The sequence below is a fragment of the Mustela putorius genome, unplaced genomic scaffold, assembly GCF_011764305.1.
Source record: "Mustela putorius furo isolate JIRA1106 unplaced genomic scaffold, ASM1176430v1.1 tig00537236_pilon_pilon_pilon, whole genome shotgun sequence".
Taxonomy (NCBI): Eukaryota; Metazoa; Chordata; class Mammalia; order Carnivora; family Mustelidae; genus Mustela; species Mustela putorius.
The window spans coordinates 1-69693 of NW_025422376.1; the positions used below are offsets into that span (position 1 = coordinate 1).

The window sequence follows — 69693 nt, forward strand, 5'->3', positions numbered from 1 at the left end:
AGAATAATACTACAAAGCAATGTTTAAGGCTAGTTAAATTGTGAAGGTCTCAATAAGACAGGGGAGCAAAAAGAAGACTTTCACCAAGAAACATTCTTTAGCATTTGTGGTTTGAGATCATGATAAATACTGATCTGCAATTCTTCTTGCAAATCTGTAATGGGTCAGGGTGTGCACTATATACATAAGTCTTCCTTGATAGGAAATAAATGCTTGTGTAAGGAAGATGACTCCTCAGTAAGTAAAAATTCTCAAAAGGCTGATCTGCCTGTCCTTTCAATTCCTCGGCTTCTGCCAAAAGGTAGGCAACTTTGGTTGTTTAAAATTGTGCACTTCCAAATTCCATAAACTCAATATATAAAAACATCCTTGCAGTCTTCAAATGATTATTCCTCATGAAATCAATGTAACAAAATTCTATTTCATAACACAATGACACAAACATTGATTTGAAAATGAATTGGCGGGAGGCACATGAGTGGCTCAATCAGTGGGTGAAACCTTCTGCCTGGTGGCTCATGGCATGATCCCAGGCGTCCCTGGGAATCTAGCCCCACCATCAGGGCTCTCTGCTCAGCAGGGAAGCCTGCTTCCCCCTTCTCTCTGCCTGCTGGTTCTGGCCTGTTTGTGATCTCTCTCTCTCTCTTCTCGTCAAAATAAATAAAGGACATCGTAAAAAAATAAATAAAATGAACTGAGTCAATATACGCCTATGGCTTCTGACAGAGAAGAACAAAAAGACAAGTGGCTGAAGAGACCAACAAAATTTACCTTCCCAGTATGAAAGCTAGAGAGCTATAGATAAGACACATTCTGAGTGAAATTTGAAATGCCACCACATGCTTTTTCAATATAATGGCTATTAATGTTAAAAGGACAGCTGGACAAATATGTATTTTCTCCTACTCAATAACTGTTTATTCAGTGAGTCGTCAATTATAAACCCTGAATGCTAATCCTTATTTTGAGAACCCAAACACCAAAAACCACCTACTTTTGGCTTGTACAGTTCTATTTATTTATCTGAGCGATTGATGGCATTTATACAAATATGTGGTTACTCTTGTGTTGGCTGACAATGAATATTAAAGATTTTCCACAACATAAGAACACACAAATAATTGATTTTTAAAACCCTCCATGTTCGAATAGAATTATTAAAACATTACAACAACTCAGTGGGGAAGGGGAATCGCTTGGAGCTTTTGAATAATGAATAAGGTGCACCAGGGCACATTGAAAATAAAGATTTGAAAACGATCAGTGAGAGTGCAATTAGTACCAGCATCTTGAACAATTTTTTACCCCATACTTAATAATAACAACTACTACCCCCCTTTTCTGAGAAAGATTTGTTTGGAGAGATACCTCAATTGACCCAAAGGGATACATAACAAATGGTAAATTCATAAGAACTAATTTGATTTACCCCTTACCTACTGTAATTTTTCAAGTTGTTTTTTGGCTTGCCCATTCAAAACACCCCTTAAATGGGATCTCCCCCACACTTTTCTTTTTTTTATTTATTTTATTTAAAATGAGTCCCCAAAGAAAGCTCCAATTGTAAAAATCTTGAAAAAAGTTGGAAAGTGTGAATCTTTTAAAAATTATGTATACTATAAAGGATAAATTTTTTCAAAATTAAAACCTCAAGAAATTAAACAAGTGCTTTCTTTAAAACTTTTTTGTGGAAGAAAAAACCACTTTCTTTATTCCAGACAAATTGCAGTAGAATCCTTCAATTTCACTATAGTTAACAATACAATTTAAATGTTTAAACTGAAGGTTATACGATTTATGACAAAGGAATCATTTAAAGATTAACCATCTTGGATGAGTTGCAATCATTTTTGCTTCAAGCGGTAGCTTTCACACGGCATTTTCAATACCAAATACATCAACTGAAAAAATGTAAAATGGAGTTAGTAGAACTCATTATTAGATTAAGTAAGAGAAGGTAGATAAAGGGTAAAAGAAATTTTAAAGACAGACTAGGAGTGAATTTCAGGCAGGACAGGACGTAGAGCAATCAAAATGTAAAACGTAATGCAATACAAGAGGTCCTTTGCATTTTAAAGCATCATTTCAAACTTATGCAACAGGATAAATATGTAAAACAACATACACAGTAGTATGAGATTTTTTTTCATTAAATGAAGAAACCACGCCTCCAAAACTCTTTTGGCCCATTCCCAAAACCTCTCACAGAAGTTAGTCAGAAAAATAGTATTAGAACTCATAGTGTTCCATGCTCTTCTTTTTTTTCATTTTATAATCCACAACCACACCTTGGGAATCAGAAATTACCTGAGGGTGTTTGTAGGCTTTGAATCCTTGAGAGAGAAGCGGGGGGGGCACACTGTTTTTTCTTTTTAAAAAAAAAGAGGCTGGGTTTTGTCTACTTAGGGATTCCACTCATATAAACTAATCCCACCACAGATTTCTGTGTAAGACACCAGTTGTGGTAAGCATCCACTAGCTCCTCCCTCATCAGGCCACTGCCCACTGGGGATCATACCACTGTATTTACACCAGCAGCACCTATCATGCAGTGATATCATTAATAATAAACTGAAGATATTATTTTACATGGGTGGAGATTTTTTGCTTCAATGATTATATGACCATGTTTAAGCAGACTGCATAGTGGAACTTATTATTACAAGTAACTTCAAAAGGTAGGAAAAAATCTTAAGCTATACCCTGTACACAACATGGCCCACAAATTAGTTGGGGGCCACTACATATTTTTAACAAAAGCCACCATGGAGGCAACAACCACCAAAAGAGAATTATGGGACGCAGAGGCAGAGAATACAAGAACTGTCAAGTTGCCCTCATGTATTACATACCAGTCTTTTATATGCATTTTGCACATTTCCATTTTTTTACTAACTTCTGATGGATGGATTCAAACAACAGAATTGCAGATATACTTATATTCCTACTGTGAGATATCTATAATCCACGTTAGAAGCGATCTGATAAGAGAGGCTTGATATGTGAGTGGTAATTAGGTAACATACTAAATAACAAGTACTTCACACCAAATTCAGAGGAATCCTAAAAAAATAACCTTGCTGTGATGCACAACAAATACAGACAACTTTCAAATGAATCACAGAGGGCTCAATTTCTGAAGAAAAATTATGTGCATAGAATTACAGCAAATTACTTTCAATGATAACTTTCTGTGAAATACAAGTTCAAAAGTAGCCAAATTCAGCGTCAAAAAAGTAGAATGATGCCAAGGGTGGGCTGAGAGAAGGAGATGGAGAGCTGCTGTTCAATGAGAGTATAAAGTTACAGTTATAGAAGATTAGAAAAAAGGTTAAAAAAAAAAAAAAAGGCGCTGTAAGGGCGCCTGGGTGGCTGAGTGGGTTAAAGCCTCTGCCTTCGGCACCAGTCATGGTCATGATCTCAGCCAAAGCTGGATGGAGGCCTGCATCAGGCTCTCTGCTCAGCATGGAGCCTGCTTCCCTTCCTCTCTCTCTCTCTCTGCCTGCCTCTCTGCCTACCTGTCTGTCAAATAAAATAAATAAAATCTTTAAAAAAAAAAAAAAAGATCTACTGTAAGACACTGCACTTAGAGGGAACTGTACGATACACTTAAAATTTTGTTCGGAGGGTAAATCTCATGTTATGTGTTTTTTTTGCTGCAATAAAAATCAGTCAATCAGAAAATGAGAATAGGATATACAAGAGGTAAGATGATTCAGGGGCACCTGGCTGGCTCAATTGGTTAAGCAGTGGACTCAGCTCAGACCATGATCTCGGGGTCCTAGGATGAAGTTCCAGGATAGAGTCCGGCACAGTCTGCCTTCCTCTCTGCTCCTCCCTCCGCACTCACGCGCGCCCGCTCTCTCTCTCCCCCTCTCTTTCTAACAAAATCTTAAAAAGAAAAAAGATGATTCAGAATATGCCTAGGAATCCTGAAAATTTTTTACTAGAAAAACCAAAGATCAAAAAAATCTCCAAAGTATCTTTTTAAAAAGACTTTTATTTATTTATTTGAGAGAGAGAGAGAGAAAGAAAGACTGAGCAGCGGTGGAGGAAGAGGGAGAGGGAGAAGCAGACTCCCCATTGAGCAGGGAGCCCAAGGCAGGGCTCCATTCCAAGACCCTGGGTTCATGACCTGAGCCAAAGGCAGACACTTAACCAAATGAGGCACAGACACTTAACCAAATGAGGCACAGACACTTACATGAATGAGCTACCCAGGCACCCTGCCCCCATCCAAGTTTGATAACATTCACTAAAAGAAACTTCCAATATTAAACACTAAAAAATAAAAGAATAAGAATTCCCACAGCCAGGGGTCTTTAAGACTGACAAAGGATATACTCCAAAATTATGCTTTTCTCTCTTAACCATAGTAAGTCTGGCTTTTCTAACACTTCTAATTCTCAAAGCATTTTAAAAGATAAACCACCAAATAGAGAAATCCTCTATCAAAAATCAGTAAAGATTTTTTTGAGCACCTCATCTGTGACAAGTAGTCCTCTAAGTCATATAAGGGTGAACACAACAGATAGTAAAACTAAGTAAACTAAGATATTTTCAGATGACAAAGCTCTATAGGCAGTATTTAAGGTGACTGAATAAAATACTGGTGTGGGGATAGAGGATAAAGGATCTATTTGAGATAGGGTGAACAGGAAAGTTTTCTCTTATGGAAGTAATATCTACAAAATTGAATTTCAATTCAATGGACTCTGAAGTTAATAAATTTCAAAATTTAAAACTAAAAATTATATGGAATTACATGATCTGGAAAAATGTATCTTAAAAATACCCAGAAATCAAGAAGTCATGCTATATTTGCAACTTCTGATTGAGTCTAGAATTATTGTAACATAAAAAGTTTAAGAAAAACCCCCGTGTAACTATTACTGTATTTAACAATAAGACATCATGTGCTTCATTTAAGATACTTTCCATTTTGTCGAAAAACCTACCCTATGTATGTAAAATCATAAGAGGACTTAGGAAAACAAATCTCTAGGGCAGAAAAGTGTTTTTCTACAAACATGCAGATTAGGTATTTTAAAAAGACAGCAACAGAAAAGCAAGTATAAATACAATTTGGGGAATATTTTATTCTAATCCAGGGATACCGCTCAAGAAAGAAAATTCAATGACAGGAGTCAGTATAGAACAGAGAAATTTCCCTTCATGTTACCTGTTTAAAATAGCTAAAAAAATAAATTAAAATACACAAATCTTATATTTAAGTGCAACTTCTCTGTTCTACAGAAATAACTGAAATCAGGAAAGACAAAAAGAATGCAGTCCCACTGTACGTGGAGAAAGGAGAAGACAGGGGTGGGAAGTTACCTTAAACTATCTCACAACCTTTCACTGAACTTGCTTTACGGACTGCAAGTATAATTAAAATCATCTCACTTTAAAATCCATACATCGATTAATACAATGTACTACTTCCGAATAAGAAACTTAGTCCCTCGATCTAAAAATATTGTAATGGCTGTTGCTCCAAAGACTCCATGATGGGCTCTCGTTAAAGATGGAAGGTTATGCACATGCATTTATCTCTGTTCTCTCCTGAAGCCCCCACAGCCATGGACTGAATTGTGTCCCTCTTCCTCAAATTCCTCTGTGGAAGCACTAACTCTTAACGTGATGGTATCAGAGATGCCTCTGAAAGACAATTAGGGTTCAGATGCAGTCATGATGGTAGGGGTCCTCATGATGACATTAATGCCCTCATAAGAAGAGACAACCCGCGCTCTGTCTCTTCTCCAGGTGAGGCCACCTTGAGAAGGTGCTATTTGAAAGCCAGGAAGAGGGACGCCTGGGTGGCTCAGTTGGTTAAGCAGCTGCCTTCGGCTCAGGTCATGATCCCAGCGTCCTGGGATCGAGTCCCACATCGGGCTCCTTGCTCCGCAGGGAGCCTGCTTCTCCCTCTGACTCTGCCTTCCACTCTGTCTGCCTGTGCTCGATCTCGCTCGCTTTCTCTCTGACAAATAAATAAATAAAATCTTTAAAAAAAAAAAAAAAAGAAAGCCAGGAAAGAGAGATCTCACCAGAAAACCAATCCACACTGACACTCTGATCTTAAGACTTTCAGGCTCCAGAACTGTGAAGGAATATTTCTCTTATTTACATCACTGGTCTATGGTATTTTGTTACGGCAGCTTGAGCAGATTAATACACCCACTAAAATGGTTATAAAAGGATTTTTCAAAAAGGCTAAACCCATAAGGACAAAAAGAATAGGAAAGATGAAAGCAACATTTTGGATACGAAAATAGCAGAGAGGTTAGTGGTAACTGATTTAGCAAACTCTAGAATCTTAAAGCAAGTGCAGGAAAAATGAAAAAGCAACTAAATGACAACAGAACCTCCAACAGGCTCAGGAATTGGTGGGTGCCAGGTGCTTCTAGAAGTGGAGTAAACATGGGAGTGTACACAGAAGGCCTGGTAAAAGTATGTTAAAGAGCACTGAGGACCCCCCGCCCCGATCCCACTAATGTGGGCACCACACTGGGTGTTTGCTCACTGCAAAGAGTGAGGGAGTGTGTCAAGGTTGGGGCGGGAGCGAGGGAGCGAGGCCATCACACCAGGCCCAGCTGCGGGCTCATGGAGATCATGCAGAAGCAGAAGCTTACGCCCTGGATGCTGAAGGTCCTCAGACCTTATCCCTACTTGGCTTCCAAAATGCTGAGAGGCAGACATGTATCTTCCAAGTAGAAACTGGACATTCTTAACTGGGGACTCTGCCTAGCTCAGGGGAGAGAGTCAACAGAATAGCCTCACAAGAGCACGCCCCACCCACAAGTGCAGAGCTGCGGGCAGCTTTCTATGGCCCCATTCTTACATAGGAGCAGATGGCCAAGGAAGTCCTCTAACCTAAAAGACAGACAAAAGCAAATTAACAAAAACGGCCACCTGAAAGAAACAGAACTAAAAAGAGAATCTATGAAAGAATAGACACCAATAAAAAAAGAAACATTTAGGAATTAAAATTACAAGTCACAAATGAAAACAAAACAACCTTCATAAAAGGGCTGGATGGTAAAACTGATAGGGTCAAAAGCCAAAAATACAAAATGAGAGAAAATAAGAAAATGAGAGGGACAGTCTCAGGGGTACACCTGACTAGAAAAAGAAAACTGAGTGGAGGATATTATTATATAAATAATTCCCAAAATTTTCCCAAAGGTCAAAGCTCAGTGTAATGTATAAGAATATATGCTCCAAGGCATGGTATCATGAAATTTTTGACCAGGAGAGCCAAAGAGAGGATCCTAAATGCTCAAAAAAGGAAAAAAAGGCTGATCAAAGAAACAAACAACAATCTAGGTAGCTTCAGGTTTCTCAATAGCAGTGCAGGAATCCAGAATATGAAGGAGAAATTATTTTTAAATTCTCACATGAAATTATTTCTAACCTAGAATCTGATACCTACTGAAAGGGGGATAAATGTAATGCAAGCTGCAAGATTTTCCAAAATGACCCCGGGAGCTCACCCTGGGCTGCCTGGAGAAGACCCTAGCTAAGACACCCCCTACAACTACATCCCCAAGGGAGTTGCTAGACCTAAACTCAACTTCCCATGACACTGGTAGCTTCCGCTGTTTAGTAGGAGGGCCTGTAACTTCCCCTGGGGCCCAAAGTCTCCTGGGACTAAACAGCAATGATCTGTAAACAGCTCCTATAAACATCCAAGAGACACTCAATTCCAGTACTCAAACAGCGTAGATCATAAGCAGTTTCTTTTATTTCTTCACTGATAAGTTCATATTTGTGTTTGTACTTCAGGAATGGAGGGGCATCAGGGATTTTCCAAGCACACTTTTCTATGAGATAATGAGAGTGGTGGACCTGTGTCTGCTGCTGAACCCCTGGTTTTGTGTTTCTCCTTTCTGCAATAAAGTCATGCTAAATGACCTGTTGTTCTAAGCCAAGGTACCTGCAAGGCTGTCCACCTGAAGATTTCACCCTCCTTTATAAAAAGAAAGGAACCCATCTTTCACAGTAACAGTCAAAAAAATGTTTTTTCACTAATGGGATTTCTAAAAAACACAACAAAATGAAAGCACACAAACACACAAAACCTAAACCTTAAATGGTAATTCCCCTGCATCTTTCCTCAGGAAACTGCTGGAAAAGATGCCTTAACAAAAATGAAAAAGTTAGGGGCGCCTAGGTGGCTCAGTGACTTAAAGCCTCTGCCTTCGGCTCAGGTCATGATCCCAGGGTCCTGGGATTGAGCCCTGCGTGGGGCTCTGCTCAGCGGGGAGCCTGCTTCCCCATCTCTCTGCCTGCCTCTCTGCCTACTTGTGATCTCTGTCTGTCAAATGAATAAATAAAATCTTAAAAAAAAAAATGAAAAAGTTAGTTTGAGAAAGAAAGATGCCTTGAGATTCAGAAAACAGAAGTTCCATCTCAAAGAACTAGAAAGATACCTCAGACAACATGAGTGGAAAAATAAAAGGGACAGCTATGCGGCTGGCCTAGGGAGCAACTACCATGGATTAATGGATTAATGCAAGCCAGAAAGTTCCGGAAGAGCTATCTGAAAGTTCCGGAAGAGCTATCTGAAAGAAGATGAAACTGTCAGAATATCTGATGCCTTCAATGATATTGAAGGGAGATTCAGAAAAACATTTTAGCAATAGGGGATGAATGTGGGATGAAAATCTACAAAAGGAAACAAAATATAGGCAATTATTAACTCATTTGGAGGTGGAGGAAAAGAAGTCTTCAAGAAAAGAAATCACAGCATACCATATGACTCATCTTAAATACTGTGGTCACAGTCCATACAAGATAATACTGATCTAATCAAATTGAGACAGAACTATACTGGAGGGACTTAGAAAGCACACACTGTATGGGCAATGGTGGTGAACTTTAGAGAATGAAAGCCTCATTTTCTTTTGTGGAAGTCAAAAGATAGATCTAAATGTGGAAAAAAAGGAGGGGCACATACTGCAAGCACATCATTTAGAGGCACAGGTAAATGCCAAAATTTTTTTTTAATGTGAGAGTGAGAAATGGAGTTGAACTAGTATGATGGAAGGGAGATGCTGTTTTTAATTAACATTTTAACTATCTGACCTTTAAATACATGCCTGTATTAGGTTAATAAAAAATAAATTTAAAAATAAGATTACTGAATAAAAGCATTATTGTTAACTATGGGAAAAACAGGAATTTGATGGGATGAAAAAATAAGTGATTGTCCAAAGGGACATTATAAAGAGAATTCAAATCATCAATTTATTAGTCTAATGCTTCAATAAGAAAGCTACCACCCAAACAACCATTACAAAACCCAAATAACAAAATAAAGTCAAGAAACTTATTTTAATATTGGATAAAGGGAGGATACCTGAGGAACTTTAAAATTACCGAATAAAGCTTATTATATGTAAAAATTATAGGTTAAAGACCCCTAAGCAGTCTAATAGGAAGATGAAGTCACACACAAATAACCCCTGGTGGAATTGAGAAGCAAAGAGTAGTTACAAAGAGGTTTTTCCTTTGATTAAGGGAATCAAGAAACATTCCATCGAAGAGGTATGAGTTAATATCTAAGCTTCAAAGATTTAGACATACCGATGGTGGGGGGGAGAGTCTCCCCTCTGGGTGAACCATCGTAAGTAAAGGATAAAAATAAGAGCTCAGCATGTTTACAACTATAAGCAGCTTGGTTTGGTTGAAATATAGAAAAGAAAACAAGAAATAATATTGTAGACTAAAAATAACTTCATACAGCCAGATCCTGGATTTGCCTTCAATGTCATGCTAGGAATCTGGATTTGTTCAGAAGGAAACAGTGTTCTTGGGAGTGCAGGGGTGGGGATCGGAGGTCCCAGGACAATGGTCTTGAGTACAGCTGCTCCACTTGGGAGATGCTGAACCCACCAACAGCAGGGAGTGTGAGAATGGAAACGGGGACAGGTAATTAAAACCCACATGGATAAACTGAGTCAATTTTCTCTTTTATTTTAATAGCACTTTTACCAAACAGTCTATTCAAATAGTTTTTCCTGGTTTCAGTAAAAATACCTGTAGATTTGTTTGATGCTCTCCTTCGAATTTCTGTCACCATCAGTCGTGAGACTTGGGTTGTGAACTGCAGAAGGTCAGAAAATTTTTCTGTCATCGTATTTGGCGGAGCATTTCCAAAAACCTGTGGATGAAAAAAAAAGCCACAATTTTAATGAAGCATTGCCAACTACTGACTTTCATTCTGTATATTTCAAAGTATGGTATGACTTGAAAATCAAGTCAAAAAAGTATTCTTATACAGATACTTTGAATCTGAGTATGTTTAAAATACAACTCTTTCAATAAATCATATCTAGCCACATTTCCTAGTACATATTACACAATCTTTTGAATTAATGATTAAATAAATGAAATAAAAGCCAAAGTATAATTATCTGTGTGTAAAATCTGAATCCATCTTACTGGTAAACTTTAGAAAGCATGTTTCTTTGAAGAGATCTAAATTAAGAATTTAGAGAAAGAGAAGCCTGGGGTGGTTTAGTGGGTTAAGTTTCAGACTCTTGGTTTAGGCTCAGGTCATGATCCATGGATCCTGAGGTGGAGCTGAGCGGTGCCCCACCCTGAGTATGGCTCTGCACTCAGCAGAAAGTCTGCCTGAAGATTCTCACATTCACTCACGCCCACTCACATTCCAATGTGTGCTCTCTCTTTAAAATAAGTAAATACATCTAAAAAAAAAAAATTAGAGAAAAATGTAAGGTTCCATGATGGTACACAGATACATCAGATGGTGAAGAGCAGGGATTCATCTATAGTTAAGTCCTAGACTGAATACAGAATTACTAAACTCATGCTATAGCTCAGAATTTCTAAACTGTACAATTTCCAAAATAGTACTGTTAGGAAAAAGATTAAAGAAAATGAATGATGAGGGTCATGAAATATACTTGTTTTAATAAAAAAAACTAAGACAAATGAACTTTAGAATAAATCTTTTAAAAAAAAGTTTTTATTTATTTAGAGAGCGAGAATGCGCATTCAAGTGGGGAAGGGGAGGGAGGGAGAGGGAGAATCTTAAGCAGACTTTCTCTGAGCATGGAGCCCTACATGGGGCAGGGCTCCATCTGAAGACCACTGATCATGCGTGACCTGAGCCTAAACCAAGAGCTGGAAGCTTAACCCACTGAGCCATGAGGCACCCCTAGAATACATACTTCTTAAAGATAAATCAGTGTGGACTCAGCAAAGAGGACAAAGAAATGAAACCTGGAACAACAGTCTTAGGAAAAGAAATGGCTATTTAACTGGATGTATCCTGAAATATTATTTTGAAAAATGTTCTTTTATGCTAAAAGGAAATCCGGTCTTCTAAAACTATTATGACAGCTCTCTATTATAATACTCATCACACACAGTATCTTGTATTCTTATTATTATCTATTCAAATGTCACTCAAAAGGAGGGATTATATCTTACTCATCTTCGTATTCTATTTTACCTTAATTTATGGAGATATCCCCTAAATATGTTTGTTTTATATCCTGTTTCCTACACCCCACACAACAAATTCTAGAGAACACTTAAGTAGAACTGAAGGCTAAATAAATTGTAACATGAGAATACAAAATTATGAAAGAAAAACAAAAACAAGGAAATAAATCAGGCTAGGGAATAGATGGGGGAAAAAAAAACACAAAATCTAAGACCAAAAGACCAGTTCTGTATTTGCCATGTTTGGGTCATAAATTTTGGCTCAAATATACAAAAGAGAAGAACTACTCTACTACATGGTTCACAATGTCCTTAGGTAAGAAAAAATATATATCTAAGGAAGTATCTCCATTTTTATACTACAACATAAAAATTTCTTTCCAAGGATCCTCAAGAAAAGGATACAGCTTATAATGTAATTTCCTTATAACAAATATATTTCTTACATTCTTACAACACATACTATATTCCTTATAATACCAAACAAACAACAAATCAACTCTACAGGGTATACTTTTGTTTGGCTATCTAAGGACTGTTCATTAACTTTACATAGGAGTAATTTTACATGATCTTAAAGAATAAACTGGACTTTTCAAGACCTCAATAAATTGGGTTTTTTTGGCTGAGATACTGATAAATGTTATGTGTTTATAACTCAACTGGGTCATTTGTTAGTAAGACCCATATTCTTTAACAAACAAATTGGAGGCAGACTAGAAACTGAGAAGCCTAATAATGACAAAGGCTTGAATAACCATTCTACTACCAACTCAGAAATGTGAGTATATAACTGTTATTTATAAAACCATCGTGGGGGTACCTGGGTGGCTCAGTCGTTAAGCATCTACCTTCAGCTCAGGTCATGATCCCAGGGTCCGGGATCAAGCCCCGCACTGGGCTCCCTGATCAGCAGGAAGCCTGCTTTGCCCTCTCCCACTCCCCTACTTATATTCCCTCTGTCACTGTCAATCTCTGTCAAATAAATAAATAAAATCTGTAAAAACAATTTTGTATTTTGCTAAGGCAATTATGAAGCTTTTCATCAAACTAATTTAAAACAGGCAAATATTCCTATTACTCAGAATATATTAATACATATTTTGCTACTAAGAATTATTATTTTTTTAAAAGATTTATTTTATTTATTTATTTGACAGAGATCACAAGTCGGCGAGAGGCAGGCAGAGAGAGAGGAGGAAGCAGGCTCTCTGCAGAACAGAGAGCCCGATGCCGGGCTCAATCCTAGGACCCTGCGACCATGACCTGAGCTGAAGGCAGTGGCTCAATCCACTGAGCCACCCAGGCGCCCCGCTACTAAGAATTATTAAGAATTATTTTATTCTGGGGACGCCTGGGTGGCTCAGTTGGTTAAGCAGCTGCCTTCGGCTCAGGTCATGATCCCAGCACCCTGGGATCGAGTCCCACATCGGGCTCCTTGCTCGGCAGGGAGCCTGCTTCTCCCTCTGCCTCTGCCTGCCATTCTGTCTGCCTGTGCTTGCTCTCTCTCCCTCTCTCTGACAAATAAATAAAATCTTAAAAAAAAAAAAAAAGAATTATTTTATTCTGAAGAGTTATGAGGACAACTTCATAAAACAAAAAGATCGTTTCTTAGACAGTATATGGATATAGTTATTGAAGCAGTCTCCACCCTAGGTGAATAATACATTATTAAAAATGCAACTAACGTGGGGCACCTGGGTGGCTCAGTCGGCTAAATGCCCAAAACGATTTCTGCTCAGGTCATGATCTCAGGGTTTTGAGATGAGGGCCTGCATTGGGCTCCACACTGGGCGTGGAGCCTGCATAGATTCTCTCTCTCCTTCTGTCCCTTTACCGCCCTCCCACTCTGCTTTGAAAGAAAGAAAAAAATCTAAATTTTCATACAAATCCTGACATTTAACTGCTTTATTGACATGAGAAACTTTTTTCAAAAGATATGCCTTCCTTGAACTGACCAAATCACTATTACAGAAAAAGAGTTATGTCCTATTTGCTAATTTGAAACGAACAACTATTGCTTCTTTGACATAAACAACTTTTAGTCTAGTGATTCATTCTTTTCATTTATTCACTCATAAATATTTATTGATCTGTATATATGCCAGGCAACATCTGGAGTCATGAATACAAAGGTAAACAGGTAGTGGTGAATACCAAAGTAAATGAATCAAAGAGGATTCCTATGCTTGCGGAGTTCATATTTTAGTACAGGAGAGAAACATTAGACAAATTAAGAATAGAAATTACATTAGTGATATGTTCTAAAAGAAGTAAACAGGGTAACCAGAAGGGAATGCCTATTGTGGGGACAGGCTATCCAAGAAGGTCTCCCTGAGATGACACTGCCATGAAGGAATGACACTGCGTGATGAGACAAAGTCACACAATTCAGACTGCCCAACAAAGAGGGTGCTGGGCACCTCAAAGAGCTGTGCTAAGAGGTGGACATGGACGAGGGACTGGGGTAGGGGAGGAATCCAAAGACTGGTGCAAATGGAATGTATTTTATGAGATGGGAAATGTGCAAGATAAGGTGGGAGAAGTACAGGGACTAAAACATGAACTGACATTTAGATAATACTGAACATCTAAGGTAGCAAAGAGTAGATTTTTCTGTCATTAACTTCAACAATTAAATCTAAAATATTAGTACATAACCACCTTCTACAAATAGCAATATTACTTAAAAAAGGGCAACATTTCAATCATGTACTTAAAGGTGTGCTACAGAGGATGGAGCATGAGCTGGGAGTACAAGGAGGATGAGATTCTCTTCACCCTCAGACACTACTGGTCAAATTTTTCTGGTTCTCCATCTCCCCATTTGCCAAAGGACAGAGCTAAGCAAGAGACTGTTCAACTCAGAAGAAATGACTCTAGAACATCTATGTGACCTTCATAACTCAGATTAAAAAAAAAAACAGCAATGAGGAACAAATATGCTATCTACCAAATTCAGGAAGATTAACAGTTACCAAACAAAGAACATTTATAATGTGCCTAGCACTATGCAAATACTTGACAGAGAATTATCATTTAAATCTCATAAAATCCTATATAGTGTCCTCATTTTTATAGATAAGGAAATTAAAGCTTAGAAAAGTTAAACAACTAAAGCCAGAAGGTGGTGGAGACAGAACTCAAAATTAGGTCTGTCTGATTCCAAGCATTGCTTTTATCACTCAGTATTATGCTGTCTCATTTAAACTTCGTATGAACCCTAGCACTGTCACTTTACACAGTTTTACCTTAAGAGGGGAACAGCACAGTGAGACTTGATTTCAGAAGAGTCATTTTTAATATCCACCTGAACTACAGAAAATTTTCTGGCATTTCCTCAACTAAATGTTTTTGGCATACTCAGAGAGAACATACTAATAGTGTTATTTTAATGCCAAGTACAGCACGAAAGCTCAATATAGGGATGCCAGGGTGGCTCAGTCAGTTAAGCATCTGCCTTTGGCTCAGGTCATGATCCTAAGGTCCTGAGGCCCCATGTCCATCCAGCTCCTTGCTCAGCTGGGAGCCTGCTTCTCCCTCTGTCTGCCAATCTCCCTGCTCGTGCTCTCTTTGACAAATAAATAAATAAAAATCTTTAAAAAACAAACAAACAAACAACTCCATATATATTTGTTGCTGAATAAAGCTACTCAAAAATTAAATATGACTAATAACAGAGGTTGTAATTTTTACAAAGTTTTCTAAAATGGTGTCTTTTGTTTCCTAAACATATGTAATATTTAAAAATCAGTGACGTAGTACTGACTATCAGGAGTCCTGGAATAATTTGCTATACATAACATTTTAAAAATTAACAATGAAGATACAATTGCATTACTTCATAGTAAGTGAGTCTTCTTATTAATTAATATAAATTATTAGGAAAACATGTGTATTCTCCCTGTTTCTAAGAAGGACCACCAACTCAAAAGAAACTGAGAACGCTCAGTCCCTTTCTCTCCTTCGGAGTACGCCTGGCTCAGAACATGCACTCTAATCTGCTCTGCAAGGGTCTTGCAACTACTCAGTTTTGCCAATGGCTGGGTAAGAAAATATAACTATTTCAGATGTGAATTTAGCAAATCCTTTCTTGCACAGCCCTAAGCTACACTGTCCAATATCAACTGTACTGGTATTAGGTAATAAGAACTTAACTGTGTATATGTAAACACAAAGCTGTAAAAATGTAAACAGTTCACCTGACTCCTGATCTCACTCTCATTTGATTCTCAACTTGAGCATTCTTTTAAAGCCAACAATTTAAAAGTAAAGGTCACTTGTAAAGGATAAAAAAGAAAAACACTATATTCAACTTAGGTGCTTCTAAATATAAATAATTAAAAAACAAAGGGAGTTTCTAATAGAAGATCTAGTTAGTAAAATTGTATTGTAAAACACACAATGAAGTATGATAACATATACCACAGTAATTAACAATGACAGTTAATTTTTAGATGACTAAAATGTTACTCACTTTTTAATAGTTTAAGCCAAGTATTTGTCAATAAGCTTTTGTTCTTAAGACTAAAAGAATTATTAAGATTATTTATTTTTTTAAGAATTATTTTTAAGAATCCTGGATAAATAGTATTCGGCTTTTCTCAGACTCCATCATCATCTCTCAGATGACAGCAGCAATCTCCTTGCAGGACTGTGATGAAGACCACGGGAGGCAGCTGAAGACCTCAGCATGAGCCCTGGCCCAGAAAAAGGACTCAACACATGCCATTTCTCAACCTGTGTCTCTTAAAGGCAAAAATCACACATTGAAATAACACTACTGAGCACTCTTTAATAATGATTCTGTAGATAGATGCTCATGTCTAACAGCAATATGGTTTATTTGCCATTTAGCAAGAATCAAGCAGTCTCAAAAACTGATAGCACATTTCATTTTTAGCAATCATGGCCGGAACTCTAGAACCATACTGAGCTATTCTTTCACTCTTTTTTCTTTTTTTTTTTTTTTTGTTCTTTTCTTTCTTTCTTTTTTTTTAAAGAGAGGGAGGAAGCTGGGAAGAGACAGAGGGAGGGAGAGAGAGAGAGAAAAAATCTTAAGGAGGCTCCACACCCCAACACAGAGCCCAACACAGAGCTCGATCTCCCAACCCTGAGATCACGACCTGAGCCAAAATCAAAATTCAGACACTTAACCAGACACCCTTCATTAAAGCTCTTTCTTAGCAGTGGAGAATGTTCATGTATAAATGGTCAAACACTAAAGAAATACAGCTATATATTTCAAACTTAATGGATTGGATATCTTATCTAAGGATAATTTTCTTTTGCTAATGACAATCCAGTGAATACTATGTATTTTTTAAATTGGTCACAATAGTATGGAAAAAAGTTCCTATCTTTTTATTAGTTAAGAGCTAACTGATCTTTATGATATTTAAATCACTCACTGTACTAGAGGTGTAAGGCAAGGCATATATAAGTGCTTTTACTCAGGCAATTAAAAATTTTGACTTGAAAGAATAATGAAACTTCTGACAATATATAACATAAGAGAACTAAGTCACAGTCTAAGCAATAGAGAATCACTAAAGCATCTCAACTCTACTTAACAAACAAATATTTAGATGATTCTTCCAGCCTAAGCCTCACTTGAATTGGCTATAGAAGCCTTACTGATGAAATACATGGGACACATATGTAGGATATTACTTACTAATTTGTGTTAACAGCTGAGAACAACTGCCTTAACTATTCTGAACATTACCATCACTTCGTTAATGTGTATAAGTCTGAGAGAAGAAAATTACCTCAAACTATTCAGTAGGCCAATAGTACATTGTAACAATGAGATAGAACAAAAATAAAAAGATTAAAAAAGAAACAAACAACTTCCCAGAACTGATTCCAATAAAAATTAATGACTGTTACCTCTCCCTGCTTGTGCTCTTTTTGACAAATAAATAAATAAAAATCTTTAAAAAACAAACAAACAAACAAACAACTCCATATATATTTGTTGCTGAATAAAGCTACTCAAAAATTAAATATGACTAATAACAGAGGTTGTAATTTTTACAAAGTTTTCTAAAATGGTGTCTTTTGTTTCCTAAACATATGTAATATTTAAAAATCAGTGACGTGGTACTGACTATCAGGAGTCCTGGAATAATTTGCTATACATAACATTTTTAAAATTAACAATGAAGATACAATTGAAAAAAAAATGGCTGTCTGTAATCTGTTCTCTCCCTCACTTTCACAGCAGCTATTTTAAACCCTTCCCCACCTCTCTGCATGTTCCTACATGAACATCTCCTCTCTCCATCATTCTCAGCCTCTTATTTCACAGATTAAAAAAATGAACAACCTCTAAATGTACTAATGTTTGCACCCGCTCTTCCCATTTACTCAACCCGATGGGTGATGTACGAACTGGTCTCTCTTACTATCCTCCGTCTACCCCTGCCCCGCTGCCACCAGCCCAGCAAAACCTCAATCCCCATAAATAATATATCTTTCTGCCTGATCTGCTTCTACACGCATGCTGCCAAGTGCCTGCAGGAGAAAAATCACACACCCACGTGGCTAAGATCCAGTACAAATTTATCATCTCCAACTTCCACTGGACCCTCAATTCTTTTCCCTTTAATTCTTTCAACATCCCTTTCAACCATCACTCTCATTCTCTTTTGTAATATTCCAAATCATCACAATTTTCTTAAACCCCTTAACTTATTCCAAGGCTCATCTTCTGTTGATGACTATAAGAAATTGAGGTCATCAAGCAAGATCTTATTCAACTTCTCATACCTAACTACAAATCATATTCACACCCAACAAAATGTGCTCTTCTCCGGGTTGGAGTATCCTTCTCCTGGGCAAGGCTCACCTGCGCCCCTGCTCCGCAGTAATCTGACTCCATGCTCTCCTCTCTCAATCACTTCAATCACTTTCACTCTTAAAAATTTCCACATTTCCTCTTCCACTGGTTTCTCCCTTCTCTTTATGTGCCAGAATCTCCTCCATCTTTACATACAAAGCAAAACACAAGAAACACACACACAAAAACCCTTCTTATCATCAAGTTCACATCCATTCATCTCTTTGGTTCTCCTTTCTTTCAAATTTCTACAAGCCCAGTATATTCCTATTGCCTCTCTTCATCTCCCATTCACTTATCAACTCACTGTTTTCTGGTTCTGCCATTCTAGTAACTTACAAACCATCAAATTTCATGAACATTCATCTTATTGGGTCTCTCTCTATGATACATGGTAGTGCTGACTACTTTCTCTTTTCATACATTTATCTTTGGGCTCTATAGCCGCCCCTCTCCTGATTCTTTTTGTACTGCTACTGTCCAACTCCTGTTGTGTACCCTTCAGGTGTTCCTCTCCTTTCATTAGACATTCTTATTCTCCATGGATGATCCTTAGTTGAGTGCTCTTCTCACTTGGCACTATAAGCCATGAGTACACTCTCTCATCCCCTTCCAGGATTTCAACTACCCCATTCTTGCCAGAGTCCCCAAAGCACATATCCAGCCAAATCTTATACCCGAGTTTCTAACTCTGCTTACTGAATACATTCACTTGGGAAGCTCACAAATAATTCAACTGAATCTATCTTTTAAAATTTTCTTTCTGAGCAAATGGGAAAAACAATTCCCAGTTAGTTTCCCAAATTAGAAACCTAGTAGACACCTTACCTTGCTCCCTTCTACTCTCTTACTCTATTGCTTAAAATACTTCATTGGCTCCTCATGCCTCCCGGAAAAGTGCTGACTTCTAATACAATATACAAACCCATCATGATGTACCTCTGATCAATCTTGACAGTCTTTTTTTTTTTTGTTCCTCCTTGATATAAAATCAACTTCTTGGAACTCCTTATAGATGTTGGCACATATGAAAATATTTGTTGCTTTTTATCTTGATTCATGCTTTAATCTCTTACTCTAATTATCTTCTTGGTTAATCTGGTCCAGTTAATTCCAATTGGGCTAATGGTTATCATTTAAGGCCTCAAGAATCACATCATATTGTCTCTCTCTTTTTTTAAGATTTACCTATTTATATGACAGAGAGAAAAAAGAGTATATGCACACACGCACGTGAGCAGGGAAAGGGTAGAGGGAGAGAGAGAGACTCTCAAGCAGATTCCCTGCTGCTCACAGAGCCTGATGCAGGGCTTGATCCCACCACTCCAGATCACAACCTGAGCTAAAATCAAGAGTCGGGTGTTCAATTGACTGAGCCACCCACGTGCCCCTACATCACATTCTCGAAGGAGACCTCCCTTCCCCAATACCCACAGACTTTTAAACAACTTTCTTTCAAGGGGTGACCTTCAGTGCTGAAAAAGCTAAAAGCAGCAGCAGTGACTGGCGGTGAGGAGCAGTGGGGTCTGAAAGCCTCTGGAACTACCTGAATTTTTGAACTATGTACTTGTACAGCTTGGATAAAAATATAAAAATTAAATATTCCCACCAAGACTGTTACACATGTAATCAACTTCACAAAATACCTTAAAAATTAACTCTATTTAGACTCTCTTGGGCCTATAACTACAAAATCTCTTACAGAAAACCTGCCAAACAACAACAACAAAGCAAACTGAGATGATTCCATCAAGTATACAAAATATACTTGGGCAATTACATTCTTTGGTGCAATAAACCATCATTTCAAAAAAAAAAAAAAAAAGGAAATAGCAAATGGTAATTTATAACGCATCCCTCTTCCAAAACTCAACCATTATAGGAACATTTTACAGAATGCTCAGTCTTCCTTTTATCTGTTAAACTAAATGGAATTCACTCCGACCAGGTCTCAGATAAAGTTACGTGGCTCACAGTAAATTGAAAGGAAGTAAAGAAAACATCAAGCTTCTAAACACTCATTCTAACATTTCTTCCTCTCTGTGATTTACTCTAACCTTCAAATTCCTGCAGTGTTAACCAGTCCTGGAAAGCATGGCCTCAGCAATGTGGACTTACCCTGTTAAACACTGGCAGCATCATGTACAGCTTCTCCTCTTGTTCCTTCTGAGTCATGTGCCGGGGAGGATGGCACAACTCCGTGAAGAGACGGCGGAGGTGCATCAGTCCTAAGGCGTTGTCCTGGGGGCTGCACTCCTCCTGCCTTGGTCGCCCCATGATCCTCTTCACCATGTTCATCTTGGCTGGTTGGTGATAAACACTTCTGATTCTGTGGGAAGAAGTTCATATGCAGATAGTCAAAATGTCAGCATCCTGACCAAGTCAAGAGCTTAGAAAAAGCCAGGAAAACATCTTTTTCTACTTCTTCAAACAGAAAAGGTAGAGAGGCAAAACTAATTTTGATTAAGCCTCCCTAAGTGACAAATTAGGAATCATGGCACCCAATATTCCTACTGGCTTTGGCATAATTTGTATAAAATGTAAAACATTAAGTGTAAAACATTAATTGGACAAGTATCAAATGTTCCTAATTAAGTTAGTCATATGAAGTTCAACAAATAAAGGGACCAAAGATCTCACTATTAATACATTGCTTAATAGCTGAGCTTAGGTAAAAAGAATGAAGAATAGAAAGTTCAACCTCATCTCAAAACAACAACAAAAAACAAAACAAAACAAAAATCTTACCTTCTAAACATGAAGTTTTCTCTCTTTAATTATTTAATTTTTATTCTAGATGAACGATTACAGTTTAGGTACCTGTTTGAAGCGTCTACTTTGTTACAGTTTGAAAACATGCAAATTAAAATGAATACATGCCAGTATATTTTACAAATCACAAGAAGACAGTAAAAACTTTCATTTACCAGAAGACCACTTTTTCAAACTGCAGTTTGAAACCCTTTGGCAGGTCATGTTAATTTATTTAGTGGATCATGATGACCATTAAAAAAAAAGAGGTGAAATACAAGATACTGGAATACATATAGTTAGGGTGATTATTATTTCATGAGACTTATTTTAGGTAATTCATACATACTACATCACAATGTAAAATGTATCCCTGGCTAGAGCTGCAGTTCAGAAATAAACAAACCAACCACTGGGTTAGAATATGTACAAGAATCAATAACACAAAGCATTCAGAAAGCATCAGCAGCCCTTTTCAACCACCACTAACTGTGCCAGCAATTAGCTAATTTCAAACACAAAAAGAGGATATTTTACAAAGGAACCAGGAAGGCTGGGAGGACATTATGAATATACAGAATTTGGATAAAAGGCAATTTGCTTTTTAATCTGTAGAAAAGCAGGAATAACCTGAAGATTACTTTTTAATTTCTCTGCATAACCACATAAGCCAGTAATGCCATTTCTTAAGAAATGAAAAGATTACTGCAAGGCTAGAGCTTTACTTAGTAAGCATCTGTCTACTGATTTTTAAAACTCTAAGAAGAACTGGCCTCTTAAATATGCTTGCCCTTGAGAATTTTGAGTGAATTCCATATTTGGCCCTGGGGTTCCGCTTATGCGCTCTAGCAGACTGCAACAGGAGGCCAGGAGATGACTCAACTCAAGTGAGGAGTAGAAAGACACTGCCTAGAACCCTGCCAGGGGCTCCTCTGGGCTGAGGGACCGCTGTCTAGAGGGTCCAATCCTGGGGAAGAGTACGCAGAAACAGGCAAAGGCCAAAAGAGACTCTAAACCCAAAATGACAAACAAAATGTAGTCCAGGTCAAAGCTGTTTAACATATTTCATCCTGAGAAAATATTTAAGTCCTCCAACTATAAGGATTTCAACAAATACATTCAAATCACCTGTGTGCTATTTATAGTCCTAGAGAGCCCTAGAACAAAAATAAAACTTGAAGTAAATTACAAAACTTTTGATAATTAGCTGACATTTTAGATTATGCTTTTCTGTTCTTTCTCCTTAGCCCATGGCTAGAGTTCCTAATTTAGACAGTCCTGGAGAAGATTTAGGAGAGTCACGTTCCTCTAACACTTCGAAAAAATTTTTAAGATATCCCAGCTTTCCAGAGGTCTGTGTCATTTTTTTTAAATAGTCAACTATCACTCCATATTAGAGTTACAAAGCCCTCTCAGACTTCCTCTTCATTCTACCTTAAGCAAGTGGGTAAGAGAAGATTAAAGACCTTTAAATAAGGCCTCAAGACAACAGCAACTCGCTCAAAATCTCACAGTGATAAAGAACTGGATGAGAATCCAAACCTCCTACCTCATAGTCAAGTGTCCTTCCCATTTACTTATATATTCACATGCCTTTTTTTTTTTTTTAAGATTTTATTTAGGGGCACCTGGGCGGCTCAATTCTCTTTCTCTCTGTCAAATAAATAAATAAATAAAATCTTTAAAAGAAATAATATATTTTATTTACTTATTTGACAGAGAGAAAAGAATACAAGTAAGGAAGCAGCAGGCAGAGGGAGAGGGAGAAGCAGGCTCCCTGCAGAGCAAGAGAGCCAGATTTGGGGCTCGATTCCAGGACCCTGAGATCATGATCTGAGATGAAGGCAGATGCTTAACTGTCTTAGCCACCCAGGTGCCCCTTTAAGATTTTATTTTTAAGTCATCCCTACACCCAACGTGGGGATCAAGGGCTGCATACTCTACTGAGCCAGCCAGGTGCCCCTTATATGCCTATTTTAAATTGCAAAGTTCTTGGAAACCGTAATTCAAGAATATTTTTATTTAGCACCAAATAGCAGTTAGAATGGGAAATAAATCTTTTTGATTTTTCTTAAGATTCAAACTAATCAACTTTCATAAAAAAAAAGAAACCACATGATCATATAACAACAAACATTAACTAGATGTAATGAAACTATTGTACCATCGTTATTTAATATTTGTCTGATACAAAAGGATATATATCAAACAGCAAAGTGAATTTACCGGTATTTCTCACTTACTCAGATAATCTCTCTCAGTGATGGAAAAAATTCAGATTCCTCCCTTTCTCCTTACTTCTTTAGCAAGAAACACTTAAGCATATCAGATTGCTGGATCATTCCTTTGTCTCCACTCCAATATTTATATTTAAAGTAGTATTCAGACCAAGAACTATTGTGTTTTAAATACTCTTCAGCAGTGAAAGACTAAAAGAATAAGCACTTTTCAGGCAAACTTGTACAAACATCCACACAACACAGGTAACTTCAGGTGAACCCTCTTGAATCTTGGGTTTCTCTCAATTTGTAAAATCTTTCCTCATGGCCTTTCTGTAATGCATACATAAAAGTAGTTCATTTCTATTAAGTGTCAAGCACATTAGCTACTTTCAGTAATTCTTTCTTTCTCCCTTTGAGCCTAATCACGAAACATTTAATCCTTTTCATTTACATTTTTAGCTATTTAAGCAAGCAAAACAGCTTAAGCCTTTATAGTATTATGTTTTAGAGACGTGCACAATGATAAAAGATGAGCAAAATGTTTATTTCTTCATTAGATGTTGAATAAGACTTATAAAGCAATATAGAAGAGATATGCATAATAATAATAATAATAATGACAAACCACAGAATGATTATTTTGGGGACAGTGTTATTGGAGGTTTTCAAAATATTTGTAATGATTATTCTCTGTAAGAACTAGTTTTCTTATACAAACCCTATTTTGTTTCACAAGAGAAAAGTGTTTGTACTGCCATAGTGCCAATAGGGGGTTATTTAAATAGCAATGAGATAATTACTGCAATGAGCCCAAGACAGTGTTTCTTATTCTAATCTCTTGTGCTAATGTTTGAAAACCCCAGATACTTTAACCTTCTCTGCCCAAAATTCTTTATAAAGTCTGCCATTATTTAAATTACAGAAGGGTATAAAACAAGTAAATAGCCTAAATTTTAAAAATATATTTGTCAAGTAACTAGCTGCCTTTGAGCAGCTCAGCGAAAAGCTTAAAACAGCTTTCCTTAAAAAAAAAAAAAAAAAAAAAAAATCATTTAATTCCACAAGAGAAAAATAAATAGCTCACATGGCTAAGGGAAATCTTATTTCTTCAAAGAACTACAAGTAATTTCTCAGATTTTTTATTTTGTTCTTAAACCTTCTGGGGAAAAATTCTATCTTTTTTTCCTCACTGCGAAGAGCAAAAGCAAAACTTCTCACTTTCGAGGAGTGAAGAGCAAATCTTGGAGAGGCTCCCAACAAACTGGGTTTATCACCCAGTAATCTAACATATATATACTTTGAAACAGACCTAGGGCACCTTGGTTGCTTAGTCAGTTAAGCGTCTGCCTTCTACTCAGGTCATGATCTCAGGGTCCTGGAATCCAGTTCAGAATCAGACTCCCTGATCAGCTGGGAGTCTGCTTCTCCATCTATCCCTCCCCCGTGCTTGTGCTCTCTCTCTCTCTCTCAAATAAATAAAATCTTTAAAAAAAAGAAAGGAAGGAAGGAAGGGAGGGAGGGAGGGAGAAGAATTTAATTCTTCCGCCTGTTAAAGTCTTAAGTTTTCTTGCCTTACTAGAACTCAGTCATTATCAGATTTTAGCCTCATCTATATTACAAGATCAACCACCTCATTTATATGGCAAAATACAATTACTTAAGACCTATTCCCAATACGTCCTCATCCTTCCCATCCCATGTGTACACTCATCATGCACACATACACTGAACTAGACAACCTCTCAAAGCATCTTTTTGGTGTGCTTAATTTCTCTCTTCATAGACAAAAGCATATTCCAAAGTCAAAAGCAACTCACTTACATTTAAGAACTTTTCTCACTTAATATGATTTCTAAGTACAAGTAGCCACCGTTGACATCTCCCTGACACCTTTCTCAAACCCCTTCTTCTAGCAGCTTCAACTGCTGTTTTGGGAGCTCCAAAAGCAAATTTAATAGTTAAATTTTGGCAGTTAGTTTACTTGATAAGATTAATATACTATAATTAAATTACATTATGGAATAAATAAACTTCTGTAGGCTGACTTGAAATCCCCAGCATTCTCTGACAGTATAATTTTATGCTAATTGTTCCAAATTCTGTATAAGATCTGCAAAAGAATATTTGTAGCGCAATGCTTTCATAGTTGATGATTACCTACTATGGACACATTTTTGCATTCCACACACTTCGACTAACTTCTAGTACGAGTCATTCAGCTCAGTGATCATTTATCAGTATCCTCAGTGGATGGCACAGTGCAGGGGAGAATGACCTTAGAAGTGAGATGCATTATTAGCAAGCTGAAAACTTTCAGGGCCATACCCTCCACTTACCCCCAATAGAATCTTCTCTATTTCTGAAATTTCAATTGTGAAATCTTACTCTGAGATCCTATTTTCAATCCATCTACTTTTCTCACTCCCTTAATCTGCGGTCTTTACTAAAAATGATCAGGTCAGAAAACTGTATATACATAAAAAAGGAGGAATGTCAGAGAAGAATAAATAAACATAAAATAAAATTGTATTTTTTTATTCAAGTATAATTAACATCCAGTGTTATACTGGTTTTAAATATAAAATACAGTGATTCAACAATTCTATACATTGCTTACTACTCATCAGGATTAGTGTAATTTTGATCCCCATCACCTATTTAGCCCATCTCCCATTCACTTCCCTCTGGTAAGCATCAGTTTGTTCTCTAGAGTTAAGAGTCTGGGAGGCACGTGGGTGGCTCAGTGGGTTAAAGCCTCTGCCTTCGGCTCAGGTCATGATCTCAGGGTCCTGGGATTAGTCCTGCATCAGGCTCATCAGGCTCTCTGCTCGGCGGGGAGCCTGCTTCCCTTCCTCTCTCTCTGCCTGCCTCTCTGCCTACTTGTGATCTCTGTCTGTCAAATAAATAAAATCTTAAAAAAAAAAAAAAAGAGTCAGGATTTTTTTTTTCTCTTTTTGTTTCTTAAATGCCACACATAAATGAAATCATATGGTATTTGTCTTTCCCTGACTTACTCACTTAGCATTATATTCTCTAGCTCCATCCATGTTGTTGCAAATGGCAAGATTTCATTTGTTTTTCTGGCTGAGTAATATTCCACTGTGTGTGCACCTCCCCCCACCCACCCCCCACACAATAGGTCTTCTTTATCCATTCATCTATGGACAGACACCTGGGCTCCTTCCATATCTTGGCTACTGTAAATAATGTTGCTATAAACATAGAGGTGCATATATCTTTTTCAAATAGTGTTTTGTTTTCTTTGAGTAAATACCCAATTACTGTATCATATGATATTTCTATCTCTAAGTTTTGTGAGGACTCTCATGCTGTTTTCCATAATGGCTGCATGAGCTTGCACTCCCACTAAGAGTGTATGAAGATTCCCTTTTCTCCACATCCCTGCCAATACCTGTCAGAATGGCTAAAACCAAAAATACAAGAAATAAAAAGTGTTGGTGAGGATACAGAGAAATATCAGAGATTAGGAGGGGTATTACATACTGACAAAAGGGTCCACTCTCCAAGAAGAAATAATCCTTAATGTGTAGGAGTCGGACAACCTACATGAAGCAAAAATGGATAAAACCAAAGGAAGAAAGGGACAAATCCACTGTTAGAGTTGAGACCTCCTATAATAAAGGACAGATCAAGTGTGCAGTAAATCAATACAGACAGTTTACCGAACAGTACAATCAATCAATGGGCTCTACAGTTGATATTTATAGAACACTCCATCCAATAAGAGAATATATATTCTTCTCAAACTTACATAGCATATACTTCAAGACAGATCACACTCCGGGCCATAAATATACATTAACAAATTTAAAAGCAGAGAAATCACACATAGTATGCCCTAAGATCACAATGGAATTAAACAAGAAATCAGCAACAATGATAGCTAGAAAGCCCTGAATACCTAAAATAATATGCTTTTAACTAACACATATAAGAATCTCAAGAAAAATGTACAAACATTTTGAACAAAATGAAAATACAACTTATCAAAATGTATGAAATACAGTGAAAGCTATTATAAGAGGGAAATTTGTAGCACTAAATGTATATATTACAAAAGAAAAAAGATCTAAAACCTTTCCAACTTTTCTCCACCCATCGTTGTCTGGCACAGGTCTCCCTGCTGTGCTTTCATTTCACATGTCTGTGCCTCAGTACACCCTGCACCCTTTGGGCGGGGGGGTTCTTCCCCCTCCAGCTAACCTGCATTTACCTAATTACTAATCATTCTTTAAATCTCAGGTCAACTGTCCCTCCTCTAGAAAGCATTCCCCAATCTCCCAGTTTGACAGAGATGCTCCCTTCTTTGTCCCCACACAATCCTGTGCATATCTTTATCATAGTATTTCTCACAATGTTATGTAACTTTTATTTGTTTTTCCCAACACTGGACAAATTATACAAGATTATGGACGGCAAACATCATGTTGTATTCAACTATCTCTTCCAACAGTTACCACCTGGCAAAGAAGAAACAGGCAACAAATGATTGATAAATGAGTAAAAAGTGATCAATTAAAGTTTATAAGATGAATGAACTAGAGGCAGCTCAAGCCAAAGGTAAGTTAAGGTGATTTAAAATAGGCCCAAAATAGGGGGAAATTTTTCTCAAATTCTGTTTATTTTAAACTAAGAAGGCTTAGAAGACAACTTTGTTCTTTATGGTTTGTCTGAATTCAATTTTATTTACTTGAAAAAGTAAACCATGACCATATGATCATTTTTGGTGAGAGATGCTGGGTAACCCAAAACATATTTTTTTTAAAGTAGTCAGGGGAAACTGATGCAAATTCAAAAAGGAAAAACTATGAATGTGAAGGCAAAGGCAGAAGGGATCAAAATCACCACTAACAGACTTGGTTGGTAAGCAGATGATGACAGAACAAAAGGCAGTGAGCCAGACTCTTCCACAGGGAATTGAGGCATCAACAACAATCCTGAAGACAAGGAACATCCAAGGGAGGAAGTTTACCACCGGCAACACCAAATCACTCCCGCATGGGCTGGAGTGATGGAAAGGAAATGACAAACGCCAAAGATGGTGCAGAACGGTATCAGTAAAGTCACGCAAATGAAAAAAATAATGATATCAATGAAAACAAGAATAGCTTCTTCACAGACTGATTATACAGTGTTAAGGTTTTCATTGCGAATTCCTACACCTTTATTTTTCTCAAAGTATCAGAATTCATACATTCAGATAAATTTTGCTCTGCCCACCACATAATGATGCTAACATCATTCAAAATACTTTCTCAAATTCCTCTTCAAAGTTGCTTTCAGAGTATTTTATAAGCTGTATCTAAAAATCAGTGTCCTCATATATCATGTTTTCCCAAAAATGGAGTTACCCAGCTTGTTTATTTGCCTTAGTTTCTAAACTTCCTCCAAATAACGTTTGCCTATTACTCAATATCAGATCCTTTCAAAAGATTGAAAAATCACCACTAATTATCAAAAGACTGCACTTCAGACTGTGCAGCTGATTATAGAGAAAATATTCTATTAGTTTCAGAGCAAAGGCAAGTGTCTGTCTACTATATGCAAGACACTGTGAGAATACCAACCCTCCCTCCCCCACGGAATGGCTATATTTGTTTTTCTAAAATTCCTAACAGATCAGTACAACTTCCCTTCAAACTGACATGACTGCCTGCAGTGGAATAGAGTCAAAACCCTTTGCAAGACAGAAAATGTTTCTCAAAATCTGTTATGCATCCAATTCTGCAGTTTTGTCTTCTGCAATATCCGTCCCCTCATTCTATGCTCACAGAACACCACCTAACCGCTGTTCCCTGAACGTGCCATGGCTTTTCAAATCCTTCATGCTTCCCCCCATGGTCTTTCCACTGTCTGAAATGGCCCCCTCAGCCTTTTTTGTTTTTAACTGCCTGGGAACCTCTCATGGATAGTTCATGATCTTAATCTTAAAACAATTTAAACATACCTCCATGGTGGTAACAAGATCACAGATTCAATTAAGTATTTATCAAGACGTTCCCCACCTCACCCGAGTCTCTTCTGTTCCAGCAACCTAGTTCAGTAGCTTATATTTGCCATGTCCTTGCTACTAAAACAATTAAGACAGCAATTTGAAAAGCAAGACTTTAAAAATATAAGAAAATGTTGGAAAGTATCTTTATAACCTCAAGGTAAGGAAGAATGTCTTCATAAAAAAATTACACACAGAAAATGAACCTTATCAAAATTAACAACTTCTGTACATGAAAAAATCAACAGAAAGTAAATACAAGCCACAAATTGGGAATGAAACATCTGCAATACCTATAAATGAACAAAAAAGCAATCTAAAAGATATAAAGAATGACTACAAATCACTGAGAAAAGTAAACCACCCAATTAAAAAAAAATGGGCAAAAAAAAAAAAAAGGCAAAAGAAAATAAGTATTTCACAGAACAAGGCAAACAAATGACCACAAATACAAGAAAGGCTGCACAACCTGGTCAGTAATAAAGGAAATAAAAATTTATAATGTTCTGACAGCTTTTTGTGCTCTGTGGTATGAATGTATGTTCATTTCTCTTTGTGTTTATGCCACTGACTATCGTCTACCCACCCCAAGTCCACAGGACGCATTCTCAACACCTAGAGAAACACGCTCTAGGAATCCACATAAAGCTCTGCCAGGGTTGAGCCTGCAGTTAACAGCCAATAACCTAGTCTGATCATACTTAAGGCTATTTCTCAAAACTATCACAAGTATAGTAAAAACATCTTAGTATTTAGGGTGATTATTTCCGGGGAACAGGCAGTTCCATCACCATTTCTATACACTGAACCTATTGTGAGGTTAGTGACCTACATATTTTTCTTAAAAAATAGAACTACCAGGGCACCTGGGTGGCTCAGTGGGTTAAGCCTCTGCCTTCGGCTCAGGTCATGATCTCAGGTTCCTGGGATTGAGCCCCCACACTGGACTTTCTGCTCAGCAGGGAGCCTGCTTCCCTTCCTCTCTCTCTCCCTGCCTCTCTGCCTACTTGTGATCTCTGTCAAATAAATAAATAAAACCTTTAAAAAAAAATAGAACTACCTTATAGATTTTAAAAATAAAGCTATCTTATAGATTTTTAAAAAATATATATATATTTATATTCAACTTTTTAGTGTTTGTCACATACATCACATACCAAACATGAATAATAAACGTATTATGGATGGCTACGTGGATAGTTAGGTAGATAGAGTGAGGCAAGATATCTTCCTGCTGACACTAACTTTTCCATAAGCTCCTCTATCCAAATTATTTCAAATACTCTTTATTCATTTAAGAGATGTATATGAATGAAAACATGAAATTTACAAAATCTGTAAAGAAACACACTTTAAAATATAAAAGGTGGTACCAATATGAATCTTTTGGACAAAAAATTACTTACTGCCAGATAAAACCTTTTGCTAGCCATAATATTATTGCTTCCCTTCTAATTTTTCTTGTGTTATTCTACAAATGAAATATAAAAAGGTACTTACATTCTCATGACTAAGGGGTAAATTCTCACTAAAGAGGTCAAAGAAAGGGAGTTGAGGAGTGAAGGGGTAGAAGAAGAGGAGACAAGAATAAGAAAACTATATTTCTCCATCCTTCCAATACCAACATGTAAGAATGATTGCCACAAATAGCCATGTCCTAATTACATCATTTCACTGTTGATCACATGTGGCCCATTTTTAAAAATGCCTTTGGGGAAGAATAAGAGGAGAAATGCTATTCTTAACAGTTAGCTATTTAATACATTTTGTAAATCCATCCAAAATATTGACAATAATATTTTAAATATATTGCCTTTTATTCTAAGGAAATAAGTTACTAAAGTGAGTAATTTTGCAGAGTAGAATTCATTTTACCATATTTTTCTTATAATAATTTCATCCGGGACGCCTGGGTGGCTCAGTGGGTTAAAGCCTCTGCTTTCAGCTCAGGTCAGGGTCCCAGGGTCCTGGGATCGAGCCCCGCATTGGGCTCTCTGCTCAGTGGGGAGCCTGCTTCTTCCTCTCTCTCTGCCTGCCTCTCTGCCTGCTTGTGATCTCTGCCTGTCAAATAAATAAATAAAATCATTTAAAAAAATAATAATCATTTCATCCTCCTCACAGTAGGAATGCCATGTAGTAAAACATATAAAATATTCCTTAAACAAATTGGCACTGACTGACGATGGATTGTGGTGAGATCACTGTTCTTAGGTTTGTTTGTTTGTTTTTTAACATTCCATAGTAAAACCTAACTTCCATTGTTTTGGGGAAACAATCTTTAAAAAGCACTGACTACTCTTTCAGGACCAGAGGATCAAGCACACCCAGCATTATTCTCATTCTGCTCATCTCCTTACCCTTTTATCCAGTTAACCTCTCAAATGGAGCTGGGGAACAAGAGTACAGGCTATACAGTGGAAGTCTCCTAGCTCTGATACCTGCTAGTAGACTTAGCATTTGGAGGTTAAAATTATATATATTAAGTATTTTATTTTAAATGTCTAGGCTTTTTCCTTAAAAAGAAATATAAACTGTAATAAATAAAATTTTCTATAAATGAAAGGGGTAAATAAAGTTTTATTTTGTTACCTAACTTCTTCCTACAACGTATGTGTAAGTTTCTAAAAATCGCAATTTGTATTGCACAGCACGTTCTAGGTAAAGAAGTGCAGCATATGAAGACTGAGCATTCAAGAAAATGTAGATTACCTTTCAACTTTATTTTTTTTTTCTGAAATTATATAAAAGAAAGTTATTCTACAGTCATTCCAAGACATTTTAGTTGATTTTGCTAAAAAGCAGAACTTAGCACTTCAAACAAATGGGGAAAAGAAGAGACCCATAAAGCTATTAAAAATAATATATATATTTAAAGAAACGGACTTGGAATTCTAATACAATTATATTTAAAGAAATTAAATTTCAGAATTAAAATTCAGAATTCAGAATTTCCAATACAAATGTTTCATGGATCATGGTTACTAGTTGAAGTGTTAAACATAATATACATGTCTTTTAGAAAGAGGTAACAATGGAAATTGTTAAAACTTAATGAAACTTGAATGTTAAATTACATAATTTAAATTTTGAAAATAATCCCTTGCCAAATCATGGTAATAAAACCAGTAGCTGACTGACAGAAGAATAAACAAACCAAAATGCAGGTAAGAGAGGTCAGAAGTAGACCCATGCATGTATTAGAAACCTAACATATGATACAAGTCACAGGAAAGGATGTGATTCTTAATATAAGTGGTACTGACAATTGACTTCTACCTAAAGCCATATATAAAAGTGACCTCAAGGAGGATTAAAGACCCAACAATGAGTATAAAGAGAAGAAAATGAGGATATCTTCATGAACAGGTAAGAATTTCTTAAGCATATAATAAAAATTTACATAACATATGCAAAGATAAAATGAATGGGATCGTATCTAAAATTAAATATTCTGGGGCCCCTGGGTGGCTCAGCTGATTAAGCATCCCAACTCTTGATTTTGGCTCAGGTCCTGATTTCAGGGTTGGGAGATGGAGCTCTGTACTGGGCCCCATGTTAGGCATGGATGTACTTAAGTTTCTCTCCCTCTCCCTCTGCTCCTCCTCTTTACCCCCACTCTTAAAAAAGGTTGTTTTTTTTTTTTTCTTTAATATTTTGGCTCAGCAAAAAACATGGTGAACCAAGCAAAAAGTGAGGTAACACAACAGGAAAAGATATTTGAAATGTGTACAATCATACAGATTATAATTTAGAATTTACAATAAATAAATAAATAACTCCCTCAAATCACCAAGAAAAATACAACAATCCCAAGGGGGTGGGCGAGGCAGAGAACAAGCACTCTAAAAAGCCAAACAAATGAAGAGATGTTTTAATTTACTCAGTAAGCAAAGAAATGCAGACTAAAATAAGGAAATGCCACTTTATACCTCTTAGATTAGCAACAAGCAGCAAGTTAGGAAATGCCCTGTGTTCTTGGACACGTGGACAAGACCCAAAACTGTCGGTAGAGGATCTAAACAAAGGGCAATGTGTGGGGAGTTTTTTCATTTTCTTAAAATTCAGGTATAACTGACATACTGTTACATTAGTTTCAGGTGCAACAATTCCATATATTAATCAGTGACCACCACAAGAAGTGTATTTGCTCTTGATCCCTTTAAACTATTTCACCCATCTCCCCCTGCCCCAACTCCCCTCTGGGTGAACTACTGTTTGTTCTCTACATTTAAGAGTCGGCTTTTTGTTTTTGTTTGGTTTTTTTTTAAGATTTTACTTATTAATTTGACAGAGAGAAATCACAAGTAGACGGAGAGGCAGGCAGAGAGAGAGATAGGGAAGCAGGCTCCCTGCTGAGCAGAGAGCCTGATGCAGGACTCGATCCCAGGACCCTGAGATCATGACCTGAGCCGAAGGTAGTGGCTTAACCCACTGAGCCACCCAGGCACCCTGCTTTTTGTCTTTTTAATTTATTTGTTTTGTTTCTTAAATTCCACATATGGCTAAAACATACAGTGTCTGTCTGTCTCTGATTTATTTCACTTAGCATAATACCCTCAAGGTCCATCCATCTTGTTGAAAATGGCAAGATTTCATTCGTTTTATGGCTGAGTGGTATTCCAGTGTGTGTGTCTACACACACACACACACCCCACACCTCCCTTATCCGCTCATCTATCGGTGAGTGGATAGTTGCAGCGCTTCCGTATCTTGACTGTTGTAAATAATGTTGCAGGAAACGCAGGGCTGCATATATTTTCAAATCAGTATTTGTGTTTTCCTTGGGTAAACACCCAATAGCAAAATTACTGGATCATCTGGTATTTCGATTTTTAAGTTTCTTGAGGACTGTCCATACTGTTTTCCACAGCGGCTGCACTAGCTTGCATTCCCACTGTGTATGAAGATTCCATTTTCTCCACATCTTCACCAACATCTCTTATTTCCTGTGTTGCTAATTTTAGCCATTCTGACAGATGTGAGATGGTATTTCCATTGTAGTTTTGATTGGCATTTCTCTGGTAATTAGTGATAGCATGTTTTCATGCATCTCTTGTCCATCTGTATGTCTTCTTTGGAAAAATGTCTATTCTTGTCCTCTGCCTGTTTTTAATCATATCTGGTTTTTGGTGTTGAGTTGTGTAAGTTTATATATTTTGAATATTGATCCCTTATTGGATATATCATTTGCAAATATCTTCTCCCATTTAGTAGGTCGTCTTTTTGTTTCATTCATGGTTTCCTTTGCTGTGCAGAAGCTTTTCATTTTGGTGCAGTCCCAGGAGTTTAACTTTAGAAGGGACATATCCAGAAAAATGCTTCTACAGCCATGTTGAAGAAATTATTGCCTATTTCCTTCTAGGAGTTTTATGGTTTCAGGTCTTACATTTATGTCTTTAATCCATTTTTGTGCATGGTGTTAGAAACTGTTCCAGATTCAGTCTTTTGCATGTAGCTGTCCAATTTTCCCAATACCATTTGTTGAAGAGACTATCTTTTCCTCAGTGTATATTCTTGCCTCTGTTGTCATAGATTAATTGGCCATATAGTTGGGGCTTTATCTGGATTGTCTATTCTTTTCTATTAATGTGTCTATTTCTGTAACAGTACTATACTGTTTTTGCTATTGCTATACTACAGCTTTGCAGCATATCTTAAAATTTGGGATTGTAATGCCTCTCAATTTGCTCTTTTTCAAGATTGTTTGGCTACTTAGGGTCTTTTGTGATTCCACACGATTACCTGTTCTAATACTCTGAAAAATGCTGTTGTTATTTTGATAGGGATTACATTAAATCTCTAATATTGCTTTGGGTAGTATGGATATTTTAACAATATTGATTTCTCCCATTTCATGAGCATGGAGTATCTTTCCATTCGTTTGTGTTTGCTTCAATTCTTTTCATCAGTTTATAGTTTTAGAATATGGGCCTTTCACCTCTGGTTATGTTTATTCCTAAGTACTTAATTATTTTTGTTGCAAATGTAAATGAGACAGTCTTCATAATTTTTCTTTCTGCTATTTCATTTAGTGTATGGAAATTTAACAGATTTCTGTATATTAATTTTGCATCCAGTGACCTTACTGAACTCATTCTGTCAGTTCTAGCAGTTTTTATGGTGGAGTCTTTAGGGTTTTCTATAATATTAAATCATGTCATCTGTAAATAGTGAAAGTTATATTTCTTCCTTACCAATTTGGATGCATTTCTTTTTCTTATCTGATTGCTATGGCTAGGGCTTTGCAGTATTATGTTGAATAAAAGTAGTAAGAGTGGACACCCTTGTCTTGTTCCTGACCTTACACCTTACAGGATAAGCTCTCAGTTCTTCACCATTGAGTATGATGGTGGTCTTGCGTTTTTTGTATGTGGCATTCATTATGTTGAAGTATGTTCTCTCAAAACCGACTTTGTTGAGAGGCTCCTTTTTTTTTTTTTTTTTTTTTAAACCATGAATGGATGTTGTACTTTGTCAAATGCTTTTTTTCTGCATCTACTGAGATGATCATATGTTTTTTTTTATCTTTCCTCTTATTAATGTGATGTATCACCTTGGTCGACTGGTGACTATTGAATTACCCTTGCATTCTGGGAATAAATTCTACTTGATCCTGCTGAATGATTTTTCAAAAGTATTGCTTGATCTGGTTTGCTAAATTTCATTGAGGATTTTTGCATCTATTTTCATCAGAATTATTGGCCTATAGTTCTTTTTGTAGAGTCATGCTGCCCTCATAGAATGAATTTGGAAACTTTTCTTCTTCTATTTTTTTGAATAGTTTGAAAAGAATAGGTATCAACCCTTTTAAATATTTGGTAGAATTCCCCAGCCATCTGGTCTTGGACTACTATTTGTTGCGAAATTTTTGATTACTGATTCAATTTCATTACTGGTAATTGATCTGTTCAAATTTCTTATTTCTTTCTGATTCAGTCTGCAGAGATTGTTTGTTTCTAAGAATTTATCCATTTCATCTAGGTTGTCTAATTTGTTGGCATATGATTTGCCTTATCTTCTCTTATGATTCTTTGTATTTCTGTGGTGTTGGTTGTGTTATTTCTCCTCTCTAAGGGGCAGTTTTACATTACTCAATCTTGCATTTTGCTTCTCAGTATGTACTCCAAAGAAATTCGAATGGGTAATAACTTACAAAAAGATGTTTACTATACTGCTGTTTGTGGAGACTAGAGGGCTGGAGGCTATTTACAGGTTCATCACTGCTCATCACCAAGAGGAGTAAGTTAAACAGGACTGGTACACAACCATATAAATTCATTTAAAAGTATATGTTCCACAGAGGTGCATCTTAAAAATATAATGATGAGTGAAAGGAACTAAAAATAGTATCAAGTATATAATACAATACCATTTTTTAAATTAAAAACACATGCACATGAAACAAATATTTTACAAGAACACATACTAACTAAAGAGAGTACTAAATACCTCAAAATTATTGTGCCTGTCCCCATTAAATTACAGGTCTTTAAAGGAAATAAATGCTTTGTAATACTTCTGAATTTAGTTAAATAAAAACCAACAAACTGCCATTTTATGTAAGAATTGTGTATTTACCCTATGATAACTAAAATAAAATACTTAAAAACCATTTCATTTCTTAAATGAGTTTCAACTGAACCACATTTAAATCACATACTAGTTGCTATTTTTTTCTAAAGTGATTCTTAGTTCTCAATTTAACCTTTTTAATCCTTTTAATCCTCTGACATTTAAAAAATCATTTAAAGGAGAATTTTTCCACTCTGCAAGTAACAAGAAAAAAACTTGTATGTGTAGGAATATCTGGATAAACATTTTTCTAAAACCATGTGTGATTGTTAGAATGGCACAAAGTCTGGAGAGACTTCTCCACCCTCTTGGGGATGAAGGAATAACTTTCAGCTGGAGATGATAATCTGGCATTATCATAACCCTTAAGGAAATAGGACCTGGTTCAGAGAAAGAAGGGCCACACTTCCAGAAAGATTTCCAGTATAGAGAGGAAAAAAGAAATAAAACTGGTTTCTTTATTACATTAAAATAAATTGTGCAGGGTTTGGGGGGGTTTTGTTTTGGTTGTTTTTTTTTTTTTAAAGATTTATTTATTTGACAGAGAGAGCACAAGTAGAGCAGCAGGCAGAGAGAGAGGGGGAAGCAGGCTCCCTGCTGAGCAGGGAAACAATTCGGGGCTCGATCCTAGGACCCTGGAATCATGATCTGAGCTGAAGGCAGCTGCTAAACCAACTTAGCCACCCAGGTGTCCCAATTATGCAGTTTTTTTTTTTTTTTTTAATAAAGATTTTATTTATTTATGAGAAAGAGAGAGAGCAGGGAGAGGAGCAGGAGAGGGACAAGAAGACCATACTGTGTGTGGAGCCTAACTCGGGGCTCCATCTCAGGACTCTCAGATTGTGACCTGAGATAACTGACTGAGCTCACCCAGGTGCCCCAAACTGTGCAACTTATAATGATAAATCTGAGTTTTTTTCTGATCCTCAGACAAGTCTACCCATGATCTTCATTAATAAAAAAAAAAACATCACATTGGGAATACCAAGATGATTCTGTAGTATTCAATAACCTAGATTTGGCTTTAATTAAAAAATCAGTTTCTGGGCGCCTGGGTGGCTCAGTGGGTTAAGCCGCTGCCTTCGGCTCAGGTCATGATCTCAGGGTCCTGGGATCGAGTCCCGCATCGGGCTCTCTGCTCAGCAGGGAGCCTGCTTCCTTCTCTCTCTCTCTCTGCCTGCCTCTCAGTGTACTTGTAATTTCTCTCTGTCAAATAAATAAATAAATAAAATCTTTAAAAAAAAAAAAAATCAGTTTCTATTAGATCTTGTGGTCATTACAACTTTGTCATAATCTCCCTCCTATTTTTTCCTATGGCTATATATTAAGAAACTATGGCTCAGAATGATGACTTTTGCACTATAATATTCTGAATTAAGAATAAATTATAAAATGTCAGTCATTTTGTTAGGAAGATCTTTGGGACGCAGTGGTGAATGTCAATAACAATTAGCCCATGCTCATTTACCACTTGCTCTGATATGTCAACTCTTTTTTTTTTTTTTAAAGATTTATTTATTTATTTATTTGAGAGAGAGACAGTGAGAGAGAGCATGAGCGAGCAGAAGGTCAGAGGGAGAAGCAGACTCCCCATGGAGCTGGGAGCCCGATGTGGGACTCCATCCCGGGACTCCGGGATCATGACCCGAGCCGAAGGCAGTCGTCCAACCAACTGAGCCGCCCAGGCGCCCCATATGTCAACTCTTAAAAATGACATGATACCTGATCTCATGGAGGTTAGTCTGGGTCTCATACCAGCGAAGCATGCTATAGCAGGGAAACACACAGCACTAGGGAAAAGTATAGCAGGGAACCTGATCGAGCTCTGGGGTGTCAGGGCTATGGGGAAGAAAAGTATCAGGGAAAATAAGCACATTTTTAAAAGATTTTCAATAAGAGAGGGGCACCCGGATGGCTCAGTTTGTAAGTGGCTGAGTCTGGCTCAGATCATGATCTCAGGGTCCTGGGATCAGGACCCATGTCCTTGGGCTCCGTGCTCAGCAGGGAGTCTGCTTCTCTCCCTCTGTTTCTGCCCCTCCCTCCCCACGCCCTGAACTCTCGGTCTCTCTCTCAAATAACTAAATAAAACCTCTTTTAAAAATTTTTTTCTCAACAATAGGGGGAAAAAAACAGAATTCACTGGCCTCTCCACGGGCTATTTTAACCAATCAGGTTTGTGCAGCTTTGTTCTCTCAATGTTAATTCTTCACACGCAAACTTCTACACACTGGTTTATAATCAGTTTTTCCAAGTGGAAAACACCAGCCATTCTGCCCTTGAATCATTTTAGGAGTCTAAAGGGACAGCATCAGCAATTAGTAGCCAGTGCTGGAGTTAATCCCTAAGGAACTCTTGTTTCCTGCCTCTGCATCGGTTTTTGTCTAGGAAGTACAGACTTGAAAACCACAGCCAACTACAATGAAATGTATTCATTTATTTCCTACCACAGAATGGTATAAAGCTTACTTCATAGACGAAGAAGCTGAAGTTCAGAAAGGTTACAGCGACTTGCCAAAAAGATCCAATAAGTAGAATTAGCTGAAATCTGAATTCAAGACAATTTATTCCAAGTCCATTGCTCTTCCTATTAAATGGAAGCTGTCTCTTTGTCGTTGTGAAATAATTTTATTTATGAATGCAACTGTGACTATTTTCTAGCGATTCCTAGCAATGATAGTACTATTTGTTCTTCCCCAAAACATTTGGACAAAATTATCCCAAGTATTTTTGTCCCCAAGAAGTTAAAAACACACACACACACAAAGTCCATGTTTACTCTGTGTATCTTCTACCATGGATGGGTGTAACCACACTAGCAATGAGAAACATGATTCATGAGTAATATCTTGGCTGAGAATCCTTAGTATTTCTAGATGCATCTGACACATAAAGGAAATGCCATATACACCTAGCTATATTTTCTTTTCCTTTAAGTTTCCTGTTCTCTTTAATTGAAGTCTTCCCCAGGCCTCACACCATGCATTCAACAACATAACCCCAAATATGGAATAATATTCAGAATATTAAGGAAAAAATTTCCTGGCAGGATTCATCAAAGAAAAATATAAATTAAAAGAGTATTAATAATTACATATATTATATTATGTAATTTAACATGCTCTGAATAATTTTTCTCATTAAAGAGAAAAAATGAGGTAATAATCCTAAAAAAAATTTCTTCCAACATCAATAGAAACTATTCATCTTATTCTCTGGGGAATAAAGTATTTTTTAAAAATAAGATGAACACTTTGATTTAAAAGATAAACCCAGGGGCCCCTGGGTGGTTCAGTCAGTTAAGTGTCTGCCTTTGGCTTAGGCTATGATCTCAGGCTCTGGGATGGAGCCCCCCACACCCTCAGGCTACCTGCTCCACAGGAAGCCTGCTTCTCCCTCTCCCACTCCCCAGCTTGTGTTCCCTGTCTCACTCTCTGTGTCAAATAAAAACTCTTAAAAAAAAAAAAAAGGACAAATTCAATTCCACATAGGAGTGAGATCAGATGGTATTTGTCTTTCTCTGACTGAATTATTAGATCATACACCTGAAACTAGTATTACACTGTATGTTAACTAGCAGGAATTTACATAAAAACTCAAAAAGTAAAAATTAAAAAAGAGAAATTCAAAGTTTCATAAAATATTTTCCCTGAATATTCACTATAAATGTAAACTATTTCTGCCCTGCCTTGTCTAGTGTTTTTACCTTGTTTGCAGGCTAAGCTAAGTGGTGTGGTGGAGCCAGTTCATACCAGCTTATCAGAGCTGATGGCTTAATTTTCAGAAATGTAGAAAGCTAGTTGTCAAGCCATTAATAGCCTGAAACCAGCCATGATGAGAGTATTTACACCGAAGAAATCAACAAATCAGGGTTTCTTGGGGTTTTTCCCTAGAGAGCCAGTTGTTAAACATATACCAGCACACCTCTGTGCCTGGGCCTCACTAGCACTTCAGAAGCTTATTAGTTTATGCACTTCATTATATCTCTTCTTTTTCTCCTCAAGTCTGATTATGTGCTTTCAATTATTTTGTTCCAAGTCCTAGCCTTAAAAATACTTTGAATTTAACCTTGAAAAATTAAGATATTATGACTAAGGATCTAAATTAAAAATATTCTTTCACCAAAACATTCTCATAGGAAATGTTTTCTGTCACTTTAAGGGCCAAGTCTCTACTTTTTGTGAGGTTGCTGATATGAATATTGTGATTGAAGTTTATACATGTGCTCTCACAAAATATAAATGTATACAGCATCAATACTAAAACTTTTATTGTCTTCTAAGGAAATAGATTTTACAGTGTTGAATATTCAGAGACCCTCTGCATTAAGTATGAATCAATATTATGGGGGGAAAAAGAGGATAAAAATCTCTTGGTCTGCTTTTACTGAAGAAACAGAGCTAAGAGGCTATAACTTCTATAAAGGCAATGAGAACGGATTTAGAGCATTTAAATGTCCTCAGTATGTGATGTAAAATTTCTGGCAGATTCATAAAAATGGTACATCACAGATGGACAAGGAATAGGCTGGCAAGAGTCAAGGATGGTAGTAAAAGGGTTCTGGAGTCAGGAAAACACAGGTTTTAAACTCTATCCCTCCCACTAACTGTGTGACCTCAGGAAAGTGAGTCAAACTACTGTAAGCCACATACTATTGGTACTGGCTTTACAGTGCTGTTAAGAAAAGAATGTCAGGGGGAGGCCTGGGTGGCTCAGTGGGTTAAGCTGCTGCCTTCAGCTCAAGTCATGATCTCAGGGTCCTAGGATTGAGCCCTGCATCAAGTTACCTGCTCAGCAGGGAGCCTGCTCCTCCCCCTGCTTGTTCTCTCTCTCAAATAAATAAAATCTTTAAAAAAATAAATAAAACAAAGGCATGTCAGAATACATGTGATGTGACTATCACCTAAATAATCAATGTCTAGTTATTACATAATTAGAATGAGTTGCAACTAAACCAAGTCAATAACTCTGAATTTAAAAAAAAAAAAAAAACTATTTTAATGAACAAAGATAGAGAATACCTGTTTCAAAGTCTTACAACTAATGGGGCACCTGGCTGACTTGTAGGGGGAGTGTGCAACTCTTAATCTTGGGGCTGTGAGTTGAAGCCTTATGTTGGGTGTAGAGATTACTTAAGAAAAAATAAACAAAAATCTTATAAAAACAAAACAAAACAAAAACCAAACAAGTCTTACAACCAGTGGATGAGAAATATGGTGGGAGTTAAGGCTCACCCTGTTTCTATAATGTACCTTCCTGTATTACAGAGGCTATAAAGCAAATGGCAGGGTTTTCAGACTTCCATGTGAATAGGTGCTTGCTGCAATTGAGGTTCAGCCAATCAAACTTACTTGCCCGAATTCTGAAAGGCAGAAGTGAAGCAGAGACCACACTCTGCTGACATTTACATTTTTAGCTGCAGTGTTAGCAGAGATCTCAGCATCCAGTAGGGAAGCAGGGGATGACACATCCCATTTGGCTGGCCCCTCCCACTGGCTGTAAAGCAAGCAGCAGTAGAGGTCGCTTCCTCAAATGGCACTGACAGTGAGTCTTCAGAGCAAAGCTGGCAAACTTCTGTCTGCTAAGAGCCAGGTAATCAATACTTTACCATGTCATTTCTGTTATAACTATCTAACACCGCCACTGTGGTGTGAAGGTAACCGTAAATGATAGGTAAATAAGTAAGTATCATTGTGTTCTAATAAAACTTCATGTATGAACACTGAAATTTGAATTTCATATATTTAGAGGCCACAAAAAATTCCTTGTCCCCCTCCCCGCCGCCCCAACCATTTAAAAATGCAAAAACTAGGGCGCCTGGGTGGCTCAGTCTTTAAGTGGCTGCCTTTGGCTCTGGTCAAGATCCCAGGGTCCTGGGATGGAGCCCCAGATCCCATACAGCTCCAGGTTCAGCATAGGGTTTCCTGCTCAGCGGGGAGCCTGCTTCTTTCTCTCCCTCTGCTGCTTCCCACTTGGTGTGCACTCTCTCTCTCTCTCTAATAAATAAGTAAAATCTTTTTTTAAAAATGCAAAAACCATTATGAACAGAGGGACATACATAAACAGTTTAGGTTGCCTACTGGTGACAGTCTGCTAATCCCGCCAACAGTATTCTGATCTACAGGGAAAGAAGCAGATCCCCCAACAGCCCGACTCTGAAGTATAGCAGTGGGAAAGGTTTGTAAAAGGTCAAGACCCATGAGCCTAAAAGCTGTTTGTTCAGCCCTTCCTTCTCTCTGTAAGCCATTAAAAAGCTGCAATTAAAAAGCTGCAATAAGTATCTTCCTACTGTAACTGCCTAGAATGAATTCTGATCTTCTCAACTAAATCCTGACTGATTTATAGTACAACTACATACACATTAATTAAATATCCAGTGTTTCAATCATTTCATAAATGCCATTTTTATAATTATTTTACATGAATCAGGGTAAAAATAAAGACAAATTACTGCTATTTGCTGATAATGTCTCTTAAGCCTCTCAAGAGGGAACTCCCAGCTTTCATAGGGTATAATAATTAATTCTATGTTGCCTACTAGAACACCTCTGTTTTCATTTATTTGCTTAATAATCTATGCAACAAGTATTTATTAAGCAACAACTATGTGCCAGGCACTGTTCTGGGTGCAGGAACACAGAAGGGAAATAGAAAACCCTACTAACTACATGTCCTTTTAGAGCTTAGATGCTGGTAGGGAAGAGGAAAAACAAAATCAACATATAGGCCTGGTGGTGAGACGGCTGTGAAGGAAAATAAAGTAAGCTTTGGAAACAGAGTGCTTCCAGGGTTGCTGTCTGAGTCTGCATGGTCAAGGAATACTTTTCTAAAGAGTGAGCACAAGACTAGAAACCTGAATCAGGGAGGGATCCATAAGCATTTCAAGGGGAAGAATTTTCCAGGCTGAGGGACAAGCTAAATCAAAGGCTCAAGGTAAGAACGTGCTTAGCATGACTGAAGAACTGTAATGAAGCCAGCATGGCTGAGGCACAGAGAAGAGGAAAACTGTCAATTGTCTGCACTGTGATTCAGGATTTACTTCTCATCCGCTGCTTTCCATCAAGTGATGCCAAGATGACAGCTCAGTAAACAACCTCCTCACTCTGCTGCTTCTTCCCCCCTGTTTCCTACATAAAAAGTCTGTTTCTTTTCCTGCAGCCTTTCCTCCTTGCCTGGCACTCTGTAGTCCACAGGCCACCTACTCTAGGAGAGCTCTGTGCTGTGTTTAAGATTTTTCACAGTTCTTCAATTTATTCTAAAGTTCACAGTGTCTGGCAGATCTTGCACTCTGGGGCTTGGGATTGTGGTTTCCTCATTTCACTAAAGTTTAAAGATTTCCTCTCTATTCTTTACTCTTAGTTTGTTCAGTTAGTATGAGGAAGAAGAGAACACAAATGCTTTTACCCGGTTATCTCTAAATGGAAATCCTTTATTTTAGACATATATTAACATAGGTATGTCTATAGATGAGTAAACTTAAGTTTCTCAACTTCTACATTTTCTTTTCTTTTTTTTCAATTCCTACATTTCCAATTTCAATCAACAGACTTTCCTATTTGAAAATCTAGATCACTCAGGTCTATAGACTATAGATTATAGATCACTAAGATCTATAAGCAGATAATTCTTGTTTAAAAAATTATGACAAAATCAATTTAAATGCATATGAAAGTATTTAAAGTAAACATAAAACTGGAAACTACAGTGAATTTCTACTATGACACTTATATTAAAGCTACAAAATGATAAAAGGCAAATAGGTATCAATATCCAAATGAATACCCAGTACAAAGAGAAAAAAAGGTCAAAACAACAGAATATATGTTAAGTAAATATAGCATTATTACTTTGAAGAACATGAGCTGTTCTCTGATTATAATTAATAAGAGCTTACTTTGGTTTTGATTTAAATAATATTCAAAATGTCCTGCACTTACCAGATAAATGATTTGGATAAAAAGTATTCTTTCGAATCATCTACAGACACTTTAAAAAATGTCAGATCTTGTGAAATACGTCAAGCAGAGAGAGTCAATTATCATACGGTTTCACTTACTTGTGGAGCATAAGGAATAACATGGAGAACATGGGGATATGGAGAGGAGAAGTGAGTTGGGGGAAATCAGAGGGGGAAATAAACCATGAGAGACTGTGGACTCTGAGAAACAAACTGAGGGTTTTGGAGGGGAGGGGGACGAGGGGTTCGTGAGCCTCCTAGTGGGTACTGTGGAGGGCATGTAATGCATGGAGCACTGGGTATGGTGCATAAACAATGAATCTTGGAACACTGGAAAAATAAAATTAAATTTTAAAAAGTCAGTTCTCTTGGGCGCCTGGATGGCTCAGTGGGTTAAGCCTCTGCCTTCGGCTCAGGTCATGATCTCGGGGTCCTGGGATCGAGTCCCAAATCAAGCTCTCTGCTCGGCAGGGGGCCTGCTTCCTCCTCTCTCTGCCTGCCTCTCTGCCTACTTGTGATCTCTCTCTGTCAAATAAATAAATAAAATCTTTTTAAAATAAATAAATAAATAAAAATTTAAAAGTCAGTTCTTTTAAACGGGTAAACATCTTCCCCAATCTCAGTAAGTCCTTTCTTTACAAATGCAGTTTAGCTCTTACTAAATTATCAAAAACACTGAATTAGTGAGTTCAAGTAATTATAAAGTGTGCAAAAATGTATGTTTCAATTTTTATTTTCTTGTTTATTTACAAATACTTCCTATAGCCAAGTGCACTACTGGGTCCATATCCTCTAGGGACACACAGTTAAGCCCAAAGATATTACAGAAGTGATAAGTGCTAAATAAACAATAAATATAGAAACAAGAATTATCAATATAGAAGATGACATCTGAACTAAATCTTGGATACTGAACAGTTCCTTCAGCTGACAATGGGCCAGAGCTTATTTCTAGTGAACAGACAAAATATACACAGAAGAGAAGGCACAAGACATGCTGCTGTGCCCTGATCGAGCTGGCAAAGCTGGATCACAGGATAAATGTGGGGGGAAACTGGAGACGAGGCTTGCACAGAATAGGTAGACAAAGCAGATCATAAAAAGCCTTATACACCAAGATAACAATAAACTCCTAGTGAGCAGGAGAGTAATAAATGTTGAGAAAATATTTCCAAACATCATGTAAATGGTGAAATGGAAACTTCAATGACCCTTCAGTGAAAAAGGCAGTGCCTATGGAGGTAGGGGTGAGGAACAACAGTAAGGGAAAACAGGAGAAATGTCACCAACACAGTACAAACAATCTGGGAATGGGATGTCTTTCAGGATCAGAGGAAATGGATGAAGGTGATGGAGATTTCCAGCCCTAGTGGTGAATGGGAGTGCCATGAACTAAGTCAGGAAGTACAGTAAAGGAATAAGGATTAGTGGGAAAGATAAAAAGAGACAAATATGGACATGGTGAAACCAAAGGGCCGGAAGACAATGTTAAAGCAAAGTGCAAACCCAGATTTGGGTTCAGAAGAGGAAAAAGCAGATATATATATACCTAAATAACACAACAAGAAGAAATATACCAAATAATAAGCAGGTATCTTCAATTTCATTGACAATGAGGTTAATGTCTACTTTCTAAGTAGTAAAAAACATAAGCATATGTTTTTATTGCATAAAAACTTTTATGCATAACTGCATAACTTTTATTTTTTTAGAAGATTTTATTTATTTAAAAAAAAATTTTCAGGGGTGCCTGGGTGGCTCAGTGGGTTAAAGCCTCTGCCTTTGGCTCAGGTCATGGTCCTAGATCAAGCCCAGCATCGGGCTCTCTGCACAGCAGGGAGCCTGCTTCCCCCACCCACCCACCTCTGCCTGCCTCTCTGCCTACTTGTGATCTCTGTCTGTCAGATAAATAAATAAAATCTTTAAAGAAATTTTTTTACTTATTTGTCAGAGAGAAGAAAGAGCACAAGCAGGGAGTGTAGCAGGCAGAGGGAGAAAGGGGCTCCCTGTTGAGGAAGGAGCCCAATGATGGGGACTGACCCCAGAACTCTGGGATCATGACCTGAGCTAACCGCAGACGTTTAACCAACTGAGCCATCCAGATGTCCCTCCAAAACTTTTAAAAAGCATGTTTGGCCATTGAAAAAGACTTTTTGAAATTTAAAATATACATGGCATTGGGCACCTGGGTGGCTCAGTCCTTAAGCATCTGTCTTTGGCTCAGGTTATGATCCCAGGGTCCTGAGATGGAGCCCCACATTGAGCTCCCTGCTCAGCAAGAAGCCTGCTTCTCCCTCTCCCATTCCCACCCCCCTACTTGTGTTCCCTCTCTTGTTGTCTCTCTCTGTCAGATAAATAAAATCTTTTAAAAAATAAAATATACATGGCATTAAAAAAAAAAAGATACGGGACACCTGGGTGGCTCAGTGGGGTAAAGCCTCTGCATTCGGCTCAGGTCATGATCCCAGGGTCCTGGGATCGAGCCCCACATCGGGCTCTCTGCTTAGCTGGGAGCCTGCTTCCTCCTCTCTCTCTCTTTCTCTCTCTCTGCCTGCCTCTCTGCCTACTTGTGATCTCTGCCAAATAAATAAATAAGATCATAAATAAATAAATATTTTTAAAAGATACTAAAACAAATATACAATAAAGGTAAATATGCCACCACTGGACCCCAGGTGGCCTCCCAGAATCAATCGTCATTACTAATTTCTTGAGCGTCTTTGCAAAAATATGCAATATATGTGTAAGTATATAGACGTATATATTCTATGCATGCTCCTTTAAGTAGCCGATGAAAAATAAATAATTCCCAAGAAGATATATTTTGTATTTCCCTTTTTTTTTTTTTTTAGAGATTCTATTTATTTGAGAGAGAGTGAATGTGTGAGAGAGTGTTGGCGTAAAAGGGGGAGGGGCAGAGGGAGAAGCAGATTCCCTGAGTCGGGATCCCAGTGTAGGGCTGGAGCCCAGGACCCCGCGATCATGACCTGACCCAAATGCAGTTGTTTAACTGACTAAGCCACCCAAGCACTCCATTTTGTATTTCCTACATATGATATTATATTAGTCAAATTTATAATAACAGGACCAAGAATCTAATCAATTAAAAACCATGTTTCTGCTCCTGAGTAATGTGTAATTTTAATTTCCTAATAAATTTAATGGTAATAAATATTAAAAACAAAACCCCACTAATTTCTCTTCCCATACACTGACCTTTAGGGAATTCCTTAGGTAACAGGTTCTGAAAGTGTGAGCTCAATAAGGCCCATTCCCTTAATGATATTTTACTCAAGCCTTAAAATCTGGGCTCAAAGTACAAAGAGGGGAAGGGGGAAAGATTATGAATTAGTCTCTCATTCAGAATATTTTACTCAACATGGCTAGCCCAGGTCCACCAATTACCTCACACATGAGGGAATTTCAACCTTGCTTGGACACTGTAATGAAATAGAGACTTAAAAAAGGATATTAATGCCCAGTACACATCCATATTTAAACTGAAAGCTCTGGGGCTAGAGCTCAGGTGTTTTTCTCACAGGTTCCTAGTTGATTCTAACATGCATCCAGGACTGAGAACCACCAACCATAGAAATTATAATCAGATTTTATGGAAGTTGCCCTTAACCTTTTTATTTTGTTACTACATAATGTTCAAGAATGGGAAATGTACTTTAAAAATTCTTAAGGGCAGGGGTGCCTGGGTAGCTCAGTCAGTTCAGCATCTGGCCTCAGCTCTGGTCATGATCCCAGGGTCCTGGAATAGAGCCCTGCATTGGGCTCCCTGCTCAGTGGGGAATCTGCTTCTCCCTCTCCTTCTGCCCTCCCCCCCATCCTGCCCCATTCTTACTCACTCACTCACTCACTCACTCGCTCACTCTTTCATGTCCTCTCTCTCAAATAAATAAACACAATCTTTTAAAAAAATAAAATAAATGAATAGAATTCTTAGGAACAAAGGTGGCACTAAATTATCAGAGTGTTCCTAAGGCAGGACAAGGTGACATGGGAGATCTCACAGTACAGCACTGCAGTCTTCTTCACCTGATATTCTCTGGACAAGCCTGCTCTAGATAGCACATTATGGAAAAACAGGATCAAATTCTGAAAATCTCCCCGAATTACAAAAAGGTTATGTACTTAGCGACAACCAAACTTGTGTTTAAATTTAGTAACTTCAGAACCAGATACAATAACCACTGCTTGGCTGCAAAGAGATCAGAAGTGAAGTGAACATGTCAAACTCCCAAGAAGCAGCGTACCCAAGAACTTCTTTTACAGGGACTCTAACCAGGGTGACATGGAAGAGCTGAGACCTGTGTTGTCGAACATAGCATCCATTAGCCATATGTGGCCATCAAAACTTAAATTCAGGGCGGCCTGGGTGGCTCTGTCGTTAAGCATCTGCCTTCGGCTCAGGTCATGATCCCGGGGTCCTGGGACGGAGCCCCCCATTGGCCTCCCTGCTCAGCAGGAGGCCTGCTTCTCCGTCTCCCACTCCCCCTGCTTATGTTCCCTCTCTTGCCGTGTCTCTGTCAAATAATAAATAAAATCTTAAAAAAAAAAAAAACTTAAATTCAAATTGATTTAATTAAAAAAAAATAGAATTTCTCAGCTGTAACAGCCACATCTAAAGTAACCCACACCCACATGCAGCTAGTGAATAGCATATGAAGAACCAAATGTCACAGAGGATATATTTGACAGTGCTGGCTTGGGAATAATGAACCTCTGCAACTGCTTATTATATCTGTGATACAATATATTCTAGGAAGATGGTCTACAATTTTTATTTGATTCTCAAAGAAGACCATCTATGATTCACTTGCCAGTGCCCAAGCCCACAGAAGGTAGGAAAAAGGTTGTTTTCCAAAGAGTTACCTCTTATAAAAAGCATGTATTAACAGGAGCACTTCCCACTCACAGACATAACCTTTCAACCATCACATTAAGACAAGTGGGACTACGATCAGTACAAAATGTTCTTCCACTTCAATAATGCTATCATTCATGATCCTGGGGCTTCACTGCTTTTCCAGAAGAGCAAAACGAACTATAAACCACAATCAAAAAGATGCACTTCTTCTGCTTTATTCACCATCTCCAAGCTAATGGTATAGCCAAGATTCTTTGCTTCCCTTTCAACCCCAAATACCTGCTTTTGTAGCCATGGGAACCACAACAAAATGTTACTTATGGAAAGCTAATTCTGCATCCTACAGACAAAATAACAGAAACAACAGCCTTCCAGAGCAACTGTAGAATCCTGTTCCTTAGACTAACTCCAAAGACATGGATACAAACCTAAGATTTAATGCCTAAGATGTCATCAAGAACTTACACAAAATACAAAGTAAAGGGTCTCCTAGATGAGCTTCCATTATGGATAGCCAGTCTGGGTCTGGTATTGAAAGAATGAACAAACACTTCTAAACAGACTACATGTCATAATATGATGGCTGCCTATTCAGTTACACCCAATTTCAAGGATAAAATCAACTGTTTGATTTAAAAACCTATCAGCTCTCACTGTGACTCAATATTCCTAATACATCCCTGAAAGACACAACATCCCTGAATATCTTAGTATCTTACTTAAGTAAGTCAATAAAAATCACTGAAAGAAGGATATGCCCTTTATCTGGGAAGGAAAGATCCACCTAAACCAAAAGAACCCACATGAATATGAATAAAAATAGAAGGCAAAACAGATCCTTAATGTAGGACAAGACCAAAGTCTGTCTTAATATAAATTATGTAGGCTTGATGTGGGAACTATAAGGTCTGAGTTTATCAACATTCCATAGTCAAATATTATTAAACTGAGTATTTAAAAATCAATGGGCTGGCAGTTTCTTATCAAGTGAAACCTGTATTTATCATGTCCCTGGCAATCCATTACTAGATATTTACCACTGAAAAGGGGCTGGCAAATTATGGCCACATGCCGTATCTGGCCCACCTCCTGTTTGACAAATGAAGTCTTCTTGGAACACAACTACATCCATTCATTTATGTACTGTGTATGGCTGCTTTCATGTTACAAGAGCAGAGTAACTACAACAGAGATCCTGTGGTCTAAAATACAGAATATCTAGGGCACCTGGGTGGCTCAGTGGGATAAGCCTCTGCCTTCGGCTCAGGTCATGATCCCAGGGTCCTTGGATGGAGCCCCACATCAGGCTCTCTGTTCAACAGGGAGTCTGCTTCTCCCCCTCTCTCTCTCTGTCTGCTGCTCTGCCTACCTGTGATCTCTCTCTGTCAAATAAATAAATAAAATCTTTAAAATAAAAAAATAAAATAAAATACAGAATATCTAGTCCTTTACTGACCCCTGCACTTGAGAAATAACTTATGATCACACAAACTCTAAACACAAGTGTATAGAAGCTCAATTCATTATGGTCCATAAATGCAAACAACCCAAATGTCCTTCAACAGATTAATGGAGATGCAAACTGTGGCAAAGGCATACAACTCAACTATAAAAATGAATTAATTATTGATTCTTACAATAACTTGAATGATTCTCAAAGGCATTATTCTGCATGAAAGAAACCAGTCTCAAAAGGTTACATGCTGTATGATTCCATTTACATGACATTCTTGAAAAGAAAAAACTAAATTGATGAAGAAAGATTAGTGGTCACCAGGGGTTAAAGGAGATGGGACAAGGAACTGATAGGATAAGGAAGTTTTTGGGGTGATGTCCACATAGTGGCAGTGACTACACTAACCTATATATATTTATCAGAGTTCACAGAACTGTATACCAACCAAAAGAAAAAAAATTTTTTTCATAAAAATTTTAAAAAATAAAAAAAAAACTTGTCTACTAGGAGAATAATTTAAAGAAAAACAATAAGTTAACAAGAAAATAGTCTAAAAATTCAGGGCAAAGAATAAGAGTTTGCCAAGGAAGATCAGATCAGAAAGAGTGGTCTGGATAACTACATTCTGGGTTTTTTATTCCTGGTTTTTTCCATTGATTCATTATGAGGCATTAAATCAACAACCCATTTCACTATTTCTCTATGATTTTTATGCATATTTTGACAGGTGATATCTGAGGATGAATATAAAATACTCCACACAATATTTCCCCTGTCAAATATGACGTATTACTAGAAGAAATACCGCAATTCTACTTATTTCAGAATACTTCCATTCTGCCCCCCAGATTACTCATAAATATAAAGGTGTAGTTTATATCATAGTTCTCAGACCTTTTTACATACTCACATTTTCTCACTCTGCTTTCAAAGCTCTTTCACAACCCCAGCTGTCTAGAAAATCTGGCATCTCATTCCATACATACACCAAAAAAGACTCTACCACATATGTCTCGTTTTGTACATGGTCTGCAATTTTCTTTCTGGCAACTAGACCTGCAGGTTGTCCAGGAGCAGTCTGGAAACTGCTACCAAGAATTAAGCAAAAGGCAAATCCTGTAAATACAAAATAATTTTCAGGGAAGACAAGGAAATGGTTTAGTCCTTATACAGAATCAATGATAAAAAACAACTTAAAAAATTACGTATTTTATAATAAAATATATTTCAAAAAAAAAATCACACACACAAAAAACTGAAAGATCAGATTCCTGTACCAGTAAGAACATTCAGACAAATTGCTTTCATTGTGTATAGTTAATAGACCATATCTCAAGACAGAGAACTCAAGAGTGACTACTATAAATCTATAATCAGTATATATATATAAATATATTATACTATTACATACTATATAATTACATATTAACTATTAATATATTAATATTATACTATATATACTATTATACTACTAATTAATATATTATCTATATAATATTAATATATTATCTATATTATATTATTAACCTATAAATCATTTATATCAAAATCAAAGGAAGAAAAAAAATTCTTGAGAAGAAAAAAATTTTAAGGGCCAAATAAATTTTTTATCATGACAGCACATCCAAAAGTCTTTACGTTTTTGTGGTGATTTTAAAATGTCAACAAATTCGGGACGCCTGGGTGGCTCAGTTGGTTGGACGACTGCCTTCAGCTCAGGTCATGATCCCAGAGTCCCGAGATGGAGTCCCGCATCAGGCTCCCAGCTCCATGGGGAGTCTGCTTCTCCCTCTGACCTTCTCCTTGCTCATGCTCTCTCTCACTGTCTCTCTCTCAAATAAATAAATAAAATCTTTAAAAAAAAAAAAAAGGTCAACAAATTCTCAGACGCTCCTATCTTCAGAAGGAGTCATCTATCTCCCTGCTGAAAAAGAACTCTCTTCTAACAAATACAATGTTGGGAGTAACACTATTTAATTTCTAGGAGTAGGTCATTAAAAGAGTTCAAATACTAGCTCTACCATTTATAATAATTCTTCTTTCAAGTCTGTTGTCAGAATTAGAGATAACATATGCAAAGCCTTTTACTTGGTGCCAGAATATAAGAAGCTTAACAAATAGTTTCTAAACAACCATTTATATTCCTCAAAATCTCATGGAAGATGTGTATTATCAATATTTAAAGATGAAAAAAGTGAGGTGCGTAGGTGGTACAGTTGGTTGAGCAGCCAACTCAAAGTCGGTTCAGGTCTGATCTCGAGGTCATGAGATCTAGCCCTGCTTCCGGCTCCATGCTCAGCACAATCAGCTTGTGTTTCTATGCCCTCTGCCCCTCCCCTGCATGCACACGCTCTCTAATTTGGAAAAAAAAAAAAAAAAAGTAAAGATGGGGCAGCTGGGTGCTTCAGTCAGTGAAGTGTCTGCATTTGGCTCATGCCCCGAGTTAGGGCTCTCCAGCTCATTGCTAAGTAGGCTTCTCCTTCTCCCTCTGCCATTGTCCCCCTACTTGTGCTCTCTCTCATAAATAAATAAAATCTTTTTTTTTTTTTTTTAAGATTTTTATTTATTTATGAGAGAGAGGGAGCACACAAGGAGGGGAAGCAGCAGGCAGAGGGAGAAGCAGGTCCCTGCTAAGCAAGGAGCCCGATGTAGAACTTGATGCCAGGACCCTGGGATCACAACCTGAACCCAGGGCAGACAGTTAATCGACTGAGTCACCCAGGGATCCCAGAAATAAAATCTGAAAATAAAATAAAATAAAATAGAGATGAAAAAAGTTCTTTATGTTGTTAAATGAATTAAATTCACAAACAGGTGAAGTTACACCAAATCACAAGGAATTTAAAGACTTTTAGACAAAATTCTTGCTTTCTATTAGGCTGAATCACACAAAATGCCATTTTTATTAGGTCAGAAGGGGTAGAGAGTATCAGCAATTTTATATAGTTAAACCTAACAGTTATAGAAGAAAATACAGTGACCACAGAAATATTATTGAGGAGGCTTTTTAAAATTACACGTTAAACTAAATTTATATTTCACATGTTATGGTATAAGAAAAAATAAAACTCAAGACTGCTACAAAATGATAGTTTTTCTATAGCTATTTTATTTTTTATTTATTTTTTTTTTTAAAGATTTTATTTATTTATTTGGCAGAGAGAGAGATCACAAGTAGGCAGAGAGGCAGGCAGAGAGAGAGAGAGGAGGAAGCAGGCTCCCTGCTGAGCAGAGAGCCCGACACGGGGCTCGATCCCAGGACCCTGGGATCACGACCCGAGCCGAAGGCAGCGGCTTAACCCACTGAGCCACCCAGGCGCCCCTCTATAGCTATTTAATATATCAGTTATTAACCCAGTCTCATCTGACAGCAAATAAAAGTTAAATATAAGTTGTATATAGTTACAGCATTCTCTATCAGAAACTCACTATGAGGCACTGAAAGTGAGGGAAGTGATACAGAATAAAGACTTAAGAACAATTCATAGATTTTAGCTTCTAGTGGAATACAAAAAATATGTTTCTTCAGTGAGCAACAGACCACTTTCTGCAATTCAGACAAAAGATGAGTCTTATAAAAGTCAGAAAAATGACTGGAAAATTAGCACCTTAAGAAAAGCACAAATTCCCATTCAAGAGCCGGGTGCTAAATAGTGGCCATGAAGTAAACACAGAGAAAGAATAATATTTGAAATATGCTCATGGTAAAAAGGAGAAAACACTATGTATTACAAGCTCCTTTTATATTTATTATTTAAAGTGTCAAATTATTCTGATTTAAATTTAGTAGTAATGGAAATATTTCTAAATATTTTATGCTTGAAATCATATTTTTACTTATTTATGACACTTAAATTCTAGGTATTCATTTAATCCTCAAAACAACCCTGAAAGTACTACTATTACCCACATTTTACAGAATAGAAAAATTGAGGCATAGAGAGATTAAGTATCCCACGGTCACAAGACTATGATTGGATCCACAGTTAGTGTTCTTAACTTCATTACACAACCTCTCATATTCAGCTAACTTCATTATGTTACCCTCTTAAACTTTATAGGGCATGGATCCAAATATAGTCAATTTCCTTGTACCAACTGACTGACAATTGAGGAAGAAGCCTAAATTAAAAGTAAACTATTATTCTCAGGGTGCCTGGGTGGCTCAGTAGGTTGGGTGGTCTGGTCTGACTCTTGATTTCAACTCAGATCATGATCTCAGGGTGGTAAAGACTGAGCCCCACTTTGGGCTGCACACTGAGCATGGAGCCTGCTTAGGATTCTCTCTCTCCCTCTCCATTTGCCCCTTCGCACTTATGCTGTGTCTCTCTCTGTCCCCCGAAAAATTAAAAAAAAAAAAGTAAACTATTATTCTCAGACACAATATTAAAAACTGCTGACTGGGGTGCCTAGGTAGTTCAGTCGATTAAGGGTAAGACTACTGATTTCAGCTCAGGTCATGATCTCAGGGTGGTGAGATCAAGCCACATACCAGAGTCTGTGCTGAGCATGGAGCCTGCTTAAGATTCTCTCTATAGCCTCTCTTTGCCCCTCCCTCGCTCCTTCTCTCTCTCAAAAACAGAACAACAAAAAAAAACCAACAACAAAAAACCTCTCTAACTTATTAATCTGTTAACAGTTTTCCACTGATCCTACTTTAGATAATCTTAACTTTATCTAACAAATCATTTGTTGAAAAACTGAACTATCACTTGCAAACTTAAACCAAAGATCATTCATTCACAGGGAGAAAGACAAACGTCTACTGGTTCACGAAGGTAAGTATGACAACCTTGCACAAGACACAGATAGATGGAATGGAAAAGCAACTGTGGGAAGGAAAAGAAACTTTTTAAATATACAATATGTGGGCAAACCCTCAAAGATGATCTAGAAGTATTTTGGGGACTAATATTTCAGAAGTGAGTTGATCATTATAATGTTCTACTATGGGTTAGCAAACTTAGCTAATTGACAAAATTCCCAGCCCCCAACTGTTTTTGTAAATAAACTTACTGGAACATAGCATGCTCATTTGTGTTGTCTAAGGCTGCTTTTGTGCTATAACAGCAGAGTTGAATAGGGGCCACAGAGCTGAACATATTTATTATGTAGCCTTTACAGAAAGTTTGCTGACCTCTGTTACATTTACCAACACTGAGCAGAAAATAAATGCAAAATCATATTCTGATCACTAAAAAATTGATTCTTAATGGATAAAGAAGATATGGTCCATATATACTATGGAGTATTATGCCTCCATCAGAAAGGAGGAATATCCAATTTTTTTTTTTAAAAGATTTTTTATTTATTTACTTGACAGAGAGAAATCACAAGTAGATGGAGAGGCAGGCAGAGAGAGAGAGAGAGGAAGCAGGCTCCCTGCTGAGCAGAGAGCCCAATGCGGGCCTCGATCCCAGGACCCTGAGATCATGACCTGAGCCGAAGGCAGCGCCTTAACCCACTGAGCCACCCAGGCGCCCGGAATATCCAATTTTTGTATCAACATGGACCGGACTGGAAGAGATTATGCTAAGTAAAGTAAGTCAAGCAGAGTCAATTATCATATGGTTTCACTTACTTGTAAAGCACAAGGAATAACGCAAGGACATGGGGGAGATGGAGAGAAGTGAGTTGGGGGAAACTGGAGGGGGAGACAAACCATGAGAGACTGTGGACTCTGAGAAACAACTGAGGATTTTTGGAAGGGAGAGGGTGGGTGTATTGCATGGAGCACTGGGTGTGATGCAGAGAAACAATGAATTCTGGAACACTGAAAGAAATTTTTTAAAAAGCAAAAAAAAAAAAAAAAAAAAAAAAACAAAAAAACCCAAAACCCAAAATTGATTCTTATTTGACATGAGCATAAGTTAATATCAAATTTATGTATCCTATGGCTAGAGACTTAAAGTTGAAAGGCTACCATATTTCATCAAAACTAAGAAAACCACCAACTATGACTATTATATGTACAAGAAAAAAACACTGCCAATTAAAAAGTGACACAATAATTTCCTAAAACATCTATTGCAAGATGATTCCAGTGTCAAAATACTGCATATGAGGGGCACCTGGGTGGCTCAGTGGGTTAAAGCCTCTGCCTTCGGCTCAGGTCATGATCCCAGTGTCCTGGGATTGAGCCCCGCATCCGGCTCTCTGCTCGGCAGGGAACCTGCTTCCCTTCCTCTCTTTCTCTGCCTACTTGTGATCTCTGTCTGTCAAATAAATAAATACAATCTTTAAAAAATATATACTGCATATGAGAAAAAAATGTGTATCTTATAATTGATGAGCTGTATCACTCTATAGTGATATAAATTCATATATAAAAGGGCTATGATACATCTACTGGACAAGGTTTTCCATTTGATCAGAGGGTTCTAGAAGGGAAAAGGAGTTTCTTACACCACTTTGCCAATATCTATAGGAACCAAGAAATACTAATAGGGAACAAAGGACTAAGGTTTCGCAGGCTATCCCACATGCAAGGCATAGTGCATAGTGCACTAGGTGCATATCCTTCTTCCAAAACACTGGTACCTGTACTGAGTACATTTAGGCGAGGGACTACTGAAATAATACATTCTCTTTGATATTAGACACATGAGCCTATATTTCAAAGTAACAGAATACCCCTCGAGTATAATCCACAGCAGGACACGCATGAAAAGTCTGTCTGAGTCACTGCTTTTTTTGGAAGGAAGGGAGAGGGAACAAGTGAGAGAGAGGGGAAGGATGAATTAGAAACAGACTTCATAGATTCAAATTTAGCATTTTATCTTTGCCTTCAAAGTATTCAATTATTCAAGGTAATGTCTGACAATGAACAACTTAATATGCAACTGAGAATCCTATATTAATAATTATAAAGCTTTAACACATAGCAGAAATGACTTCTGTAATACTGTTGTAATTCATTCTCCCACTCATGAAACTTCAAAAATATTTAAGAACAAACCTTTTTAATGTTTCATTATTTAAGAAATGACCTTTATTTATTTATTTCTTTTAGAGAGTGTGTTTAAGCGGGGTGGGGAGACTAAGACTACAGAGACAGAGAGAGGCACTCCCTGCTGAACGCAGAGCCCGACACAGGGCTCGATACAGGGCTCAATCCTACAACCCAGAGATCATGACCTGAGCTGAAATCAAGAGCTGGATGCTTAACTGACTGAGCCACCCAGGAGCCCCCCATTACCTTCTCCTTTCTGTGAAGACAGGAGAGTCATGACAATCTGAGAAAATTAGGACAAAAAGGCTATGAACATTTAGCAATTAACAGTTATCAGATATTTCAGAAACTATGCCACACACATATATTTGTATGTTAGGTCTTTAACTCTCCATTTCTACCTACCTAACAATGTATAAGAATAAATACAACACCTGTTTCAAACCCTTCTCCTGTTGAGGTACACATATAAAGAAATTAAAAGCAAAGGAAAAAGAAAATAAAAGAATACTGAGTTTTTAGTATGTGCCAGACACTTTAAATTCCTTTTAATTTTCCAAACAGCTCTGCTGTTACTCCCTTTAGCAGATAAGGAAGCTGAGGCCCAGAAGTAAAATTCCAAAGTCACATAGCTGGCAAAGCGGCTTCTTCATTCAACAGGTAGATGGATGGAGATTTAAATTTCTCATTTAACCCACACTGCTGCCAAAACTAAAAAAGCAAAACATGTCTTTAATATACATTAGATAGAAATAAACCAAACTTTCTATGTTGCAGTTTTGACCTTTGTGATTTTTTTTTTTTAAAGAAGAAAGCAACAATGCCGCCCATGTATGCAAATCATAAAAGCTGGAGTTCCCAGGGCATCTTCTCCCTAGAAAAGATCCCCTCTATTCCATAAGTTTAAATACCATCTGTGTACCTCCTCTTAAAACTCTGAGTTCCAGCACTGCCTAACTGTCTGCCATCTGACAGGTCCACTGGATGACTGGCAAATACAACAAAATCAGCACTGTCAAAATAAACTCTCGATTTCCCTTCTCACTGACCTCCAATCTTCATTAAGGGCCCTTACCATTCAATGGTCTGCTCAAGCCAAAAGCCTGGGTACTATCTCTACATTCTTCTCCCTCGCTTCCTATTAGGTCCCACTGGTTCTACCTACAAACTAGATCTCAGATCCATCTTCTCTCCCACCACTCTAGATCAAGTGGCCATCATGGTTCACCTGGGACTACTATAATGATTTTTCTCTGCTTGCCTATTTTCTCTTTTGCAGCCAAAGAGCCTTTTTACTTTGGTTAGCAAAACTGTAATATGGAACTTCAGAATCCTTTAATGGTTTTTCATCATAGCCTCTTTAAACTCTAGGTAACACAATCTCTTTCTACCTCTCAAACTCCATTCCACTCTCCCCCGTTGGACATCTCCAGGCATTCTTTCAACTCCTCATACACCAACTGTTCACACTGCAGGGCATTTGCTCTTCCTAAAAAAAGCTCCTGGCAGGGATAACTCCTTTCCTTCTCAGCTTCAAGGTCGTCTTTCCTGACAACCCTTTTCTCACATGTAGGAGAGTAACTCTGTCTTTCCATAACTCTCTGTCACTTCACCTTTTTCATTTCTTCCATAGACAGTACTGATTGCAGTTGGGAAATATCTATTTTTCTGTTTCTATCTGTTCTCTACCAGATCATGATCTCTAGGTGGACAAGAATGTCTGTTCTGTTCACTGATATATAGTCAGTACCTACTAAAATGCCTGGCATATGTTAGTGACTCCAAGTTTTCTTGAATGAGCAAGATATCTGTATTGGGCTAAAAAGACTTTTATTTTTATATAACTAATTTAAATTGTTTTAAGTTACAAGTTTAAAAACCTATCATTGTCTCTCTTAAAAGTATGTAAGTACAGTTCACAGATAAATGTGTTTGACTTTTGAAGACCTGTAATAAGCCTTAAAATGGTGAATCCTGTGTCACATTCATTTTTTTTAAGATTTTATTTATTTATTTGACAGACAGAGATTACAAATAGGCAGAGAGGCAGGCAGAGAGAGAGGAGGAAGCAGGCTCTCCGCGGAGCAGGGAGCCCAGTGTGGGGCTGGATCCCAGGACCCTGGGATCATGACCTGAGCCAAAGTTGGATGCTTAACCAACCAAGCCACCCAGGCATCCCTAAACAAATTTATTTTATAAATAAGGAAAATGACCTAATTTGGTGGGGTCCATGGGTCCAATCAGTTCTATTCTGTGTTAATTATAAAATACATCCACAAATTCTTTGATTCTCTTCCCTGCACGGGTAGAGTTTTAATTGTGAGTTAAATTTGGTGATGTGTTTCTAAGGAACAGAATGTAGTGTTAATGACTATGTATGACCAGATCATAAAAGGCATTGTAGCTTCCTCCCTGCTCTCTTAGATCACTCACTCTAAAGGAAGTGGCCCTCCACATCATGAGAATACTCAAGGTGCCATAAGGAGGGGTCGGTTATGTCAACAGAAATGGTTTACACCAAAAGCCAGCAAGAAATAGGCCTTCTGTCAAAAGCCATGTTAGTGAGCCATTTTGGAAGTACCTTCCCTCTGATGGCCAGTCAAGCCTTCAAGTAGCCCCAGCCAACATCTTCATGGCTACACGTCATGAGAGATTCTTAGGAGATAATAAATTTTTAAGTTCCTAAATTTTAGGGTAATTTATATCACAACCAATAGGTTAGTAATAGGCATTCATTCATTCAATAAACATTGATCTGTCCCTTATTATGTCCCAGTCACCAGGCCCCAAAGATAAAGGGGAAATATAAGACACTAAAATTAAATAGGACAGAAAATTAAGTAGTCTGGCAATACAGTAAAAGTGTTCTAAAAAGGTAAATACAAGGCCCTACCAGAATACCTGGCACAAGTATCAGATTTCAAAAGAAGAGAGAAGCAGCAGGAAGAAAGAATGGATGTGGTGTATATACATACATGTAAGGGGTAGGGAAAGCATAAAGACTAAGTATGAAGGGACTAGAAATATAAGCACCAGCTGCGTAAAGAAACATGTTTATAGGACATACTCTGAGCTTCACCCATAGGCAATAGGGAGACACTGAGAGAATTTCAAAACCCAGAGTAAGAAAAATCAAATTTTGCATTCTATAAAGAGGACTCTTGCACTGTGGAAAAGGGCTCAAATGGAGCTTTCTCTAATCCAGACAGTTAAGAGGAAAAGTGAGTCTACAGTGGGCTCCCTGCTGCTTCTTCTCCCACTCCCCCCCTGCCTGTGTTTCCCTCTCTCTCTATGTCTGTCAAATAAATAAGCAAAAAATCTTTAAACAAAAAAAAAAAAAAAAAAGAGGGAAAAGTGCAGCCATTCAGTGTAGGCAGGATGATGGCCTTAAAAATGTTAACAGCAAGAAGAACAGAGTAGTACGTGAAATCAAAATCAATAAATATTAAGGTTTAAAAAACAGGATTTTGTGATTATACTTGAAATTAAATGCCATCAATATCTCAAAGCTGGGGAAAAAAAGGAAAATTACAGTAATATAAAAATATTTAGAATGAAAATCTTAAATGGCATATGTGACATAGCTTCTAAATTTAAAAAAATCACCAGCACATTCTGAAAATGGAAAATGAATTTTAAAAATTACCACTATACTAAAAAAGGGGGGGGGATACTATGCAGTCAGTATGATAAAAACATAGTGGTTTTGATTCATTCTAATTCACCTAATCTAAAAGCATAATATTAATTTTATAACTGATAAGCCTAACTCTTTGTATATTTCTAACATTTTTTTATTTGCTGGTATCAAGCATAGTTGTTTGGTTTTTTTTTTTTTCCCCTTTTAAGATAAACGGCTAGGAGAATACTCTATTACCTCTCCCTGAGTATGAGTCAGTATGTCAGAATACAATCACTGTTCTTATTTGGCTCAAGAATTCTGTTTTGTTTTTCTAAGGCTGAACTCAAACTCTTCAGGACTTCAAAGCCTATAAATTTTCAGCATAAGAAATGGCTCTAAGGGTAATGTAAGAAAGAGACAATCTTTAAACATTTGTCTATCCCTAGCACTGTTCTACTGCATCCAGACCATAGTAAAAATTTAAAAAATATTTATTGAATGGATCTGGCCTAAACTATATACACCAGCAGTCTGTTTATATATACCCCAGTACCAGAATATTTACTAATGAAAAAATGTCTAGGATTTATTTCAAAATTATGCACAGAGAGAATAAAAGCATGGGGGATATAGATAAAGCAAGGCCATTAAAACAACTTTTAAATAATTAGGAGACTTATCAGAAAAAAAAGTGAAAGTGGGAAAGTAAACAACTAAGTTATAGAGGGGCATCTATATTGGTCAGTGGTGTAGAACTATTTCATTTATAGCAAACTGTAAAAAGGTTAATTTATATATTTTCTTCAAGAGATCTGCCTTTAATTTATAACCCCGTATTTCTGTTACAAAAATATTTTTACTTCATAAATCCCAAAAAAACTTACTTAAGAACTATAGTTAAAATACAGGGGAAGAGGGGGCGCCTGGGTGGCTCAGTGGGTTAAAGCCTCTGCCTTCAGCTCAGGTCATGATCCCAGGGTCCTGGGATCGAGCCCCGCATCGGGCTCTCTGGCGAGCAGGGAGCCTGCTTTCCCCTCCTCTCTTTGTCTTGCCTCTCTGCCTACTTGTGATCTCTGTCAAATAAATAAATAAAATCTTAAAAAAAAAAAAAATACAGGAGAAGAGGCTATAATCCTACTCTTAAAAAAGTGTTTTTAAAAACAAAAAATTTGTATATCAACAAAGAATAACATCTGAAGTTCTAATTTTCTAATGTTTTGCTATAGTCTGAAAGGAGACAAAATTAAGTTAGAAATCTGTAACATTAAAAAAAAAGCCTAAAAAAAACCACAGTCATTCAAATCTGGCTTAATAATTAAGAGTCTGCCATTACTAGCTCCTTAGTGACAATGCTCCTCATAAAATACAAATTATTTTCTTTTATGAAATTTCTGAAAGAGTTTTCATTAAGTAGATAACTTCTGGAACTAAAATAAAGTGACATTTAACAGGAAATCAAAGCGTCACTTACTAGATTAGATAAATAATTGGTCTTTCCAATTCTTTTAGTTCTGTGAGCAAGTACAAACATTCATTTTGTCTTCTGTCTTTATGTTTTCCCCTATAATTTCCAAAGAAAATGTAGTATCAAGTAAATAACCCCAAATCTGCTTGCTTTAATATTAATTTTCCTGGTGTACTAACTCTCACAGGATTCATTATAAAGTTGATACTTGCAGTTCTTGTTATACTGTCAAACTAAATGAAACTATTAAAAGCAAATTTTAAAGATACATATTAGAAACATTTTTTAAAGGTACACATTTAAGAATGATAAACCAGATAATCAAAAAGAAAACTTTAATACAGTAATAAAAACAATATGCTGGTATAAGGATAGACATACAGTGCAAGGGAATAGAATACAGAGTCCAGAAATAAACTCTCACATATATGCCCAGTTGATTTCCAACAAGGGCCAAGACCAAAAGGACTTCTTTTTCTTTTAAGATTTTATTTATTTATTTGACAGAGAGAGATCACAAGTAGGCAGAGAGGCAGGCAGAGAGAGAGAGAGAGGAGGAAACAGGCTCCCTGCTGAGCAGAGAGCCCGATGTGGGACTCGATCCCAGGACCCTGAGATCATGACCTGAGCTGAAGGCAGCGGCTTAACCCACTGAGCCACCCAGGTGCCCCCCGAACGGACTTCTTTAAATAAAACTTATTTAAAAAAAAAAAATGGTGGCTGGTAGAACTGGAAATCCATATGAAGTTGGACCCGTACTGCATATCACACACAAAAATGAACCTAAAATTTAAATTTTAAAACTTAAAAATTTTAATTTTAATTTTAATTTAAAAAATTAAAACTGTAAAACTCTCAGGAAAAAAAATAATAATAAAAGCAATTCTACATGACCTTGGACTTGGCAATAGTTTCTTAAATATGACACCAAAACCAAATGGCATTTAAAAAAAAAAAGGATAAACTGGAGTTCATCAAAATTAAAACTTTTTTTGCATCAAAGCACACTATCATCAGTGAAAGACAACCCACAGAAAAAAGAAAATATTTGCAAATCATATCTCTGAGTAGCGGTAATATCCAGGATACATAAAGAAGAGCCTCGGGGCACCTGGGTGGCTCAGAGGGTTAAAGCCTCTGCCTTCGGCTCAGGTCATGATCCCAGGGTCCTGGGATCGAGTCCCACATCAGGCTCTCTCCTTGGTGGGGAGCCTGCTTCCTCCTTTCTCTCTCTGCCTGTCTCTCTGCCTACTTGTGATCTCTCTCTGTCGAATAAATAAATAAAATCTTAAAAAAAAAAAAAAAAAAGCCTCCTAAAATTAAGCATCAAAAAGACAACCCAATTAAAAAATGGACAGGGGTAAGAGAAAGGGTAGCTCAGTCAGTTAAGCATCTGACTTTTAATTTAATTTTATTTTTTTTTAAAGATTTTATTTATTTATCAGAGAGAGAGGGGGGAGAGATCGAGCACAGGCAGACAGAATGGCAGGCAGAGGCAGAGGGAGAAGCAGGCTCCCTGCTGAGCAAGGAGCCCGATGTGGGGACTGGATCCCAGGATGCTGTGATCATGACCTGAGCTGAAGGCAGCTACTTAACCAAACTGAGCCACCCAGGCGTCCCTGACTTTTTAATTTTAATTTTAGAGGTTGAGCCCCACAAGAGGCTATCTCTCTGCTGAGCATGGAGCCTTAAGATTCTCTCTCCCTCTCCCCCCATCTCACGTTTCTGTAAGTAAATAAACAAATAAATCTTTTTTTTTTAAATGGCAAAAAAAAAAAAAAAAACACTGAACATTTCACTAAAGAAGATATATAGTCAATAAACACATTAAAAATAGTCAATATCATTAATTATCAAGAAAATGCACATTAAAAACCACAAGAAAAACACTACTTCACATCCACTAGGATGGCAATGATAAAAAATGGAAAATAACAAGTGTTGGTAAGGATGTGGAGAAACTGGAATCCTTGTACACAGTAAGAATGTAAATGGCTCAGCCACTATGGAAACAGTGTGGCAGCTCCTCAAAGTTTATTATGGTAACCGCATGACCCACCAATCCAACTCCTAGCTATACACCCCAAAAGAATTAAAAAAATGGGGACTTATAAAGATACTTGTAAGCCAATGCTCACAGCAGCAGTTTTCACCATAGCAAAAGTAAAATAATCAACCCATGAATGGATAAACAAAAATGTGGTATATACATAAAATGGATTCTCATTCAGCCAAAGAAAGAAAAGTTTTGATATGTGCTACAAAACAGATTGAACCTTGAAAACTCTTAACGAAAATAAGTCAGACACAAAAGGAAGGACAAATATTACATGACCCCGCACTCACATGAATATCTAGAATAAGGACATTCATAGAAAGTAGAACAAGATTACCAGGGGCCAGGAAAAAAGGGAGAATGAGGAATTGCTGCCTAATGGACAGTGTATTTCTGCTTGGGATGATGGAACAATTTCACGCAACAGATGGTGATGCTGGTTACATGACATTTGGAATACACATAATGCCACTGAATTATACACTTATTAAGGATTGTTAAATACTTAAAATGGTTAAAATGGCAAATTGTAGGTTATATCTATTTTACTGCAAAGTCTTAAATAATATAAGGAGGAACAATCTTAATTGTGCACACATACCTGTATACACAAAACAACCACAATGTGTCTACTGCTTTTGGCAAGCAGCACAAAACCAATCACTTACCATGCTGTTTTCTACTTGGAAATGCTACTATATCCCAAAAACTAATATAGGACCTCTAATTCATAATAAATTTAATCCTGAAATTACATTTGATGTTCCTAATCTAACAAAAGTAGAGTCTTATCATATATTTAGAAGAAAGATGTAATTGTAAAAAGATCATGTTTTATTACCATGCAGGATAGTTAGCTATGAGAAAACCAACTTTTTTTTTTTGTGGATAAACTCTAATTTTAGAAGAGGGATGAACAACATCATAAACGAAACCAAACACAAAGATACAAAAACGACAAGTCAAGAATGTAAAATACAAGCAAAAAATAACATCTAGTCCACCAAGGCAAGTTCAAAAACAAATGGCCACAGGAAAAAACCGTGACTACAAACCTATGCAGCAACATTCCTCTGTGACTGTGTCCAGTCCTCTTAATCTACTTCTTGCCAACAAGTACTGTGTCCTGCCATGATCATTACCAGTTACTATTCTCAGTGAAAAGAAAAGAAACCAGATGTGGACTTTACTTATTCAAATAATGAACAAATCATTAAGAATTCACTGGTTTCCCCTCCTGCCTCTGTTACAATATTTTCAAAAGAATATTTGACACTCTCAAACATATGGTTTACTGGTAAGTGACTGGTCAGCTTCTACTCAAAGAGGAGGGAAAGCTATTCTAAAACTCTAATGCTATACTTCAAACTGAGTTTTGATGCATTAGGAATGCTGCTTCAAACAGACACAGGCACATAAAATGAAGAAATCCCAGAGCCTTGTGATGTCTAGTCATTCTTTCAAACTAATCATGGACTCCTGATGAACTGAAAATGAATACACCAAATAAAACAATTTTCACAAAGGCTATCAAATGCAAGCAGTATTATTTCAGTTTAAAATAACTGTAGTACAAGGAAAATTCCATTAAGCAAATTAGAATTTTTGAGTGTTTTCTATGTTATGTTTAGATGCTGGCTAGCAAACGTCTCTAAGTTATCTCAGGTTCATTGATAAGAGATTTTGTTAGCTTTCTACTCTAAGTAACAAGGTATATATGTATATAATAAAGTGTTCATTTTGACCGGAAATAAGAGATACAACTTTACGGCATCCATCAACAGACTGCTTTTTAGTTCTTTTCACTGACGCACATAACATTAGTCTCTAACCTACTATCTTTCTTGCCTTTTTTCTATGTACTTCAGATATATCGAGATGGTGGAGTTGCAGAGCCTGAAGAAGGTTAAGCAGGTTAGGTCTGGTGTTAGTTTTATGATTGTTTGAAATTTTCTGTAATAAAAAGTTAAATAATTAAAATGGCACCCTCTATATATGAAATAGCAGATTCCTATGGTTCAAGTTTTAAAATGTAAAATTGCGGGTCAGTGAAAGAGCATAGAAGAATTATCCCTATTTCTCTGGTATACATAACTACCTCATTGCTTCACTGTTGTAAAATCATTCCAAATTCATTATGTCTTCTAACTACAACGAACGAAATGCCAAGGCTACAGAAGTCATTAATAAATTCAACTACATAAAATTTTTTTTAAATTTTTGTATGGCAAAAAATACTGTAAGCAAAGTCAAAAGACAAATGAGTACACTGGGAGAAAATAACTTCAGATAGCTATTATAAAGAACTAATATTCCTAATATACAAAGACCTTAGTCATTTTAGGGAAAAAAGACCCAAATCCTGTAAGAAAAATGGAAAAAGGACATGTAAAGCTATCCACATCTATATATATGGCTCTTATAATATCTGAAAGCTATAAACTTTGACACATAAGGAATATGCACACATTAAAACTACCACTGAGAGGGGCACCTGGGTGGGCTCAATGGGTTAAGCCTCTGCCTTCGGCTCAGGTCATGGTCCTCAGGGTCCTGGGATCGAGCCCTGCGTCGGGATCTCTGTTCAGCAGAGAGCCTGCTTCCCTTCCTCTCTCTCTCTGCCTGCCTGCCTCTATGCCTACTTGTGATCGCTCTGTCTGTCAAATAAATAAATAAAATCTTTAAAAAAAAAAAAACTACACTGAGATACTATTTCTTTGCCCTTGAATTGAAAAAAATTAAAAGCTTGACAATACGCTCTCTTTGTAAGGCTGTGGAAAAACAGGGCACTCTCATATATTGCTGGTGGGAATGCAAAACAGTTCAACTCCAACAGAAGGGGATGTAGCAAAACTACACATCCATTTACACTTTTAAGCCAGTAAAACCCCACAACTGTATTTATCTGAAGATCCACCTCCGGCAGTAAAAAAGACATGCATAAGCTTATTTATTGCAGCACTCCAAAAATACAAAATTACTAGAAAACACTTGCGAGAGCCCAGGGAAGACCAAGACAAACAAACTTGCATACATATACACATGAAGAATGTTATCTGCTCACTGATGCCAAAGGAAAATCTAAAAATAAAAACACAAAGCCAATGAAGTTAATTATCTACAAGGATGGGGTGCTGTTTTTGGGTTTTTTAGTGGCACAGATGAAGCAATTCTGAAACCATTTTAGATGATGCTCATTTAGGGCAAATGAGTAAAAAATGTCTGATATTGTTTTAGGCGTCCGGTGTTCTCACTACAGAAAAAGGGAAAACAGAGCAATCAGTTGAACTCCTATTTCTAAAATATGTATCCATGTTGAAAGCATATATCCATGTTCCATGAGCACATGTATGCCAATATGTATATACTATATGTTGCACATACATAAAAAGATACCTATGTTTCTAGCTTGTCCCCTCATAGGGCCAGAGGCAAAGATATGCACAGTTGTGTCCGGATTTTGGCTTCTACTCTAACCATTTTCCCGTCCCTCACTAAAAGGGACCAGGGCTTCCAAAGAGACGGATTCTTGGGCCAGAGAAAATACCAGAGGAGTCTTTTTTAATAATGAAAATAATTAAATAGCTTGAAAAGCAAAAAATAAAAATGATGGGAGCATATAAGGGGACACAGGAGCCAGCATGGAGAAAGAGGAATCCCACTGATGAAATGTGGACAATTTAAGAAACCAAAATATTTAAGAACAGTAATTGAATTATTAATCATTGGGTAACAAATAAGAATCCAGAAGTTCAATAATAAGTAAAACAATGCAGACAAATAAAAAAGGGCTCTTATTCAATAGAATGCTGAGTAATCACTGGTATAAGGAGAAGGAGAACTGCTGGAGTTGAAAAAAAAATCATCATGTGACAACCACAACCATAACAACCATAAGCAAGTTATTATTAGTGGATGCCCCTACACAAAGGGGACCAAAACTTTGATGAGAAGTATGATTTTTTTTTTTTTTTTGGGAAATGACATGATCGGCTTTTTACTGAGCCCAGTTTATCTAGTCATAACTGCCTGTGGCCAGCAGAAGAGAAAGAGGGGAGAGAGTGAGTAGGGGACTTACAGGTGGATGAACACAACATTGACAACACCCGTTTGAACATGTTTGACAACTCTGATTCGAAAACTTCAGGGCACGAGAAGTAGGATATTTTGATTGTCTTAAAGTACCCTCCTCACCATCTGCTTTATTATCTTTATGGGGGTAATATCCCTACATATGTGAGAATCAGGTTAATAATGAAACCGGTTGGTCAAAATTTATAACTAGCAGATGAGGGATCAATATGAGGGCCACTGGGCGTACCTCCATATATGATGGCCTTAGAAAGACCACCCTTAGGTAATTATTTTTGTCGCAGGAATACATATCCTGAAACTTAGCAAAGGGAAACATCAGATAACTGAAGATAAGGAAAAT

General features: G+C 37.2%; 1 protein-coding gene across 1 annotated transcript; it reads right to left on the reverse strand.

Annotated features, from left to right (window-relative positions):
- Positions 1–9948: 9948 nt before the first annotated feature.
- Positions 9949–52337, reverse strand: LOC123390133 (WD repeat and FYVE domain-containing protein 3-like; the record flags this gene model as incomplete). Its single annotated transcript, XM_045073485.1, has 3 exons — positions 52074–52337; positions 20438–20648; positions 9949–10165 (listed from the first exon to the last, which is right to left on the reverse strand). Coding segments are annotated over exons 2-3 (397 nt in total), but the record flags the coding sequence as incomplete, so codon positions are not given.
- Between the last annotated feature and the right edge of the window lie 17356 nt (positions 52338–69693).